At 27.6% G+C, this 60948-nt stretch overlaps 1 pseudogene across 1 annotated transcript; it reads right to left on the minus strand.

The window, feature by feature from the left end:
* Positions 1–2693: 2693 nt before the first annotated feature.
* Positions 2694–59639, minus strand: LOC147812564 (neurabin-1-like; annotated as a pseudogene). Its single transcript, XR_015433419.1, has 22 exons — positions 59499–59639; positions 58405–58519; positions 55162–55376; positions 54233–54296; positions 46902–46949; positions 40210–40321; positions 39039–39177; positions 30217–30305; positions 29525–29870; positions 27582–27714; positions 26078–26212; positions 24711–24829; positions 21526–21651; positions 19397–19450; positions 18460–18661; positions 17822–17918; positions 17365–17497; positions 15193–15451; positions 13778–13820; positions 9803–10083; positions 6154–6225; positions 2694–4239 (listed from the first exon to the last, which is right to left on the minus strand). The product of XR_015433419.1 is annotated as a neurabin-1-like (transcript).
* Between the last annotated feature and the right edge of the window lie 1309 nt (positions 59640–60948).

The following is a 60948-nucleotide window of genomic DNA, read 5'->3' on the forward strand; positions in this document are numbered from 1 at the left end:
AACCTGGAGATATCTTTAAAATACAGGTTTATGTGAACTAAATAACTTAAAATATTTAACATATGTTTTATTTTAGATTTTCTAGAGAATAGATCATAATCATATTTCAGATATTAAATTTTTTTAAAAAAAGTTTTTTTTCAAATTAGGAGTAAAATTGCTTAAAAATTCTAAAAAGATGTTACAGACATTTTTCTGAGCTTTAACTTATAAGTCAGATAAATTTAAAAATAATAGTCAAATTTATTATATTCTTTAAAAGCTATTTTTATTTAATGAGCATTCATTTAATCAAGATCTAATGCCCAAAATAATTTTTTAAATCAACAATTAGGTTAAATATTATTCCAGATAAACATGCATCAACAATGAATTAAATACTTTGATTCATTTAAATAAGTGTTAGTACAAAGGCATATGTTATTCAAATTAACTCATGTGCTCTTCATTGTAATTTAGTATCTTTCACTTAAACAATAAAAAAGAATTTACTTACCTTTTTTGGTACTAATAAAAATATTGTTCTACATTACATTTTGTAAAAGCAAGATTTATTTGAATCAGTCTGTGGATGATCTATAAAGCGATGATTAGTTTGTAGAAAATTTAAATTTTGCTATCCGGCGGGTAAAATATACTTCTAAGAATAAATATTAAAATTAAGAAAATTGTTTATTAAAATACAAATAGCAGAATGAGCATGTATATTGTATGTATTTAAAACAGAAACTAAAAAACCACAAGTTTTAAGCTTCTATTGCCTGAACCCAATTTTAAGACTATTGTTTATTAAATGACCAAATCTTTCTTTCGTTCTTCACATATAATATTTTCAAAACAATTACTTATCTTTTTTTATCAGTATAATCTTACCTGTTAATGAATTTAATATTACATATCTATAATTATAATAAGAGGAATTATTTGCATTTTAAGTCATCATGCTAATGAAAGCTAGTTAAATAAAAAATTTCTGATTAAAAAAGAAATAAATACAAAAGCCATCTAAAAATAAAAAAAATAGTCATGCATTACTTACTGTAAGCAATAGATCCTTCAATCAACAAAGTAAATCGAAGGTTATTCATGTATTTTTGATAAACTGACTTATTATTATTACTACTTATTACTTCATTAAACAACTTTCTTCGAAGTTCGAAAAAAGAAGAAAATGCAATTCTTTTCTCTTTAAATCTTATACTTTGGTGCGCCCCACAGGGGTGTTATTTTTATTTATGCCACCTAGTGTCTGAACGGAAGCATATGTATGAGTTATCGATAAGAACTGTTTATTTGACGCCTTAGCAACCAACTTATTGTCATATATAATCATTCTAAAACTTATTGTCATTTCAGTGGGGGGGGGGTCCATTGTGTTTGGTATAGAATTCTGGTAATAAAAAGTTTCAATATTAAAGAAAGAAAAAAATGACAGAACAATCTTGAAGTATACCATACGCTTTAAATTATTATGCACGCAAATGATATACCAATTCATACGATTTTTTATCCATACATAGCCTGTGCCAAGCATTTATCATCTAACCAAATATAATCGAACCGTAAATTTGGCAAAAAAAATTTTTGGGGGGGAAAGTATTGGCAAAAGCTGTTTTCAAACAAAAAGCGAGATGCAGATTATTTTAGCAGAAAATATTTTTTTTAATGACAATAATATATGCACTAACTTAATAACACAGAACATAGTGTCGATTCAGGTTTATCCTTATATTACTGCACTAATCTAATACGTTGCCAAAAATAAACCTCAACCCATGTCTATTTTCTCCTCCCTAACACGATAAAACAACTGCATTTTTCAATCTCTCCCTCATTCATTCCTCCCCAACAGCAAAATGACTCTAAATTTGTATTATGCTTAAAAGTTTCCTACGGAAAAAATCAATCATAAAAAATTTCTGAGATTTTCCTTTGGGTTATCCTGCTACCGTTTTCTGGTCCATAGTTTTTAAGACCAAAAGGTCTTTTTTTAAGCCATCTATCCTTCTCAAATTCGGCCTGCCTCTTTTTCGTGTAACAACTGGTCTGGCATTGAAACGTCTTTTTGTAGGGTTGCCACAGCAAAAAAGGAACAAAAATAGTTGCTTTTAGTAGCCTCAAGAAGAAAAATAGTTGCCTAAAACTACGAAAATAGTTGCCTGAACAGGGTCAAAAATTTAACAAAAATAGTAGCTATTTGACTAAAATTATAGCTTATTTGTCATATACTATGATTAGGACTGGGTGATGTCAGAAATTTTAAATCGTGATACATCGCGATATAACAATGTATCGCAATTTAGCATATGTTCAAAAATTACCTATGGCAAATCTTTAAATCAATCAAAAAGAAATAAATCTATTACAAAAGAAAATACTAACTCTAAACATATTCCACTATGACATCAATATCATTGCTTAATATTTTCAATTAAAATAATAAAGAAGTCAAAGTAAAAGCAAACCCCAGTTTTACTTCATTATTCTTAAATTAAAAATGATTTAAGATTTACTGGTTTAAAAATAATAATACTGTAACAAAATATTTTACATAAATAAATTGAAAATTAAAAGAAAAAAACGAAAGTAGAAAACAAACCAAAAAAATGTTCATTTTAGAAAGAAAAAAATTTTTTTTTAATTATTTGTTGAAAAAAAATTATGTTTTTGAAACATCATTAGACCCTCTTCTTTCTTAATTATTTAAAATAATAAAAAGTAGTATTGACTAATAATCAAATTCTGTACTTAATAAATGTAAAAATATTTTTTCTTTATTATTTTCTTTTTTGAAAATAAAATCGACTAAAGATTTATTTGTTTAAAAATGATACTGATAATCTAAAAAATTATAAAACAAACAAGCATTGAAAGAATTTTAATAAAACATTTTTAAAAAAAAATACTTTAAGTACTAATGTTAAATTATTAAAAAGCGTCAAAACATTACTAAACTCTTTATTTACTTTTTAAAAAAATTATTCGTTTTTACTGCACTGCGCACGTGGTAGGCGGCAATAAGTATGTGTTAGTGGGGGACGGAAAGTAACGTTCATTTTTGCGAAAAAACTTCGCTAAGAGTAAAAAAGTCGCCATAGTCGTCTAAGGTCGAAAATATAGCAAATAGTCGCATTTTAGTAGTCTGTGGCAACCCTGTATACGTCTTTAATACTTGTTCTAGGGTAATTTAAAATGTTTTTATTGTACAGTACATTAGTTTTAAAACACGTTATATTTTTTGCCATTATACTACTTTTTCTCACCTAAACTTACATAAAAACTACTTCGCCATAATTTTATGTAGTTTTAAGGATAATTATAATTTTTTTTTACAATAAACGGAACTTTTAGTAGAATGCTTCAATTTTTAATTAAATTTTTACAAATAGAAATCAGACCAAATTTAACAATTCAGATAAATATAGTTTATTATTAAAACAAGTATATCATACGAATAATGACATAATGCCCTCTATATTTTCTTATTTAACAATTTGAAAAACTCATCAATAGCAAGGCTGAAAAGAGAATGTTTTTTAATAAAAACATAAATGTTACTGTTCATTTTAAGAAACTTATTGTAATTACTTCCTACTTACCAGAAAGACAAAACAGTGAAAGGAAATTAAGTAGGAACGGATTTTAATCATAATTTTACAGGTAAAAAGAATCATTGTTGAATTTCATAAAAGATTTGATGCAGATATTTAGTTAGAATTATTATAACACTCTCCTTTTTGTTTTCATATTTCAACTTTTATATAAATTATTTTTTATTTGCAGCAATTAGGGTTTATTTTGCTTAATAAAAAAAATAATAAATAAAATAATAAATAAGATAATCTAATTTCATATATTTTCATTTATAAAATACTCTGAAAAAGGCACTAAATTGGTGTTTTTTGAGGCAATTCTGACTAAATATTTACTCCTAGCCAGGCATAAAAGAATTAAAAAATGCATGCCCATTCAGAACATTTAGAGTGTGTGTCCAGCAATATAATTGTTAAATCTTCTCTAAAGGTTATTTTTAGAACAAATTAATGCATCAATAAGATATTTAAAACTTATTTTTAATCGTGAACTATCAATCTGCAGCAAAATTTGGCCTGTTATGTCAGAGGCTAAAAATTGGGGAGCATGATGATCAAAACCAAGTGCTTGCAGTCAAAGAGCTACTTGCTCAGCACTCCACTCATTAACTGGTTCAGATAAAAGGGCAGTTGGTGTTTTCTCATCCTGAAATGAAGAAATAAGTTTCAAATATCCACTAATTGCAAATTCAAGAAAAATTTAACTGAAAAGAAACCAAAGAACAATATGAAATATTACACATCTTGTTTGCTAAAATAAATGAACGGTGTAAATATTCTAATAACCCGCCATAGCAGCAGAGAATTCAGCCAAAGTAACCCTTTGACAGTTGACCCCCCTTTGACAAGCATGTTTCAACTCTTGTGAAAAATTAAACAAAAGCTAGCTTGTACTGGGCTGTAAAAAGGAGGATGGCCCTGACATGGGGGAGGGAGTTGTGCCAAAATAAGTACAAAACATGATCAATCTAAAATTATACAGGGTTCCCACTCAATCTCAGAAAAAAATATTCAATGACATTTTCAGGTATATCAGGTAAATTTCAGCAAAATCCAGACCATACTTTATTTAAACCATGCAATTTTTCATCAGAAAACTTGGTTTCTTTTTTTGTAATGCCAAAAATTAAATTTTGTAAGTAAAAAAAATATCATTGAATGAGAATGAAAACGCATCAATTAGACTAAAATGTGAAATTTTTACAACAAATAATTATAATAGATGTTAGAATTATTTAACTCAAATCTTAATTACTGTTACTATTAATTCAAATACTAGTTATTTTCCTGGAATGATATAAGAATTTTCCAGGTTTTTGTAGAAAATTGCAACTCTTCCTGACAATTACGTGCTTTTCAGAGTTTAAATAAAATTCCCGGATAATTCCAGATTATCCCAGACCCAAGGAAGCCCTTATTATATTATTAAAAAAAAACAATTTTAATTATCATTGAAATTCTCAAAAAAACTAAAAGTTTTTATAGGCAAGATTTTTGTCCTTTCGTAATTTTTCTTAGACGGTACTTTTCAGTTCATTCATCATTTTTTTTTCAATTGGAATATAGTATGCTTGCTGGTTTAAATGTAGAGCATTTTGTTGTATGTAAACATAAGAAGAAAAAAATTCAGTTTTAAAAGATTTACTAAAATTTAGCATCTAAGTACTTTAAATACTCAATTTTCAAGAACTTAGGATGCTAAAACACCAAAGCATGACAAATATGCAATCAATTCAGAGCTACCAAAATAAATTTTGAAAATTGAATGAATTTTTTATATAATTTATATTAATAAAAATATTTGGTTTTGTTACTGAATCTGCACTCCATATGAATATTATATATTTGCCTTTTTCTTTTATTTATAACGTATCAATTACACAAGATAAGTTGCTCTGAAGACAATAAAACTAAAAAATTAAAAACACAAAATTTCATTATGAAGCAAAATCTATGAAAAGAAATTGCACAGAAAGAAGAAAAGCTACAATAGTAATTAAGAACATAAAAAACAATATGTAAACTTATTTGACCGAAATTGGTGTTTAAAAAAAATCAAGTCATACATCATGCCAACTTGGACATGATCTGTCACAATATTAGAGATACCAACTTCTGCAAAAAGTGTTTATTATTTGATAGTTCACTGCTAAAATTATCATTCAATACAATTGGAGCAACTGTTCTATACAACTGAAGAAGCTTGGAAAAATAGTTTTAATCAGCCTTGATACTTTTCAATGCATAATAAATCATTTATCCCCGACATAACACAACTAAACTATATTATGCATTGAAGTCATGTTATTTCGTTTCCTTTAATGAATGTAAAGCTATTTTAAAGAAAATTCTTGTCTACAAACACATATGGCAAAATTTAAGAAACATATGAAGCAAAGTAACAGACTGATAGGATAAACTGGTGCAATTTTAAATCAAATTATTTGCTTTGAAAAGCAATCATATCAACACAATAAATTAGTTTATTAATAAATTCATGTAAATATAAAGTTAGGAATCTACATGCTGGAATAAATAAACAACAGCAATTAATACTTACCAAACAAAGTGAAGTTGCACTTTCAGTTTGAGAGTTATGATAGGAAGGCTCTGAAATATTACTATCATTTGACTAAAGAGATACGCAACTTTCTGAAAATCAATGAATAAATATTATTTAATCATTTAACAAAATTTAAACATAAATAAATCATGAAAAGTACAGATTCATGATTTATTTATTTTTATCTTTAAGATTGTATTTGTATTGTATTCCTATGTGTATACACCTCCCAGCAGGACAGTGGGAGCAGCAAACTAACACATCATATGCATATTATTTACCACTGCAGGTCAAGTTAAACCTTTCTTTTTAATTTCGTTATATCTGTTTTCATCAACTGTCTTTCCGAAACTGATGTATGATTGTAAAAAAATTCAAATTAAATTTATACAAAAAGTTTTTGTAAGAGTTTAATTACATTTAATATTTTCAAATTCTGCTAATTATATGTTAGATAAAGCTTAGTTTCCCCAACAGTCACTGCTTGATTGCAGTGAAGTCACAGGAAAATTTGAACTTTTGAAAACAGTTGTAAAGGAATTTGAAAACTTTTTATTTACCACTTTGTACTAAAATTGAAGTACAACGTGGTAAATAAAAGCAGTCAGCCAAAGTAGAAAAAAAGGAAAGGAAGGTTAGCAGATTATGAAAGCATGACTGCACATGGGAAAAGTGCAAAGTTTCAGAACAAAACGAGATTAGAAATTTTGCAAATGGATATTTAATGTACAAATAATGACAGGTAATGAAACGGAAGATTTTTGTGTGATATAACATGCAGTATCTGCAAAACTAGGGGTGCACAGCTTACGGCCCGTGGGAGATCCTAAACAAAATGAAATTTTCACAAAATTATTCAAAAAAAAAAAAGAGAGAGAGAATGTGTAAAATTTTAAATCGCACTTTTGACTCATCTCTTTTTGACGCCCTTAATTTTCACAGATTTAATAGTAAATCTATGTCATTCCTAAAATCGCATTTTCAGCAGTTATTGTATGGAATTTCACAAGGTTTAAAGAAACCCAATGTTTTAATACGATAATGATATGCTAATTTAAAATTTTGGTGATCAGTTTTTGAGACCAGCTTTATTTTTACCAATTTCATCATAAATCAAAGAGACCTTTCGATCTTACAAGTACCGATAGGTGTAGTTTTTCTTTAAAATGTTGATAGTATGAATACGAAAATATTATGAATTTCGAAGTTGAATCACAAATTTAAATAATCACATTTAAACGCACTTTCTTTAAGCCAATTTTATCGGAAATCCAAAAATTTAAACAGTAATTTCTATGCTTTTCCACATGATTTGAAAATCCTGTATTTTTACGCAGACATTATTACGCCAGTTGAGTTTCAAATTGCACATTTAAGTAATAAATTTTTGATGCACTATATTTGTGCTAATTTCCTCTAAAATCCCTAGTTATTTTTCAGCAGTGAAAACATCGTATTTTCATAAAGTTATGAAAATCTTGATATTTTTAATGTGATATGAATCTTGAAGTTGAATCCCAACATTAAATAATGACCTTTTTACACGTTTTGTGCCGATGTTAATGAAAACCTAAATGATTTTTTAAGCAATTATTTTCGCTTTTCGAGTTGAGATATCACATATTTCAAGTTCTAATATCACGTATTTTTATTACAATATTATTACCAAATCTCCTATTTAAATAATCATTTTTTGACCCACATTTTTAATGCCGACTTCATTGTAAATCTAAGTAATTCTTTATCTTTTATTGAACTTATTTCATTCTATTTTTTGAGGCAATTGTGCTATGCATTCACACGTAGTTTTAAAAATGTTTAATACAGCATTCAAATTTTTTATCTTCCTTTTGACACGCTTAATTTGTGCTTATTTCATTCTAAATTTAAGTTTTTTTTTTCCTCTTTTTTGACATAATTATTTCTATCTTTTTCCACATGATTTTGATCCTATTATTTTTACTACTATGTTATTACGACATATGAATTTCTAAGCGTGCATTTATATAAAAGCAGCATAGCAACATTTAAACCGCAATTTCAATGCTAAAAATAATATTTCCGGAAAAACCTATTCATGAAACAAAGTTAAAAATAAAGACTATCAGAAACTCTATTAAGAATGCTGTGCTGTTATAAAAACACCAATAAAACTAAATATAATATATGAAAGCGAAATAGAGAAAATAAAAATCTATCTTAATTCTCAAAAGGGAATTTTAAAGTAGAAAATCTCAGTTTTCCGATTTTCGAGAAAAAATGTTAATGAAAATCAAATGCCGAAAAACTTAACTTTTTCACATTGCCACATTTTTAGAAAAAAAAAATTGCTGCAAAATAAAGTTTATTGGAAACGCTCTTTAAAAAATGCTGTGTCATAATAAAAATGCAGATAAATGAAAAACTATTAGAAAGAACAAAAGAAAAAATTAAGAAAAAAATTATTCTTAGTTCCCAAAACAAACATTAAAAATCGCAGTTTTCTATGTTACCGTTTTATATACATTACAGTACAGGAAAAAACTGACAATAAACAAATAGTCTAACTGAAACGTTCCGTTAAAATGCCACACTATAATAAAACATGCAAAATGAAACAAAAAAAACATCTCAATTATTTGAACTAAAAGTGTCTAAAAAATGACGAAATTGACTATAGTTAGATAATGGGGAAGAAGTACGAAAAAGTATGGTTTAACATAAAGTAATCTAGTTTTAATCCTTCAAATTTCATTTTTCTATTAATCTTCCAGAAGATAAATTTGCAAGCACATTAATTTTAAAACTTCACAAATATGTGAAAAAACTACTATGTCTAATAGAGTTAAAAATACGATTTCAGATTTTTTATTATGTCTACACAAATTCCAAAAAAAAGAACTTAATAGAAAAATACTTTTCCAAAAAATACTCTGCTGAATATTCGGCCAATCATTCTTGCAATTACATTTTTGACAAAAGAGCATAATATTTGTTACAACCCTAGTTATATTACAATATTATTACTAAGTTGAAGGATACAATATTATAATACAATATTATCGCAAAGTGAAGAAAACGTGAATTTTAACTGCTCACTGCTTGTAATTTTGATCTCAATTTATTGTTGCTTAAATGATTTTATAAGGGAAAAAAATAAAATATTTACTGCATAAAAAATCTAATCATTCAATAAAAAGAAATAATAACTAAAGTTTATTACCAAATGATTATTGAATCTTATTTTGAACAATAACGTTTTGTTTTTATTTTAGACTTTAGCTTAAACCTTATGAAATTTCTTCAATTAAAATTACGCAATATGTATTTAATTTTTTTATACTTTCCATTTGTGAGCATTTTTTGTTATTAGAATTAATTTTAAATTGAGCTTTTGTATTGTGTGATAGAATAATATAAAAAAAAATTTAAACAAACATTTTTCCTCAATGCTTATTTATTTTTTATTTTATTTATTTATTTACTTTTGATAAATCTATTTTTGATATAAAAATTATTTTTTTAAAAAAAAGGTATTAATTTTTTTTATTTTTGAACAAATTTTAATAATTAAAAGCATTTAATTTTCTGCAAATATATTGCTAAATTTACTGTGGGATGGAGAGTGGTCGCACCCCGAGAGGTTCCACTGTACATAAAAGAATACATTGTTATTACCAGCATCGTTTGCAGTAACAGAGTGATCTGAAACTGAGACATCTGATGAGTTGCCTTGAGATTTGACAGATGGATTTTGTTGACTAGATGTAGAATACAATGATGACTGTGAATGAGAAACTTCACGACTAAAGGTTGTTTCTACTTTTGTATAACTTTCAAATGAAGATTGAGATATTACTTCGCAAGACTGTGATGTCATTACTTGGGCGTGGTTGAAATCAAGTTGATCAAACATGCATATGTCATCTGAAGAAACACTTTGATTTACTAAAACATACAAAAGAAATGCATATAAAAAGCATTTGTTTAAAAGGAAAATTTTAATATTAGCTAGTAAAAAATGTAACATTTTAGCAAATAATGCATTTTAAATTTGTTTTTATCAGGATTGGACGGGTTAAACTGTATAAAATTTGTCAACAAAAAAAAATCTCGGCAGATTTTATAGAATTTTCTGATTTTTGTATTATAAGATTTATAACATAATTTTTCAGTTAGGCCTTATTCTTAAACATAAAATATTTTACTAAACACTTATATGTGCCATTTAAGATTGAAAATAAAAAATGTTTTTTACAAATCCAATTTTTTTGGAAAAAAATATCAAGCTTTAAGACACCTCAAACATATATTTGTTCATTTTCCAAGAAATTTTGGGCATTTCAGTTGAATATACTGACATTTATCCTAATTTTACACAATGATTAAATTCCTTGACTTATTTCTTTTTGGTGGTAACCCGGGAAAATATTACCATAATTTTACCCCACAAGTTAAATATTTTTTGAAATAATAATAAGAAGAATGCTGATAAGAAACTATAGAAATGTTTTTTAAAACAAATTCACTAGTTTGGAAATATTATTCAGTCCTACATCATTTTCTACTTACTGATATCAGTAGGCAGTTTTTTGATATTTTTATGTGTCTAAGATGCTGAGCTAAATTGCCCTAAAATGATGACAAAAATCTTTCAAAACTTTATAAAATCCTAAATTGCCAGAAAGACTGCGAATGCAGAACACTAATTAATTTGATTGATCATTATTATTTAAGAAACTTCTTTAACTATAAGTTGAATGGAATTATTATTAAAATTTTAAAACTAAGTAAAAATGGTGTAAAATTTTTTTAAAAAAAAACCTAGCTTTTAAAAAATACTTTTTTTGTAAATTATGTATGTTATATTTTAAATTGCAGTTTGTATAAATTTTAATTTAAAAAATTGAATTTCAGAATCTTGAAAATACAATGCAAGTGCGAAAATATCCATTTCATAAAAATGAACTTGAACTTAAAAGCATATTTAAAAATCATATTTAGACAACGGTTTGGCTACTGATCATATTGTTTAAGGAAATAATATAGTGAATTTTCTCAGAAAAAGATTCTAAAACTTTTACAATTTTCATTTTACTATTTAAGATAATAAGGTCTGACTTTTACATGAACAAAATATTACTGGAAATAGTTTTTAGTTAAATAAAGATAAGGAACATAACAGTGGCCTCATGAACACTTTTCACCACTAATGCTTGAACTTTTTTTCTTTCATAAAAATATTTCATGAAAAATATTTTGACACTATCCAAGGGAAGGTTATATATTGAGAAAAGAGAATGTCACATTAACAGACATACAATAATTAATAACTATATTAAAACCATAATAAAAAACCTACAGTTTTAAAATACAGGCTGAAAGGTGTGGTTGATGACACTATACCCCTGCCACACCTGCTTCTTTTCAGCCTACTTTTGTTTGGTTATCTTGTGCAAACTTGCTTTCTCTACCCTGCTAATCCACTCCTTTGTTTCTTGTTATAACATGTTTGAGATTTTCTGCTGCATCTCAGTGTTTCTTTCATTCTGTGTCTAACACCGAGTAAGTACAGTATGCCTGTTAGTGGCATATTATTTGTGATATTTTCAAGTAGTTAAAACTTCATCCATTTAACAATATATTTTAGTTTCAAATTACTTGTGAGAAAGTATAAATATAACATTTAAAAAAAATGTTTTATTCTAACACAATTTAAAAACTCAATTTTCAACTAATTATAATTAAAAAAAACAATAAAAAAGAATTTAGGAAAATTTAAATAAAGAGTAAGTACAAAAAAATATTCTTAAATATTTCAAAATAAGAAAGTAATAGTTTTACAACAAAAACTTTGAATAACATTTAATGTGTTAAAAAACTTTTTCTAAAGTCATAGATTTAAATTTATAAATTTCAAATAATAAATAAAAATACAAAGATATGTGTGAAAACAACTAGCATTTCCTAATATAATTCAATCCATTGAAAATTTTTCAATTTTTCAATTGAAAATATTTCACTGGGAATGATCTTTAACTTAATCATTAAATAATATGGGCAAACTTTCATAAATCCGCAGTAATTTATGTAATGAATAAATCCTTAAAAAATCAATATCTTTTTTTATTAAGTGTAGAGGTAGTTTAGTGGTTAAGTATATTATGTGGGGGGAGGGGGAATTCAAATTTTGAAAATACTCAAATCCTAAGAATAGGTTAGAATTTACTTTTAACAGTTTTCAGTAAAAAAAAAGATGATTTGTAACCAGGTTTTAGAAATTTCCATACAATATTAAAATGTTTTTTATAAATCATATAAAATGTCACAAAATATTTTTTACAAGGCTTGTTCCTCAAAAGCAACAGGTAGCATTACAACTAATGATTAAGTTGACTTCGATATAAAGAAAAAAAACTTTCTAATTTGTCACATAAAAGTGTCGAGTTAATTTAATTACATAAATACGATATATTCTCAATAATAAACTGGCAAAATTATATTCGTAAACATAAACTGTCGGCCATACAAACTTAAATTATTAAAAAATAGATCAAAGTAGCTTAAAAATTAAAGGTAAAATATAAGTTACAGTAGATTTTTTAATATTCTCCTAAATAAAATAAGTAATGAATGTGGTAAATCATAAATTAATATAACCAAATCGTGTGTTTATAAGTTGTTATATTATCATACATTAATTCCGTTTCACGCAATCCAATTATATTAAATAATAATCCCAAGAAACTGAAGCGGTAAGATATTGCTTGATTAAAAACATCATTCGCTTCAGAAATAAAAGATATGAATAACTGACAAGTCCTGAAAATTGACACCTTTTTTTGAGCACTTAAAAATGTCGAATATTATCCCCAATTTGTATACTTTTGAAGTGAAGTTTTTAATCAAGTAAAATCCAATTATGCGTTTGATATTGTTATTTTGTTCAAAATTTGTGACAATTATAAGAAATTACTAGCTTGTTAATTATTTTTATCAAAGAATATGGAATAAAACTAATGATTTTAATATTCTAGGAATAAATTAAAAATAGTGGATTTAATGCAAAAATAGTAATTTAAACTTTTTAAAAAAATTTTTAAGGAATCTCAAAATCAAAATTAATGAGAAATGCCTTATCTGAAAATATTGAAATAAATAAATGCAAAAAGATGTGAAAATGCAAAATAATTACTCAAACATTAAATTTATAAAAGTTAATTTTTTTTAAAATATTCATACAAAAAAAAATTTATGGTACTTTTCTGATACACGTCTGGCTTGAAATAATTTTTCATGTTGCTTGAAATAATTATTAAATGTTAATTATAATAATTATTATAGAAATATAATGTTATTAAAATCATAAATATTATTAACTAAATTTGAATTCAGAAGACTACAGGAATTATTATTTGTTTAAATATGTTATAGTTTACTTGTTTTATGATATACAAAAAAATCTAAGTACTACTACTATTAGAATAAGTTTATTATTGTACACAACAAGAAGGTTGTACTAGTTTTCATTCCTTTAATTAATTTTTATTTTTTTCAGCATGTGCTGCCTTTAAGTGTGCTTTTTGTGTGAATCTAAAGTTTAATATATGAAGCAAAATTTTTACTTACTGGAAACTTTCTTAAGGATTGATGAAGATATCATAGACAGAATTTCTATCAGGCGACTGGAAAAAATAAATCATAAAATGTAAAAATAATCATTTTAAAAAATATTAAAGAATAATTTAAAGCAAATATAAAGTAATGTGAACTCTAAGATGGATCATGTTACAGAAGTTTAACAAGATATACTTAATGTGCAGTGCACAAAAACAAAAGAAAACAGACCACCGTGAATAGCTTCAACTAAATGACTTCACATTCTGGGACTTAATCTTATTGGTTCTAGGGGGTGACTTGAAATATGATAATTATTTAGTGCAGACGATATTTTTATGTTGCAAAATCAGACACAAAAACTTACTTTCTCTGAATAAATATACTTTTTTTTAAAACAAATTTGGATTTCTAACCCCAAAAATACAGGGGTAGCCGCATTCTGGAAAATATGGTCCTAATAGTTTAGTCAGAACAGCGGTCCAAATTTTTGACCCCTTAATGTTAATTTAACTTTTTGCATATTCCGCCATATCACGAGAATTTTTAAAGGTATTGAAACATTTTTGGATACAATTATAAAATCTGTTCATCTAAAGATAATCCCATGCAATATTTTTCACTATTTTACTTAATAATAGTAAAAAAAAAATTGAATTGTAATGTATAAAATTTTTTACACCATTATAAAGTATCTAATTTTAGTTGGCAAAATACAAAATTGAGTGAAATCTCAGGAATTATTGAAACGATTGTGCTCAAATTTTGTAGTTTGCCATGTAAAATCAGATATTTTAAAATGATGTAAAAAATTTTAAACCTTACACTTCACATTTTTTTTTTACTACTTTTAAATAAAATATTAAAAAATAATAAATATTTACTAAATTTATTTTTTGCATGGATTATCTTTAGTTAAATTAATTTTATAATTGTGTGCAAAAATCTTTCAATTTAATTTCTCGAGATATGGCGAAATACGCAATAAATAAAATGAACACTAGGGGATCCAGACTTTGAATCACTCTCCTGACCAAACTATTAGGACCTCATTTCCCAGAATGCGGCTACCCCTTTTATTTGGGAGGGTGGCAGAATACTAAATCTGCGAGAAAAAAAAGATAGGTTTATTCAGAGGAAATACATTTTTGTGTTTGATTTCGTAACTGAAAATATCATCTTCACTAAATAATAGTATATTTGAAATCATCCCTTGAACCACTAAGATAGAGTCACAGAACGCGAAGATCTGATCATTAGATCAAAAGTTATTCAGTGCAGCCGGGTTTTTTTCTTTTTTTGGCACACTATACAAAAAATGAGCAAAGTATCCTCCAAAAAATAGAAATTTGATAAATTAAGTATGAAAAATTATGAATAATGAAGTATATTTCAAAAACAAAATAATTATTTAAAATACTGATTACAGACATAACTTACTGAATCAGACAATGATTTATTCTTAATAGACGGGGACTGTCTGTTAGCTAAACTGCCTTTGTTTGCCAATTCAGCCTTTGCTTTAGCTGCACTTGTTTCAAGTAGCTTAGTGTGAGGAACCGCTGTATCAAATAAAATTTCACAATCTGGTCGTCTTTCTAATGTGGCACGTTTATCACAATACTCATCATCCGGACTAAATGGGGACTGCAATTCACTATCTGAGTTTCACTATCAGACAGATCAAAGCACTGAACTTCTAAAAAAATAATCAATCCTTTTGAAATCAGATGTAAATTTCATTTTAGTAATTATTAAAATCATTCACAAGAAACATATACATTTAAAGTATTGTTTCTTTAAACTGGATATTTTTTTCAATAACGTTTAAATAGTTTGCTAAATACGGCGGTATTATTTAGCCTACCTCAGACTGCATCTCTTCTTGTTAGTATTAAAAGGCAGTTGCAACATTTATTTCACACTAATTACACAAAAGTTAATATATAATATATTGTACCTCTATTCTGATTAAGTATAATTTCAATTACCATAGAATAATTCTTGTATGATTCTCAATTATGCCTTATTTTCAATATGATTCATAATAGTTCGTTATTCTAAACTAGTATACTGAAATAAGTTATTTAATGTTTTTTTTCTTAAATAATAAGTTTTAGAATTCAAAATTTAACCTCCTACATCAAAAGAAACACATTGTTATATAACTGCAACTATATTACAGAGTGAATCATAACAGAGCTGAACTTTTGGCTATAACATTCTAACAGAACTATAACATTCTAAAAAACATTATAAAACATTAGCTAAGTACATTAATTTCAAAAATTTTATTACAAAAAATTATTTTAACAGATGCAAAAAAATTTCTCACTATTTCCAGTAATAAAAATAGAATATAATTGGTTGCAAAAATAAAAAATTAATAAAAAATGGACAATATTTTATTTTTTGAAGAACATGTCATGCTATAGTTATCATTGAATTATTTCAAAATCAAAGGGAAAAAATTAGTCTTTTCTAACTAAAAATGTCTAACTGTGATGAGCAAATAACCTCAAAATAATACATATAATAAGTGCTTTAGAATAATCATTAAATATACTAGAGACTACAATTCTAATTCATTTGAACATTTTACTAAATTTTCCACAGGATAATTGGGTTGCCTTGCATAGTTTTTTCCCTATTTTGATGTAAAATATAATCTATTAAAATTAAATAAAAGTTTCATATAACAAGAAAAACACATTAAACGAAGTCTACTATTAAGACAAATTTTCAAGTCATTGTCAAAATTATAATATTAAAAATACAAAATTGGAAAGTTTTTAAGAAATTAAAAATTACTAGCCCTCCTATGACAAATTTTTTTAGGGAAATCTATTTTTATGTTTAAACGAGAAATATAATACCAAAAAGTTTAAATAGAAGAAAACTTAATTATTTCCAGTATTGATAGAGAAAAGTGAAAAACTTCTTTTTTACAATCTTAACCCCTTATTTTCATAAGGCAACCATGCACTAGAAAAGAAAGTTACTTCTTTTATCACATATCTATAATGCCCCTTTTTTTCTCTTCTTGCCAGCTTACTATTAAAATCAACATTTACTTATATCACTAACATTAAAACTGTTAGTGTATTTCATTTTATTTTCACTTTTCAAAAACTTGAGGCAGTTTTCAAAAGGTACAATTATGTTACTAAAATTTAGATTCTGTTGTTCAAACAATCCTGTGGTATACATTCCTGCCCTTTCCAAAATGCAAAGCAATGTCATTCAGAATACAATCTATATGCAAAAACAGTCTACTCTAGATACATATTTTAAATCTACATTGTTCAAAACACAAAAAAAGAGGTTAATATGTCTAATTCACTTTAATTGCTATTTTAACATTAAATATATGTATTTGGTTATAACAAGGATTTCAGCTACTTTTCTGAATTGTTGATAGAACAGACTTTTACTATACATTAAAAATATCTTTTGATGTCAAAATTCCTATCATAGCTTTATGATTACGCAATACTACAAGATCATAATTACTTGCACTACAGTGAAAATACTATGGTGGGGAGAAAAATACAGCAGCACGAGGAATGAAAGATTAATTATAAAGTGAAAAGAGAAAACTAAAAAATTTACTTAAAAATTTAGGTGGGCTGACAAGATTTCTACATTGTGGAGTGATCGGCTTTAAAGGTGTATTATAAGGAAGACCAGTTGGAAAACCTGCTTGCTTTTGAGTCACCACAAGAGTCTGTTCAAGCATTATTACCTGAAAAATATTTTAAATTTCTTTTAAAATTTAACTACAAATTTATTATATAAAAAAAGATTTTTTAATATCTAAATACAGAAACAAAGCAGTAAGATCTTATTCCATAAAAAATTATAATAAAGCAAAATTCTATCACGACAGAAGTAAATAACTAAAGTAAGCTTTATAACAATAAAATACAACTAATTTATCACTTTAAATATTTTAAAAGTAAAATAAGCTATCTACGTGATAAATAAGTAAATAATTTTAAATTGAATTAAGTGTCATTATAAAAATGTATATATTATTGATTATAGTTGTAAGCAATGTAAATCATACCCTGTCCTTTAGAGCTTTTACCAAAGCATTATATTCTTGATCTTTCTCTTGCAGTTGTTGAACATGATACTCTTGCCACTGAATGAGCTCTTTTTCTCTGTAAAAATAATTAATAAACACTGAGCACGTCGTGTATAAAAATTATTAATAATGCCTTTAAAATAGACTTTTATTTTCTGAGGAGAATAGACCTTAACAACTAGGACAATTCAAAATAAAGAGGAAAACTATTTTTATTCTAAGACTAAAGCACTAAATGCAAGGAAAAAAATAATGTTTTTTTACCAATTCTTTCTGAAAAAGTTATCAGAACTAAATAATTCACTCTACATAAAATAGTAAAATAATTAATACATTAAAAAAACTATAGTCAAAATTAGAATTTAATTAAAAAAAAGCTAAGCCATTACTTATTTTTAAAAAAAACCATAAAAAAACACAGCTAAAATGGATATTTAACAAGATGGTCACAAATTTCTTTAAAAAAGAAAAGAAAAACCTTTATTGAATTTAGCATAAAAAGTATATTTTTATAAATGTTAATAATGAATGCTATATGTTTAATCATAAAAAAAATTAACAAATATAAATTAGAAATTTAAAAAAAAAATAATTTTAAAAAATTCTGTAAACTTTACCTTTTTTGAAACTCTTTTATATATTTCTTGGCTCTGCTGTATTTCTTTTCAAGTGTTGAATATTTGCATTGTAATGCATCTAAGTCACTTTTGCTTTGCAACAGCTCTTGTTCAAATTCTGTAAACTAAGACTTAGTTCTTCAACTTAACATTGAGCCATGTCTAACCATTTTCTGTAGTCACACTCCATGTGCTCCAATTGCTTGTAGCTTTAACAAAAAAGTATTTAAGAATATTAAATTTCAGAAACTTTAATGGCAAGGAATACCCTAGAAGTTTCTCAGATAATAGCGAAATTCATTGCAAGAAAACAAATGAAAAAATTACTTAAAAGTGATGAACAGCAATTTAATTCAAAACAATGAAAACTTTCAGATAATACAATATCATTTTTATTTATTTATGTGTTAGTTCATTTCTAAAACATAGTTCTCCAAAAGACTAAAAAATACTCTTGAAATTTTTATTACTCAAAATTCTCAGATTTTCTTTAAAACCCCAAATCACTACAAACCTATAAGTCACGTATCATATAATCACCTTTCAATGTGAGTGTTCGTTAACAAAGATTTAAGCAACTAACAAATTTGCTTGAGTTACCCAGCACTTAAAAACCTAGCCATGTGACCAACATTGTTACTATAGCAAGAAAAATATATTGCAAAAGCATAAAACTGACATACCTGAAAATTGTATTATACAGTAGCTAATTAGCAAAGAAATAATTACTAGATGCAAAATATAATTTTAACTTAAAAATGTAACGGTAGCATTTTTTTTAAATAGTTTTTTTTTTTTGTCTGGTTAAATTTTTACCAATCTTGAATAGAACTTTGATAATCAGAAACAAAAATGTAGATTTGTAACTCAAATGTGTTGAAAAATATATCCAATAGATTTGCCTTTTTGTAATGCAGTTTATGTAGTTCAATCTTACCTTTTCATTTGCTTTTTTCAGTTCATTTTATGTAATCACACTAGCAAAATAGGCCTAAAAAGTACTGAATCAGTTTGATAAAATAATATAACTGATATTAAATTATAAAGACAGAAACTATTTTTTAACAAAGTCAGTTTTGAAATGAACGTAAAAATTTTATTTCGCACATAAAAAAAAATCAATGCATTTAAGGAGCGACATTTTGTTTTTCCTAACTGCACAATAAAGAGAGTACTAAATGAATAACTAAAATTACATTCTAAAGCACTGAACTTACGGAACTTACCAAGTTTCAATACTAAACTTATAAAGTCTAACTTATAAGAATTAAACTTATACAGTCTGAAAAATAAGTACGATGAGGGGTTCCTCATTAGTTCTATAAGTAGCAAATAGGTAGTTGTATAACTATTACTATTTTTTAACAAAGTAGCTAATAAGCACTAGTGAGTAGATAATACTATTTTTTAACAAAATCCATTTTAAACAAAACATGAAAAATTTATTTTGCATACAAATTTTTTTTTATAAAATCAATATATTTAATGGGCCATTTTGTTTTTCTTAATAATACAATAAAGAGAGTACTAAATGAATTACTAAATTTAGAATATAAAGCACTGAACTCACTAAATTTACCAAGTTTTAGTCTAAACTTCTTATAAGTACTAAACTTATATAGTCTAAAAAATAAATGTGATGATGGGTTTGTCATAAGTAGCTAATAGTTATATAAAGGTTAAATAAGACCAAATTGTAAATAGTTAGATAAAATATGAATATAAACTGAAAATAAGTATTCTGTATAAAATAATAAAATTAATTTGTAACGAGCGTAACTTTAACCGAAACTGTTTGAGCCACCCCATGAACTCGGAATGATACAGTCAGAATGGGATGTTTAGTTTTTCTCAAATCTTTTAATTTCTCTCTAAAATTTGTTTTTCTTTTTATAAATATTCCAACTAACTTAATTTTTTCTGCTTAAGTTTTAATTAAATATATTTTGTCCATTGAATAAATTTGTTGATTAACTGCAGTAGAATTGTTTCTGCTTCTTTCTTCTTCTTTTTTTTTTTGTGCCTCTTTATACTTAAGTCACCAAAGCAGGCACAAATTCACATAGAATATCCTTTTTTTCCATTTCATCGTTAAGACAAGAGTTAAATCATATATGTCTATGAAAAATATCAGAGAATTAAATTGTTTCATTCAATGAATACTAAAAAGTATCTTTAAAATGATTTTTAGTGAGATTCCCAATCACCTTGAAAATTAAGTAAAATAATGTTATTTAGTACTACTTCTTTCATCTAATTCGAGCTTGTGAATTAAATAGGAAGTATTTTAAACTTGAAATAAAATCATTAGCCGAAAATGGGAAACCTAGATAACAACAGACAAGGAGATAAAAAAAAATTGCTTAAAGAAAAGAAATGCAGTCTACCTGATATCAAATGAAATATGAGGAAATATCATTGATAAACTGAAAACAAAATTTATACAATATTATTCTAATATGTCATTCAGAGAACATACATTATAAAATTCATGTAAAATGAGATATGAAAGAGTGAGTATAAAATTAAAATAAGAATTTTTTAAAAATTAAATGTACAAGATCAATATATAAATTTGTATACAATAAAAAAAGTATATTAATTGAACATGATAAAAAATATATCAATTTCATAAATAGAAAAGATATGTTTCTTTCTATCAAAATAAGGCAAGAACAAACTTTTTTTCCTTCTTTTAATTAAGATTTAGAATAATGAAGAATTTTCAGTAAAATATGATAAAACTAACATAAAGGGGGAAATGAAAGTTGAGCGTTAAAATAATTGCTACATGTGCATCTTACCTTGCATACTACATTTTATCTTGTTGATAATTTTTCTTTATATTTAACTAAATATAAATATAAACACAAAACTCTTTTTTTCATTGAATAAAGCACTGTTTTTTAGAAGAAAAAAATTTTAAAAATCGATTCAGTAACATTAAATTAAAGACTTGCGATTATTAAAAATTGAAGAAACAAAAATAACTCCTCACTAAAATCAGTAAATGTATATTAAATTCTGAATAATAAATTGCGCAGTGAAACTAAAAACTATACTCACTCTATTATCAAAAGCAAAGTCACTACTGGGCCGTTCAGTTTCTCTTTCACGGTCAGCTACCAGAGATTGAGAAATTAACTGTGTAATTTCACTTTGAACTCCATCTTTTTCACGTCAATAACAAATCTGCAAAAGATAAAGGGAAATTTAAACTAAATAAAATTAAAAAGAGACATCAATTGCAATAATTTTTAATAAAAAGAGGCAAAAAGGATAAAAGGTTAAACTATAAATTTTAAAAGTAATTATCTCTTTTTTTTTCTCGGAATATAACAATAGAATTTTAATATTGCAATTGCTCTTATTTAAACCTTTCACTAAATAATTATAGATAAGTTTATACACAAATATTTTTCATTCATTAACAAAGAGCCTGAGGAAATTGATAAAACATCCAAAAGCAGTATTTACTAATATTTAATAAACGTTTTGACTATAAGTGAACTAAAAAAAAAAAAAACTCACAAGCAATAACTTCAGAAAGAAATAAAATAGCTTGCAAGAATGCCTTTTTTTCCAGAATAAATCAATGATATGTGAAAAAATGTCAAAATAAATTAAATACACAAGAAAAGTGTTTAGGTAAATAAAAGATCATTTATTGGGGTTGCATAAGGAAACTACATAACTCAGCTATCTTTTTAAATGCTGTTGGATGCTATAGTTTGTTAAATAATTCCCACCATACGTCCTGGAAGTGTCTATAGAAAGTTTCCATTTTTGGATAATTTTTAGGAATCAAAATAAATGTTTTTCTGGTCACTCCCCACACCAAAAAATTCCAATTTTTTTTTATTTACCATCTGTAAATATTTAATATGTAAGAGTAAGAAAAAAAACAATTTTCGTGCTGTGTTTAGGACAGCTAAACATTTATGCAGCTGTAATAGGCACACTTAAAGGTTATTGAAAACTAAAGAGTAGAAGGAAAAAGCAAAACGTCAGTGAGGGATATAAACTATGAATATTAATGAAGGTAAACATTAATACTATTTTAAAAATAGTATTAATGCTTTCCTTCAATAAAGGCAATAGGCTTTGTTTTTTCTTTGTTTTTTTTTAATTCTTAAAAATGAAAACCATTTTTTTTTAAAAAAAAAAAACCTTATTTAATTCTATTGCTTATTCAATGTGTTTTTCATTAAATAGGATAACTTAATTTAATTGTTTTCTAATATTTTTATCAGAATATCTTTGCTTCGAATTCTTCATATGAAATGTTTTTATTCCAGAAAAAGGAAGCTTCAACTTAAAATTCTGCTTGCGTTTCACCTCTTTATTTTAATCAATGGCTTTTATTTATTCTTTAGATGATGAAATCTAATTTTAACCAATAACTAAACAAAATATTAAAACTGAATTTCGCTGTTTTTTATTTTACTGGCACATTTTATTAAATGATGCATGATTTGAGTTTTTTATATCTTTTATAAGGAAAAATCCATTGCCAGGACTTGCCATAGATCAGATGACTAATGATACAGGACACTCCACGGCGCGATTAAATTTGAACTCCAGTTTGCTTTCTATTATATTTTGCCTTAAAATATAGAATTTATCAATTTACCCAAAATAGCCCCGCTTTCCTCAAGGAAAGTCAACAGTCGACCCAAAATTTTTAAAAGCAAGTAATTAGGCATGAGCCTATTCACAGTCCATGATAATTAAATTCTAGATTAGTAAGAAGAGTATAATCCTTCTTTGAAGTAGGAACGTAAAGAATATTTGACCACTATTCGGTATTCGACTTATTCGGCCCGTTTGCTGAATATTCGGCTGACCGAATGTTTGGCCAAATATTCAGTAAATTATTTCTAAGAAAAGAATTTTTTGACAGTTCTTTGAGAAATAGGAAAGATTAAAAAATTATATAAAATAGTCTTTTTACTTTACATAATCAGAAATAGGTTTTACACAAATTTATTGAGTTTTAAAATTTATGAGCTTGCAAATTTATATTCTAGAAGACAAATGGAAAAGGAAAATTTCAAAAAATGAAACTAGATTACTTTATACTGAACCACATGTAAAAATATTATTCAAGCAGGTCAATTTTATTGTTTTTTCAAGACCTTTAGTTTTATGACTTTTTTTGCTGTTTTTCTGTTTTTATTATAGCGCAGCATTTAATCAGAACATTTCTGATAGATTTTATTCATTTCTTGTTACTCTTTCCTGTTTTGAAAGACAGATAGCAGGTAACAAAAAAGCCGTAATTTTCAACGTCAAAGTTATATTTTAAAAAATAAGAACCATTTTTATTTGTTTCTCTTTTTCTTTCTATTAACTTTTTTTAGCAGCGTTTTTATTATGACAGCAGTTTCTAAAGAGCGTTTCTAAAGAGCGTTTCTAATGTATGTTATTCTTTTATTGTCACTTCTTTAAAAAATATGGCAATATGAAAAAGTTAACTTGAGAGTTTTAATATGAAAATTGTCTGTTCAAAAACTAAGAATGAATTTTGTTTTGGTTCTTATCTTGCTTTTTCTTTTTTCAAAAATCAACGCTTTTATTAAGACGCAGTAATTAAAAAGGGTTTCTATTAGACTTAATTCTTTTCTTTCTTTTTTTTTCACTTTTTCTTGAGAATACAATAATTAGAAAACAGATGTCCAACTTTAAAATTTTCATTAGATTTAAGATCGGATTTTTATTTTTTTCTTTCACTGTTTATATAATCTTTTTTCCTTGGGCATTTTTATTATAGCGTAGCATTTCTAAAAACGTTTCTAATATACTATATTTCTTTTAACGTTCCATGGATACTTTGTTTTCCGGGAAAAAAATATTTTTAACATTCAAATTTTGTCTTAATTAAAAGGATTTTTGTTTCTATTTCTCTTTTTCTTTTTTCAACTTCATTTTTTTCATAGCTGTTAGTCATTTTTTTATTTATCCTAAATATTTTTAATGAATAACTATTATAGCTTTTTTTTTACCCCAAACCAGTAATATAGCTAAGTTTGATTAATTTTAAAGTAAAAAAATATTTATTAATTAAATTTTTTAAAAACAAAATGTTGCTATTTGGCCGCTTAATATTCAGTAGGCCGATTTTTTTGGTCAAATATTTGGTATTCTGCCAAATTACTATTCCTTATATCCTTACTTTGGAGAAAACATTTTAAGGTCAAAAAATAACAATAGAAATAGAAATAAATAAAAAATATCAACCACTAAATAACACAAAACAAAATGTACCTCACTGGTCCTGAAGTATTTCTTAATATAGTGGCTGCATAAGCTTGAGTTACACCAACAAGGGATTTTCCATCAACTTCTGTAATCTGATCATTGACTGATTCTTCACAAAATATAAAAGAAAAAACAAAAACTTAACTGAACACATGAATTGGAATTTTTAAACTTCAAAAGTAATTTTATTGTAACACTCTCTATCTGCATTTTTTTTAAACGCAAAACACATTTTATTAGAAAGTTATAGTAAGATATTGGCAAAAACTCTTTTGATTATCTCAGGCGATTTTCCAGAAACCACATTTTTTTTAAATTTGACTGACACATGTAATTAACGCATAAATCAATTCATATGAAATTTCATTATGTTGTTATCAAACATTCTTATGTGAATTGGTATCCAGTTGATAGCTTCATTAAATGAAGCACATTTCTAATTAAAACTGACAATACATGCTTAATAAAATAGAAAAAAAAGTGCCAAAACAATCTATATAAAATAACAAGTAAATCATATTTTACATCAGCTTAACTTGACTGTGCTCAGGGCCGGATTAAGAGCATGCGGGGACATTCAAATTTTTGGGGACCTTAGATTACATTTTTTTTCTCGTATATTTTTTTTATTCAAATATAAATGTATTTATATATCTCTTCATTTAAGAAAGCATATTTAAAATTAAAATAAATAATAAATAAGATTTTACTTTATTTCGCTACATTAGAAGTAAAAGAATTATCGTATTTTACTAATGTATAATTGAAATTGATTTTCTTAAAGAAAATTTTTTTAAGGGGGCCCCAGGCCATAGCCTAGTCTAGCCTAATGGGTAATCCGGCCCTGACTGTGTTAAAAGCCTTACACGTGTTAATCAGGAATGTCTATTTAAATATGTGTTGTAATTTGTTAAAATTAAAAGGACTATCAATAAAGAATAAAAAAAAACCTATTTGAATTATCTAACACGAAAATTAACAATTTTTTATCTCACTTTCAACATAATGATAAATATCTGGCATTATTTAGCATCATTTAAGAAGAAATTTGACACACAATTATCAAAATTTTTATGGTTAAACTCCCTTTACAAATATGAGCCTTCCATTAAAATATTCTTTTGAAAAATAGAATTCATATTTTTAAAACTAAATCTCTTTTTAACAGACATTGCAGCAAGACTGAAAATTTTTAATACACTTTACAAAACCTATTTCAAGGACATAACCTTTCACATCTTGGAGATTTTATTCTGAAATTAGAGCTGCAAGGTGAACTTAGGGTAACTGAACAAAATGAAGTGCTTTATTTCTATGTTCAAACCAAAGTATTTTTAATAGAAACTATTGTAAGAACATTTCTATGGAAAGAAGTACCTTCCATCTCTATCAGCATTTGGAGTAACTGTTTTCACAAATATACCAAGTTTTTCCACTCCGGCATCAGCTCCAACACCCATTCCAATAATTCTTAACCCTAAGCCTTCTGGACCTAATATGAAAATTAAAAATCAAAATTTTAGTTTCAAATGAAATAGTTTCATTTCAAAACAAAGAGCTACATTCAAAACAATTTAGTAAATAAATGATATAAACACTCTGCACAAGTTGAACCAGTATTTATATTATTTTAAAGTTATGTGACGGGCGTAACTTTCAAATAATAAACTGATTAGCAACTGGTTGGTTTGAATAATAAACTGATTAGTATTAACAATAAACGAAGAGCAATAGAATCTTTTATAATAGGACAAGAATCTGATTAAAATAATAATTAGAAGAAATGCAAGAATCTGATTTTAGGAAAAATGACAACATACCTAAACTTTAAAATAAATACCATTTTACTATATATGAATAAAAATATTTAAACTAATTAGAATTTTAAGTAATACTACTTTTCTGCTATAAGCATAGATAACCATATCTTGAATTAACAGAGTGGTTTTTATATAGGGTATTTCATAGTGACAACCCTAAACAGATATAACAAAACTTCTATAAGAAATCATCTTTATACATCTTCTTCATTATGACACTTATTTTTGAAACTATAAATTTAATGTTTAAATGTCTTCTAGAAGAATTAAGAGTTTAGTCTTCTAGAAATTGTATTGTCTTTCGAATCAGTAAAGTAAACAAAGTTAAAATTCCAACTCACTTAGAGGAGCTTTTATTCACATTTTCAGCAACTGACCGTTAACTACAGCTAGTGTAAAGTGTTTACTTACCTTCTTCATACCTAGTGGCACATAAAGCAATCATAACTGGTGCAAGTAGAAGACAATATTGTCACTGGGGCAATAAATAACAATTACGGTACAAGAGCCTGATAAAAATAATATAAACACTAATTTTAGTGCTTATTATTATTGCAAAGTTTAACTACTAATTTGAATATATTATTTGGCTAAACTTTTATCAAGAGGTGAAAATTCTAGAAATGATCTGTTATCTTAATGACCAATTTTGCACACAACAGTGAAAGGTAACTAGATGTTTCCCTGTCTTTTTAGAATCATTGTCAAAAAAAATTTACGTAGACTTTGGAGACTGCAAAATGGTATTAAAATGGGAAAAAAGCAAAAAACCAATCAAAATCTGCCTAATAACTAATAAGAAAAGTAGAGTAAAAAACATAAAAATAAATTTGATTGCTAAATAAAACTTAGAGATGTTTCTAAAAGACACCATTTATTTCCATTTCTCTCTGACAATCAAACAGTAAGACAAATACAAGATTACAATTTAAGTTTAAACTAAAAAACTTTGCATTAACAAAATAAATAAAAAATTTATAAAATAAAAAATTATCATTTAAAACTATTTGTTTCACAAAAAGACAATAATTAAAAAATTACTTTTAATAAAATCAACAGGAAAAACATCCATTTTTTCAATTCTTTTCTCTAACTCATATTCAGCAGATGCAGATATCGGATCAACGTCTTTATTCCGTCTATCATAGTCTTTCGTAGAATGAGTGCTATAAACCTAGAAACAACAATACCTTTAAAATTAAAACTGATATGGGAATATACAATGTTAAGGGCAATAGTTTATGACATCAAGAAAAGTCTATTAAGAGTTTAAAATGTATAATATGTAATTTTTCTGTGGACAATTACTACATTCATTACACATAATCTAAAACCTAACTGAATATTTTACAACATTTATATCATTTAATAATCAACACTTGGAGATGGATACTATTCAAAAAAGGAAAGTCAGCTAATTGGCCAAGTCCATAAGTTAACTGGTCAAGCCATAATTAATTAACCCTTTTTGTACTGACAGGACTTTTAAGTCCCACTAATAATGTTCTCTTACAGCAATGCAACAGAACAAAATATTGCATTAAAACTCGTCTGTGCCAGTAATATGACTTTTCATTTAACATTATTAGTTGCAAACACATGATTATTAGAAGTTGAACATCAACATGGTACTATTTAGTTTTTGATATCGTGTTTGAGGATGCCATTTTATAACTTCTCAGTTCTCTATCTTGATCAATTCCATAAATCTTTCATACTTTTTCACTGATTTATTAAAATTTAAAACTAGTTATAAAACAAAGTGTTAAATGTTTCACTTTAATTAAAATTTTATATTCATTATATTTATTATTATGCATGTTAATCTTATATTTTTTTTAAAAATATTCGTCAAAAGTGCAAAATAATAATTAATTTTCAGCTAGACAAACCAAATTCTATATTGCTTTCCAAACTGAATCCCTAATCTAACAAATGAGCAATTTAATTCAGACAATAATGTGAAAATGAGCATGTTCTGACAGAATTAAAACTTAATCCTAACCAATTTTATTTTAGAAAGTTAAAAATGATGTATATATTGGATAGAAAACATCAGAAACCTTAAGTTAGTTTGAAAGAAGGTTGAAAAAATCCATTCTATATTAAATTATAGGCGTGATATGCAATTATACTGAAGTATTTCAACTAATAACAGATACCATTACCAGCTTAAAGTTAGTTATATAATATACAGAACAATACAGTGAACTTTTGGAGCCTTGCCTAATATTTCAAATTTTAAAAGGAAGTTCTAGTTATCCTTTGTTATATGGTTTATTACAACATTTCTTCCATTTCGCATGTTTCATTTAAACAGTAATTAGCAAACTTTACATCTAAGCTATTTAAATGAACTCAGAATACTTAAAAAGCATTAGAAAAATGATTAGACAATTTTTACACCGAAATTTTTAAATAAAACTCATAAGTTAGAAATTAATCGTAAGTTATCTTTTGCCATATAATTTTTTTCCATAAAAAATTTATAGTTTCTTTTTAAAATTTATTTTATCAATATTATTCTTGCTATATTAAAATTGTTTAATCTGTGACTCAAACAAAGATGAATTTTTAAATAAGAAAATTTTATAAATATATATATTCACTACACATAGCAATAACTATAGTAAAAATGGGTAGGTATCAGGGCTTGAAAATTACATAGCATGGCATATCTCAGGCATTCTGATTGGGCATATATCCTTTTTTTACAAGCCGGGCATGTAAATATTGTATCAATAATTTGCTAAGACAGTGATTATGGGTCCCTAAAAGTTTGATTATAAATAAAAATTTATGTGAGAGCAAAAATAGGAATGATATCATTATAAGAACTCTCAACTTAACATCTACTTTAAATCTTTAAGCAATTTTGCATTGCGCCCTCTTTTTTAATATGAACAAAAGTTTCCAAAGAAGTTCGAAAATTCCCCACATAACAGATAAAAGTAACCAATTAACAGAAGAAAAAAGGAAATTACTTTAATTGGATTCGTGCTGAATGATATTTTTGTAGTTCGACGAATTGGGTGTTCAGAATCAGGTACGTCATTCACAGGTTCTAGTTGGCAATTATCTTCGATCTCTGGAGGAGATAAACCAGGACATTCGAAATAGTAGTGGCCATCTTCAAGAAAATGATATTCTGTACCATCATGTATGAGCGTAGAATCAAATTCGCCTGGAGTGAATGTGGCATTCAATACCTCCTTCTTGCAATTATCATTTAATGTTTCTTAAGCCACATCTTAATGACTTTCATCAGATCTAGATAAAAGTAATACTACTTCTCTTGCCTCCTCATCACTTAACAATGCTGGATGTTCCCTAGATAAAAAAAAAAGAAGACAGTTAAAGATATCTTAAAGAAAACAAAAATGAAAATTTATCAAGATGGGATAAAAAGTGCAAAGACTAGATTAACATATACACTATTAAAAGTAAGTTAAAATTAGATAAACAAAAAAGCTGTTAATTGACTTTTTTACGTAAAAACAGTGTTTTACTTGCTACTTAATAACTCAGCAGCTCCATCTTTAGTCAATAACAACAAAAATTAAATTTACATACTTAACTACAAAAACTAGATTAATATATACAGCTTATAAAATTAAGCTAAAATTAGATATAATAAACAGTTAATTGACTTTTTTAGAAAAAAACAAGGCTTTACCTGCTACTTAATAACTTAGCAGCTTCATTTTCAGTCATTAGCTCTATATATCCAAGATTGCTATTTTTTGTTGAGCTGGTATCCAAAGGCTATAAAAAATTTATTGAATTTCATTATTAGAGAAGAAATACAATTTGTAAGTAATGGCTGTTTATACTCTTAAGTTTTTAAAACTTCAAGTATTTAACCCGGAAAAAAAAATTCCAATAAATATAAGGTTTTAAATATTACAATAAAGTACCACCTTTTAAAAATGGTATTCTTTACAAACAATCAAAAACTCTTAATAAGTTTAGATATTATAAAATAAAAATATTATTTCAACTTCAAAAAAGATATTTAAACTTTCTGAAAGGGATAAAAAGGAAAGTTTAAGCTTTAAAATGAATTGATTTTATAAAAAAGTAATATAAAAAAAAATTAAGTAAATAACTTCATCTCTTGCAAAGCTAACAAACAATTAAAAGAAAATTGTAAGAAATTACAAACCTGGTTTATTTAATTTTGATTAAAAAAAGTTGAATTTAAAATAACAACTAATAAAGAGAAAACTTACTTGTCAAATTCATTTTCCCACCAGTCAAGCTCTCTAAGTTTTTGTTCATGCTACGGATAAAAAACCACATCTAAATCCCTGCCAAGAAAAAAAAAAGAGAATAAAAAAATTCATTTCATTTACCATTACTTTGAAGAAATAATTTAGCTCAAAAGACAAATATTTCCAAATGCTGTGAAAAGACTAGAATATCTTATAATACAAAATTAAAAAAATGTTTTTTTAAAAATTAAATTCAATAACTTTTTAAGAACTACAAGTTGCACTACTCTGGTACAAAGTTTTCCTTTTATAGAATTGATGGTAATGTAAAAAATTATCAAAGATTATAAATTTTTAAAAAAGAAATATTAAGTTCATAACATCTATCATGCCTTCTGCAATATGAAAGTTGATGCATTTGTATACAGTATGTAAAACAATAACTAACTGTCATTAGAAGCATTTTTTGTCCTGAAAGCACAAAATGATTGCCACTTGTTAAGGCAGTGAGGCTAACTTGGCCCCTGGCCTGCAGGCTGGTAGAGCCTCATAGACATGTAACTAAATACTCTTAATTTTTCTTCTTCTAAAGAACTTAGACTAATATTAGTAGCTTTATACAAAAAGCTAAAGTTTAGTGTGCAAAATAAAAGAATGAGCACCTCAATATCCTTTGGCCTAATTATTTTATCTTCATGTGCTAAGATGCTAAATTAATAGAATTATTAAGATAACATCTTAGTGTAGGGGTGCACAACCTGCGGCCCTTCGACTACTGAAGTGCGGCCCGTGAGAGCTTCTAAACACAATAAAAAAAATTAAAAAATGGCAATTTTTAGTCGCACTTTTAAGTCATCACGTTTCGACACAATCAATTTTAACAGATTCTTCAGTAAATGTACGTTTAACGCGCTTACTTTAAGCCGATTTTATTTAAAATATAAATGATTTTCTTAAAACAGTTATTTCCGCTTTTCTACGTGATTTCAAAAATCCCGAATTTTTATTACGACGCAAGTTTCAGATCACCCATTTAATTAATCACTTTTTGGTGCACTTTATTTGTGACGATTTCATCTTAAATCTAAGTGATTTTTAATCTTTTTTTTTCGCAATTCTTTCTGTTTTTCAACAATTTTTATCGGCAGTTATTGCTATGAGTTCCCACGTATTGTAAAAAATTCCAATTATTCTATTACGACATGCAAATTTTAAATCGTGCATTTGACACGCTTTATTCATGTTGAGATCAGCATAAATGTAAGTAATTTTTTGCTCTCAATTATTTCTATTTATTATGATGTTATTACGACACGTGATTGTTAATCGCGTAAATAAATAATCACTTTTTGATACGGTATTTCGATACAGTTTTATCGTAAATCCTAGTTCTTTTTTCTTCGTTTTTTTCCGCAACGAATATGATTTGGTCGAATGTGGTAATGAATTGTGATTTGGTCAAAAACCAAATATTCGGCAACAAAAAAGAAAAAAAATCAACTGAACACCGTACACTTGGGGCCAAATAGCAAAATCTTTTAGCAGCATAGCAACACTAAAACTAAAGTTTCAATGCTCAGAATAATATTTCCTGGAAAAAAATAATCATAAATTAACTCTAAAAAATAAGGCCAATCAAGAACGATTTTGAAAATGTCGAAAAGCGAAACAGAGAACATAAAAATCAATCTTAATTTTTGAAAGAAAATTTTGAAGCTGAACATCTCAGTTTTCCAATTACCAGAAAAAGCCAAGAAAAATGAATTAAGTCAACAGAAATGCTATTAGAAATTACTGAGTAATAATAAAAACGTCTAAATAAAGTTTTTTTTATTTAAAAAAAATAAAAAGTTAGAAAAAACGTTCTTAATTTTTTAAATAAAAATCTTATGCTGAAAATCTCAATTTCAATTTGTCTCATTGCCATAATTTTAGAAGAAAAAAAATTGCTATAAAATAAATTTTATTAGTAACTTTATTTTTTAAAAAAATGCTGAGTCATAATAAAAATAACTATAAAAAGAAAAAAACAAATTTTTCTTAGTTCCTGAAACAAAACTTTAATACTGAAAATCACACTTTTCTATGTTACTGGTTATTTATATTACAGTACCGGGAAAGAGTGATAATAAATCAATAGTATGAGACGTTCTGTTAAAATGCTGGGTTATAATAAAAACAGCAAAAAAATGGGAAAAAATCCTTCTCAATTCTCAAAGTATCGAAAAAATGACAAAATAGACTTGTCTGATTATAATTTAAAAAACAAAGTAATATCTATAAAAATTCAAAAATAAAAAAAACTTAAAAATGCATTTCTAAAAAATATTCTGCCGAATATTTGACTGATCATTCAACCAACTGAATTTTTTACAGAAGGGCCAAATACTCGTTGCATCCTTAATTTAAATGCAATGTTATTGCAACTTGAGAAATCATAAAATGGCGGAAAACGAGAATTTTTATACTGCTCACTGTTTGTAGTTTAGATTTAAATTTTTTGCTGTTTAAGTGATCTTTTTCAATAAAAAAGAAGGAAAATGCTTACGATATAAAAAAAAGTCTAATGATTTATAAAATGAAATAATAAAATACATTACAAAATAAGCATTGAATTTTATTTTGAACTATCACAGTTTTGTGTTTATTTTAGGCTTTTGTTTAAAACCTATAAATTTTCCTCAATTAAAATATTTAATTTGAATTTATATTACTTAATTATGACTAAATTTTTTCCTACTTTCATTCTGTGGGCATTGCAATTTTTTTATTAGAATTTAATTCTAAAATGAGTTTTCGTATTGCATGATATGTTAAAAAAAACATTTATTTTCTTCAATGTTTATTTATTTTGATAAATCTATTGTTCATATGATAAAAACAGCAATTTTTTTTGTAAAAAAAGGTATAAGTTTTTATTATTTTTGAATTAATTCTAATAATGGAACACCTTTAATCTCTTACAAATATATTACTAAGTTCATTGATAAAAAAATATAAAGCTAATGTTTAAATAAACATCACTACATTTGTCATTAACATGTCTAAATACATGTGCGGCCTTTCCTTAGCCAACCTGCTGTGCAAGTGGCTCTTCACTCAAAAAGGTTGTGCACTCCTATCTTAGTGCATGAAAGATTATAAAGGTGCTCGCTTTCTTATTTTGCATATTGTGTATAACACACTATTGAAAAACAAATTAATAAATATTTAATCTATAAATTTATGAAGGATCCACAATAGGAACTCACTTGTAATTTTTACTTTTTTTTAAAGAACTTAGACTAATGTTTGCAGCCTCATTCCTAAAAAAAAACAATATTAAGAAAGCAAACACTTCAATATTTTTTGACTTAATGATTGGATCTTCATTTACTAAGATGCTATCTTAATTCGATAGCCTCTTAGAGATTATTTTAATTACTTGATTATGATTGCTACTTAGAGCATGAAAATCCACCTGTTAGATCAAATGTTATAAAGGTACTTGCTTCTTTGTATTGCACAAATTACACAGCACACTGTATTAACAAACAATTAATCTATAAATTTATGAGGGATTCACAATAAGTACTTACTTGTAAAGAGGTAACAGAGACTGGTAATCGGAAGGTGAAGTGGTCTCAGGAAAATAACTGCGTATTCCCAGGCGGTGGGACAATGTTTCTGCTCCCATATAAGTGAAAAGCGTTGCTACCGCTTCCCAATTAGAGTGAAAAGCAAACTGAATGGTCGCTTCTAGGCCACATTGAGATCGGAATTGTTTGAAAAACTAGGGATCAAAACGCTGTTGTGCTGTCACAGCACCACCTAGAATTATCTAGAGGGAAAAAAGTTACTTAAACAAAGTTAAAAGCTTGACGATGCTCACATACATTAATTAAAATAATAAACCACAGCAGCATCTTGCAAATTTTAGCTAAAAATTTGAAGCACCCTTAATTGATATTTTATTGTATTCTGATTGAATCCTAGGTGGTATTCCTCACTCAGATAAATCCTAGGTTTATGGTATTCTTATTGAACTATCTAGTCTAATATATTTACATACCTAGACATATATTTTCTACTTAAATGAAAAAAAAATTCAAAATTGAAATTTTATTAAAAAATTAATTTTTTTTTTGAAATCTAGAATATTCAGGGCAATATAATTTTTAATTCTTGAGGCCCATGCTCATAAGATATTCAGGAGTTGTTGGATGGTATAGGGCAAAATTAGGAATTTTTGGCAATAGCCAGTTGTAGCATTTTTTTTTTTTAGCAGTAGAAACTTTTTCTGAAATAGAAAATTTTAAATGGTAAAAAATTGTCAAAAAATAATAATATGAGGCATTTCTTTTGAAGCATCTCTCAAAATAGGGTAAATGCTGCAATTGTAAAATGAAGAAAAATTTTAAAAAACAAGTGTGAAATAAAATAATTTCCTAAGTGTTATGACATATTCATATTAATTCCATATTTATTTAACAAGAAAACCAATAATAAAGTGCACATGTTTCATATTTTTAATAAAAGGTGGCGACTGGCAAACAAGTTTTTAATCACTATTTGTAATAGTTAGCCACCCTGTGGCGATCCTTAATTTTGACGCAAGTCCTAACTCATAATCAAAGATAAAATATTATTGGCTTAATAGTTGTTAAATTTTGATTAATGAAAAGATTTGAATGAGACATCGATTGAGAACATAGTGAATATTTTATCTTGCATTATAACAGCGTTGAACAGCGGACCCAATTTTGGGTTTACAATTACCAATGTTCCGTAGCCCTGTAATTTTGATCACAATCCAGAAGACAAGGGAACTAGTATTGGGAGAAATTTGCCCGGAGAACTTTTTTTGATAGAATTAACCTGAATTTGCATTACAAGAGGAGAAAAACCACAAAATCTCCCACGGTTAGCCTGACAGCAAAGGGACTATAACCCATGATCCATCTATCACTGAGGATATTTTACATAAGCACTGTGGTCGGCGTGAGCAGGGTGCGGAATTTGCATTGACCAGCCATTACTGGGATTCAAACCCGGTTCACCTCATTGGGAAGTGAGCTCTCTATCCCCTGAGCCACTGTGGCTATCTTGAGGGGCAATATTCTAAACAATAAGTGCTGAAAATATTTTAAATTGCAATATCAAACACTAAAAGGTTACAAACCAAGATTAAACATTTCTCTATGACATACAATGATGCCATCTTTGTATCATCATTATATCATAAGATATTCAAGGTGAGTAGTTTTTGTGCTCCGTACTTGAGCTTTATTTTATTTCAGAGAACTAATTTTGCCCTTTCTTAAACTTTAAGTTGCCTAGATTCTCTCAAGAAATAAATTGTCTGTACATTATTTATCAAAGTAAAGCAGGAAACAATATGTATGGCTTTGATTGGAATATTGAAGCTTAGAGGCTCAAAATGAAAATGACCAGTAAAACAAAGAATAATAGAGGAATATTTAATACAAAATTTGCTTAAACATTTTTAGTCACTTACATTTTCGCCGTAATTAAAAAAAATTTAACTTGATTCCTCTATTCTCGAAAGGAATAAATATACATAACTCAGCTACTGTAAATATAGCTAAATCCTATAAGGGATTGTACAAATTCTTTTTATTTACTTCTTACGCTATTTTCATAGCAGTCGTATAACTAACAATAACACTTAATTAACAATTGCATCCAAAAGCAGGGCTAAAGAGAATAGAAGGGCTGGTTCACTCCTTTGAAGTATCTCTTGCCGCGCCGATCCTCCGACGTCACTCTAGTGACGTCACTTTGGCGCAAAGCTCGCACTTTTACTTCAAGAACGGAGCGTTTGTCCTTACTAGCTCTAACTAATATTGGATCATTTCTTTTTGCGAGATATTCTAAGACATTTGTTATTTTCTATAATGACTTTCCTCAGTTTTAGCAGTGAATTTACAAGAATTTAAAACTATTATCGAAATGCCAGTTTGCGCGATTGCAACTTGCAAAAATTCTGATATAAACACAAAAGGAAAAAGTATAATTTTTCGCGTGTTCCCTAAAGTAAATGAACAACTATGTAAAGAATGGATTCCGAAATGACACAGTTAATTTAAAACCGCAATACGTTTATTCTGTAGTAAAGAACTTTTATAAAAATTTATTATCTAAATAAAAACCACCTCGCTACTTCATAAAGAAAGGCAGGTGAAAAGAATTAAAAAATAGACAAAGTCAAAGAAAATTAAAATGTAAGTAAAAAGTATAAATAAAATATTATATAGTTGAAATTCTCCTAATTTCATAACATATTTTAATGTAGTTATTCTAAATATTTATGATTTTTTTAAAAATTATATTTTCTTCAATTTAAATATCTATATATTATATCATCGTAAATTTAAATGTCTATAAACAATTGTAAAATTTCTGATGTCATTATAAACCTAAATTATTATTTTGTTTCAGTAATTAGCGTTTAAGGTTGATGTTTCCTAATGATTAAGTATGAACAAATTGCTATTAACGACATATTTTAAAATCAGGGATTCTAAATTTAACTTAACTTATCTTTATAAAAGAATATGTAGATAAAAAAAGTGTCGATATATGCCTTCATTTTTCTTAATAGTTAAAGTTAAAACTGAACTTTTTAAAATAAAGTATTTATCGTGTCATTTTCACCAACTAGCAAAACATTTTTATAAGTTCAAAATGGTATTTTTTTAATATAATAACCAAGAAAGTTTTTTTTAACTATGTTTATGAACGGAAATAATGTGTTAATTACGTAAAATTTGAAGGCTAATGACCAGAAAAAGTCTAACTTATTTTTACAAGAGAAAGATGCAAAGTTATCATATCTTTGCTTGCGATCTCCGAGATCTGTAGACACAGTGACGTCATGAGGAGAGAAATCGTAGCTTCAGCTCTAAGAGCGGAGTGAACTAGCCCTTGTATTCTATATTAAATTTTGACAAAATGTAATGTCTTTCAGTAGAAAAGGGCTAAATTTTATTGATCAGAGCAATCAAACAATTCAAATTTGAAAGTCAGACTAGAAAAGTTATATCATTCAACTTTGTAGTGCTAATTAAAAGATTTTTTCAAGAATTTTAAATCCTTAGTTTATTTATTTTAAAATATTGACATTAATTATTCTTGAATTAGGCTCTAGACATAACATGTATCAGTATAAATATTAGTTTAAAAAAGCAGAAATAATATGTTTTGAGTAATGTAAACATGTGTTTAATTGCCTTTTAACTTCAAAGAAAAAGAGAGAAAAAATGCTAAATGAAAACAATAAAATTTTACTTTAATCAACCATTAAATGAAATTTCAAAATTTATGAAACTCTTTACTTCTTTAGAAATACATAAATTAAGAGACAAAACATTATGAGAAAAAATTTAAGAATAAATGTAGAAATAAAAGAAAACTAATGCTACCTCATATGTAGTTAGCCTGTCAACATAAATTAGAAGCTTCTCCTCCAGATTAAGTCTGAAAATTAATAATATATATTTTGCTACACACTGATTATGTGTGGACCCTGTTGTAAAAAGTCATAATAGTTTAGAGATAAAGCAGATTTTCCTAAAATATATATTTATTATAACATATTTCTGCAAGGAAAACTTAATTGTTCAGAAATTGCAGAACATTACTTGAGCAAAATGGATTAATCACTTTTTAACCTATGAGGTCTTCATCTAATCAATTTATGTTATTTTATAGTAATTTTGAAAAATGTGAGCAAACAATGCTTCACTATGATTACTTCTACACCTTCTGAAAAATATAGCTTAAATAATTTTTATATTGTTTTAGTTAAAATGGTTACAAAATAGTAAGGATTTAAAAAAATTTTTTATTTATTTAAAATTGGGCATAATAAATTTTAATGGTTTGCTTTTAAGTAAAGCAGAATATTATAAAACATTAATTACAATACAATTGTTTAAAATTTTAATGAATACTATTTTTAACTAAAACATGCAAATTTCCTCATAATGAAAATTTTAGTAGAAATTAACTAATGTTACACAAAAAAGAAAACTTCAACAATCTTGTGAATTAAAAACAAATTCCTTGACTATGCCAATACAATAGTATATATTTATACAACCTATTTTTCGCACTAATTTTACTATAAACATAATTTACATTAAGCTATAATCTAAATATCAATCTTACTATCAATTCTAGCATGCATCATTTTAATCAATCCAAATATGAATTATCATATATCAATTGCTATAAGAAAGGTATGAAGAGTTAACAGCTATAATTACTTTGTAAAAATAACCTCTTTCAATAACTCAGCTCTCTTTTTCTGCTGTTTTATCCTTCTCGTCTCATAAATCTCACCAGCATCATAATTGATGTCGTAAGCAAAATTGACCATGTATTCATTATCAAACTCATCATAAAATGATAAGATAAACCTAGGAATATTTAAATGTACTTAATGTATTCAACAAAGCAAACAGCAAAGGAAATTTTTTCAACTAACTCATAACAATAAGCTATATATACAATAGATATAAACTAATGTGACATGTGTCCTTCTCAATAAGTGATTTATGAAGGGGAGTTTGCCTAACTGCTTGAATCAAGTGTTCTCTTGTCTTCTGAGTTTTCTTCAAAATTAAAAGTCTATTAGATCCGCTATAGATTTGTTATTTAATGTTAAATATGTTAATGTTAAATAAGTTAATGTTAAATATAAAATAAATGCTTTTCCTAAAAATTGTCTAAAACATTTTAATGCATGACTTGCCCAAGTTATGCAAAAGTTCCAAACATGGCAACATTTTTTTATACTTATATGCCGACCAGGAATGAAAAAATTTATTCAGGAATTGCGCAAACTTTAATACCGAATTATTACCCCTTCCAATTTGACAAAAAATTGCAAAGATGCTGAATAAACTGTACCAAAGAGAAGGAGAGAAATCTATTGCATATAATAAAACCTAAAAGTTACTTAACAAATTAATTATATAAATGAGAATTTATAAAGTTTCTCTTTTTATTCTGCTAGTCGTGCTTATTTTTATAACAACAGTCAACCACTGTGCATAAAAAAATAATAAATATACAAGTTAAAATTGAAATGTGAAAGGAAGCATACGCATCTTAAGACAAGTAAAAATTTCTTTTGGGTATGTATTTTGTACACTAACAAACTTAGAAAGGTAAGTGAATATTTTGAGATTTTACAAACCCCAGAGAAAATTGATATACCCTTTGATTTATAGAAGGGTAAGTAAATATTTTGAGGTTTTACAAACCCCATAGAAAAGTGACATACTATATAGTAATTTATGGGAAGGTAAGTAAATATTTTGAGGATTTTACAAACCCCAGATAAAAGTGACATATTATGTAATTCATAGAAAGGTGATAAATATTTTGAGATTTTGCAATCCCTAAAGAAAAGTCACATGCTATGTGATTTAAAGTACAATTAATACCTTCCTTGATCCTCGCCTCTACCAACGGCAACGAGTGGTTTTACATCTTTGCCTCCTCTCACACCATAGTCAATAAGTTCTTTGGCAGCTTCGAAATTCTCCGACACTTTTTCTAGGCATTCATGGAGAACCCAGGATCACTTTTTGATTTTACTCTAAAAAATTAATAAAACAATGATAACAATGATGAATAAACAATGATAAATAAAACAATGGTGCCAAAACTCTGTGTTTAAAGAAATCTTTTTTTATTTAAAAACTGTTGTAGGAGATGTAACTATATATTTTATTTTTATAAAATTATCTAACATTCTCAACAAAAATTTATTTTTAGAACAGTTAAAATGCAAAAGATTTTAACCTAAATTTATTAACAGTAGCAGTATTTTAAAACATTTTTCAAATTCAAAGTAAATAATTCATTTGCCAAAGCATATAATATTAAATAATATATGCTTATCAATACACTGTTTTTGTTCATTAAAAACTTAGAAAACTAACAAATTTTGAAATATGATAAAGATAAAGCATTTGTTAACCTCATTTTAACTATCTAAAATTTAATCATGCATTATAAATTGCAAGCTTCAAGAAAAGTCAAAAGAACGAAGAACAATAATACCAAATTTTTAAATTATTATAACTCAATCAAAATTTTAATGACATTACAGTTCAACTTAACATATAAAAATTTTATATCAAAGTATTATATTAATAATGTATATAAAAGAATGAGTTCTTCATGTGAGTCAGTTTGAAGAAAATGTCACTCTTGAACATTACTAATTAAGCATTATTAATTAATTATTAAGTGCATTTTAACGATTTATTGCTCAATAAGCATAATTAATTATTATTAACGTCTTATTAGCATAAATATTAAATACTGAAGCAATAAATAAGTTTTAGCACTAATGATTTAATAATAAATAAAGAATAAACTACTTTTTTGAAAATTATTTTTAACATAATCAAGCTTTAGCCATAACAATGCTTATAAATAATGCTAATATTACGCATTAGTGCTAATATTAAAAAATATATGCTGGTAATATAAATTGATTTGAAATATTTTTCAATCCTCCAGAATTATACTTTTTTATGTAAGCATTGTATTTTGAAAACATTAGAATCATAAATAAAATAATACAGTATACATACAATAAAAATTTGTTTACACTGGTAACAGAAAAGTTTTAAAAAATCTGTAAAATAAAAAACATAAAATTCAGAAAAAGGACCTCTTTCCCTTGGATTGTAGAATACAAATGAATTATTGAACAAGATTGAAACAAAATTTAACTCATTCTATAATTACATTTCCTAAATAATTTTAAAAACTATCAGAACATGCAGTTGTTCATGGTCTGTATTATTTTAAGACTTTTTAGAAGCATTATGACTTAGCTTTAAATTTACACACATACATTTATTTTATAAATATATTTTTGTAGTAGAGCAATAAAAGGAAAAATTAAGAAATCACAATTGTTCATTAAACTTATATTAGCAATAAGTTCATTATAAAATTTATTTTTTGAATACTTACTACTTTTTCATTAGATGAAATTTAAATTAAAGTATTTTCATACTAGAAAATTAAGTTACTTATATTATCACTTATTTTAAATTATTTCTATAAAAAAACTAATCTTGGTTTCGTTTAAAAAAAGTTGGGTTTAAACTGTGGTTTAAAAAACAGCTAACCCTAAAAGAGTCACTGAGCAGGGGAAACAGTATAAAAGTTGCATAGATTTTGTGCTGCAACTGTTCGACTCGTCTACAGTCAGTTAAAATGCGCAATTTTAGCATATAACATTAATGTCTTCACTAATTCTATTTTCTAGCATAACCTCAAGCTGTTATGATCTAATGAAAAACTTTCTTCTGTGCTCTTTAAAACTTTTTAATCGATCAAGTTTTCTGAAAGAGAAAAAGCTGATCTACATCCTTAGAAGAGTACCTAGTACTGAAATGTTAGATTTATACTAACTAGATTAAAAAACTTATTGTTCAACGACGATTCCTGTAAAACATAATGATAAATACTTTATAACATGTTAAATAGTGAAACAATTTGAAGGTAAATAATACCAGTGTTACCAAATAATTATTAATAGTCTCAACAGTAGCTGCCATTTTTCTCCACTGACGCTGGTACACAAGATCAGTATCTAAATTATAGGCCTGAGCAAGAGCCAATGCTTCTCCATATTCTTCGTTGTTAATCTTTGAAAAAAGATAAAAGAAGAAAATTAAGAAAATCCAGCTTGAAAGTTAGAATGCATTGGAAATACGGTATTATCACAAGAATACAAAAACATTAAATTTAAACTAAAAATAAAATAGTTTTTTTAATTACAATATCAATAAATTTAAACATTTGAAAACTTAGGAATATTCAAATATTTTTTAATGGTTCACGTTTACAAACATAAATGCTAAATATAAATAATTCTAATTAAACTAAAACACTTCAGCATAGTCAGTAAAATTCGAATAGTCAGTAAAGTTCGAAGCAAATAATAATAACAACACTAAAAACTAAAGTTCAGTATGAATAAGGGAAAAGTTTGACAAAAATTACTTTCATGTCACCATTTTCTGAAAATCAGCAAAAATTCCTTAGGAATATTTTTCTTAAGCTGTATAAAATCAATTGAAATGTCTACTTATTTTAGTTTTAGCAAAGTTACATTGTTTATTTAAGCCCAAAATTAGATTACTTCAGGAAAAGTCAAAATTAGAACAAGGTGGTGCGTTGTTACTTTATTACGTAATCATAAGAGTTATTTATTTTTGGCGAGGAGGAAAGAGAGGGTGTCCAAAGTTAAGAAAAAATACATACTTTATTTGTACGTCTCCATATAAATCGAAGCATTTTTTAAAATTTTTCTAAAGATAACTTTTTCTAAAGATAAAAACTAATTTTAGTTCATTCGTAAATGAAGAGAGTAGAATTTTAATAGATGGATGACACTAATAATGCAAAATACCTATTAAAATTTTTTAACGTTAAAAATATTAAATTTAACTTAGCAAGCTCATATTGTATTAACATTTGTTTTTAATAAAATGCTATTCTTTTTGATAATTTTTTGTTGCTTCTGTACTATGTTTATTCTAACTACTTATATCTAAACAAATGCGTCAAACATTTCAAGGAAGGAATTATTTAAAACAATTAAAAAGTTTAAAACTAATGCATTTCATCTTATTTGCTGAATTCATGACTTTAGCATATCATTTAAAAGACTATATTGCGGACTCTTAATTATTATTTTAAATAGCTAAATATTTTCTTGAATTTTGAAAAGAATTAATTTTCATTTACATTATTTAAAGTTCAAACTAAAATTTGTTCATTTTCTCAATATGGCCTAAAAGGAAAATATAAAAAACGAAAACGTCTTAGATACTTCTCAAATATTTTGGAATACGGCTTTTTTTTTTTTTTTTTGAAAACCGATTAAGATCATTTCTGAATTAGAAGACCTTTATCTTTTTTTGAAGAACAAATTCTTGTGCTCTTTTTTGTTAAAATTTTATAACCTTACAGTAACCACGAAACTAATTAGTAACGCTTATGTGGGATTATTAGTTAATAACACTTTGCAGTATGAAAACATTTATATCAAAACTAGTAAACAATTTACAAAAAAGAACTCAAATACGTTTCTTAAGAGGGAGTTTATTTTTTGCTTTGCTAAGTGACTGGAAGGGAACCAAAGATCTGAATTACTAAGATCTTATCTATTGAGCATTTTTTTTTCTCTCCTGTTGGCTTTTGCACTTTTCCAACTCTAAGCACTAGCAAAGTGCAGTTTTATACTTAATTATTACTCACAGTTCCAGTTATTCATGACGTGTGTTAATATTAAAAAAATGAAAAGGAAATTGCACAATTGGTATGCAATATGTAAAGCATAGCTTTCATGAGGTGAACCAGGTTCCTGCGATGACTGGTCGATTTCGCAACCGGCTCCCATCCACACTAGTGCTGACGTCATCAGTGGCAGACGGATCATGGGATAGAGTCCCCATCAGATTAACAGTGGGAGGTTTTACTCTCCGTGTAGTGCGAATTAGTTCTATCAAAAAAAGTCCTATATTAAGGCAAATTTTTTCGCAATACAGGAGTTCCCTTGTCTTCTAGATAGGGTTCAAAATTACAAGGCTTTGTAGTTCATTGGTAGACGTAAATCAAAAATTGGGTCAGCTGTTCAATGACGGTTATAAAATAAAATTGTTAAGGAGACATAACGATGGCTCAGCCGAAAAAGAATTCCCTTACCAATGAGGTGTCCTGGGTTCGATAACTGGTCTATATGGGTTCTACTCCCAGTTGGCATGGACCAGAAAGTTAAGCGAAAGATCATTACTGAAAATGGGTCGCAGATTAAAATCCCTTTACCGTTGGGCTAATCATGTAAGGTTTTCGTGATTTTTCTCTCGATGCCGTTTTCTGCCTAAGTGAAAAGATATATTCGACATTTATTGTCTTTTAATGGAATTGCGGGAAACATGTAGAAAATATCTTTCGAAACAGTTAAGAGGAGCAGCAAAAATATCACATTTGGTACAAAAAGTTACTTATTACTATATTGTGCAAAACCCTTTCCTTATAAAATGCTAAACATATAAATAATAGCAATTTAATAAATTATTCAAACCTCTGGTCGAAAATATAATGACATTCTATTAACAGTTCTGTAAATCTATTACTATAATAAACAAATATTTAATGTATGAAGTTTAATTTTCTCTTTTGTAATGTATACCAATGTTATGGAGTTTAAAAAATAGTTTTACTTTTACATAAAATTCTCAATTTGTTAAAATTTTTACAGATAATTTCAATCTTAAGTTTAATATTTCAATTTTTAAAATAATGGCAATTATACAATATTTTTTTCTAAGAAGAATATAAAAATTGTTGGGATAGGTTTCGGTATTCAAAGTACAAATCGAATATTTAAATAAGTCAAAGCTATAGAACCTATACCATTTAAGATTCAAAAACAACAAATTTATATTTTTCTTTCGAATGAAAGGCCGGGGGGGGGTCTAATTTCTAAAATGGTTATTATCAAAATAAACTTTATGTTTTATTGGTCAAAATTTATAGAAGGTAATATTTTACCTTTAAACAACAGCTCATTTTATTTTATTCCCGTCGTAGAACATTGATACCGTAGCCAATGTCAGCTCCAATATCCTTTCAAGCATTGGGACAAACTAGCTTTGGTGAAAGTCTTTTTGAAGGAACTAACCCACAATTGTGTTATATGGAGAAGAAAACCGCGAAAACCTCAAAGGGTCAACCCGGCAGCAGGAGTACAACATTAACACATTGTTGTAAGTCGTTAATCCGTATAAATGAAGGGAAATTTAGGATCTTTCATAAGCATTGCTTATTACCTTCCTCCCCTTTTGCCAGAAAAAATAAGCTTAGGAGATTTCGTTATATTTGCAAAAACCCGAAATTTCATGTAGCATGAAGTTGACTATGATGTATTATATAACAAAATACCGATCAGATCTATGACGTTACTTAATCTCATCATAAAAGCAATCTATTTCGTAAAATGCAAAGGAAATGATTAGATTTCAAAGGAAATTATTATTTAAAAAGGTTCTTTGGATGAAAAAAGCATTACTAAATTTGGTACCGTTACTTTGCATCATGAATATTCGTCTGCCTGTATAATTAAACCAGTATCAACCAAATTTTGGTTATCGAAAAAGTAAGCGTAAGGTAAGGTTCGAACCCTAGCGATGGCTGATCAATACGAATTTCGCATCCGGCTCGCACCGATCACAGTGCTGACGTAAAATATCCTCAGTGGTAGATGGATCATGGGTTAGACCCTTGCCGACAGTCTAACCGTGGGAGGTTTTCGTCTTTTCCTCTCCATGAAACGAAATGCGGGTTAGTTAAATCAAAAAGTACTTCACGAAGGCAAATTTCTCCCAATACTTGATCCAAGAGTTCCCTTGTCTTCTGGATTGGGTTCAAAATTACAAGACTACGGAGTTGAACATTAGTAGTCGTAAACCCCTAAAATTGGGTCGAATGTCCAACTACGGTTATAAAATGAAATTTACAAAGGGGTAGCAGTTAAATCAATTCTACAGATTCGGAAAAAGCTTTTTCAAAGAGATTTTCACAACTGATTAAATGGTAGTTAATTAAGCATATACTTTGTTCTTTGATGGACATTGGACAGGGGGACATCTAATAACCAGCGTGTAAAAATACGTACTTTTTACTTTCGTTAAAAGTAACGGAAGTAAGAAAATTGCCATGCGTGCATAAAAGCGAAAAATTTTCTTGATGGTATTTTTCCACTAACTATTTGGATAAAAAAAGCTTTTTTTAAGTTAAGGAAAATGAAAAAGATTGTGTACATCAAAATTCAAGTTTATTGGAATCAAAGTTTAAGAAAATATGCATCTTGTGTTCTGAAATCTGCTGTTTTGAGCGGAAAAAGAAAGCTTGCAAAAGGAACCAGTAGCCCCTCAGAACCAGTAGTTACTAAGAGTTTTAAATAGAAGTATAAATAGTATTACTCTAACTGGAATAAAAACTAAAATTGTTTTTGAATCTTAATTGAGAAGTTAAAATTGAATTTATTATGGAAACAGGCTCAGATCTTAAAATTTATAAAACATGATAATGAAATTCTTACCTGAATTAGGGAGTATCACATTATCAGAAAAGAAGGCTGCAACTTGTTCTGTAAAAATTGCAAATAAAATAATGTATAAATATGGTAAAAGGCATTTCAAACCATAAAATTCAATAAAAAATTCATTAAAAAATTAATGATGCTCATATTTTACAAAATTCATGTGTGCACGGTGTAAAAGATCATAAGAGCAGGGAAAAACGAGACAGTAACTTATAGTTTGTCTATTTAAAGAACTCCCCTTAGGACAAAGTCTAAAACCGTCTACTGTTATGGAAATCAGAAAACAGTAGAAATAATTAATCACAAGAGGGTACTTTTATTAACGTCAATGTTTCATTAAATTTGGTAATAAGCACTGCCGGTATTATGGTAATTGGTGTAGTTTTAATAGGTAGCAGAAATACTAATGGTACAGTGTATTTTATTAGTCTATTTGGTACCTATTAAAACTGCATCAATTCTGCGCAGTTTTATAATAGATACTGTTATTACAGATTTGTATCACTAATGTGAATTATTTTTGTACCCAATTCCTTCCAAAGGGTCAATTTTAAGAAGTAATCTAACCACACTATAGATCTGATTGGAAGGAAATTATAAGTAAATCAATCAAGCAATTTATTTCTGATTATTAGTCGTAAGTAAATTATACTTTTACAAGCTTTTAACTAATGTACTTTATTATACATACATATACCTATAAATTAATTATATGTTTTGCACTGAAATAATCATCTCATTTTCAAGAAAGTTGAATTCAAACATTCAAACTACTCATTTCTTTCCTACGGCATTCAAACATGTTTTGATTTTTGAGTTAGTGCCATCTTCAATTTTGATAGATTTTTTTCTCTTCTCTGAAATATTAGTTAATGTTGCATACTATTTCGCTTAAAGTTTAAGAAGAATTATAGTAAAAAATATATAAGGAGTAATCGTTATAGAAATTACTAATAAATTACTAATAGAATTGATATGGAGTTCACAAATTCTGATTTGTGATCATTTTAAAAAATAATTTCTTCTTGAAAAAGAAGACGAGGGGGTGGTTGAAAATCTTTTTGCGCTAAGGCTAATTTGCGCATGATGCTTTTAAGGAGTGCGTTTAGCAATCTTTTTGGAGATCTTAAGAAAGTTAGAATCTCCAATAAGTTATTAAAAAAACTGTTGCATGACTGGTGAGTAAAATTAAAAAATTGTAACTGTTAATGATAATTTGTATAAGAAATGGTACAACTTTGGAGCCCCTGGGTTTAGACAATTAAAAAAATTAAGATTATTAGTGATAATAAAACGTTGCGTGAAATTTTGAAACTAAATAACAAAAATATATTAAAAACTTAGCTAGCTATTTCTGTTTAAAATATTGAAATTCGTTAAAAAAATTCTCGAGATATAGAATAAGAATCAACAAATAAAATTAATATTACGGGGCTCAAGATTTTGAGAGCTTCCCTGAGCAAACTATATGAACCATATATCCTAGATAATGACTACCCCCTATATATAGGGGGACCGAAATACAAATCCGTCGAAAAAAAGGAACAAGTTTTTTCAGTGAAAGTATATTTTGTTGTCTGATTTCGTAGCTAAAGGTATATTTTGAACTAATTTAATACCGTATTTGAGGTCACTCTCTTGAACCATTAAGATTGAGTTTTAGAAAGTGAAGATTTGATTATTAGATTAAAAGTTATTCATGGTGGTATGCTTTTTTTTTAAATAATTTATCTTAGAATTCTGAATTTTTCACGATTGTTAAACAAAAGTACAATTCATCCTAGAATTCTAAATTTTTCACGATAGTTAAACAAAAGTACAAAAATGATTTAAGTGCAAAGATTTTCGTGATACATCGATTTTTTATAAATTAATTTTCTTTAGATTTAAATGGGTTACAGTAGTTTTGCTGTAACTTAAGATATTTTTTTTTATACTTGGGTTAAATTGCTCAGGATAAAACAGGTTATAACACGTATTTTTCTTCTCAGAAAATCGAAACTTTGGTAAGGAAAAATCCTCGCGATCCCTTAAGGGTGCATGATAGATGTGTGGTAAACAAAAGGTTCCTTCTTTTAAAGAACACGCAGAAATTTTAGGAATAACAGTAGAATTTCTTAGTTATGCAGAAGAAAACTTAAACAGTAGTCGCACACGCATTGTTTTATACGTTAAACCAGTGGTGCGCAAACTAGGGGTCGCCAAAAGTTTTTTGGGGGTCGCCAAATTTTTCTGAAATGCATTATCCCTGCATGCTGCATACCATACAGTGTACATATAAAGAGTGAAGCGCCGTCACTCACTGTTTAATTGCAATTTCATGCTGTCCACTTTTTCTTTGACAGTAATGCGTAACGTATGTAAAGTGTGAAGATGCAAGTTTTTCACTCCGTTAGATAGCGCCCTCTTCGCGGTAATTCGCCAGTTTTACTGAAAAGCGCCTATTTGACTAGACGTTAAACGCAGAGAAAGGGCAAAAATTCGCTTCCGTGATGAGCCAATCAGATGGCGAGGTACGCATTGTATCTGATAGTCAGAGTGAAGACGTGAAGTGTTCGCATGAAGTTGTAGCATGTAGCAGTTGGCCTGCAATTGTTTTAGTTTATCCTCGAGTTTTATCATGTGCCGTTGTGTATGTGGCCTCAGCCAGATTAACTGTGACTGTGTATTAACTGTTTAGTTTTAGTTTCAGTTTGCATTTATGTTTAGTTTCAGTTTGTGTATCTCGTTAGGTTGTCATTAAATGTGTTTGCGAGATGCTAGATGTTGCTCCTTTATTTAATAAGTATTGAAGTAATACTTAACCACACAATTTAAATTTGAATTTTTATATTTTTATCGGGCTTTGCTACTCTTTGTTATCAGGTAAGTACTATCATTAGAGAAAGATCTCTGATAATTTTATTGAATTTCTCCAAAAAAAAATTGTAAAATTTTATATATTATTTGTTTTAGTTTAAATAATTTAACCCCTATCTTAATAATGGATAAATGGATAATACGTACACCAGGTACATCTTCAGCTAACAAGCGAACAAATACTGATGAGGAGTCGCAAAATACTGAACTAAATGCCCGATCCAAAAAAAAAAGAAAATACAATGAGGAATTTATTAAGTATGGTTTTACATTTTGTGTTGTTGATGATGAATAACGCCCGATATGTGTCATTTGCAACGAAAAATTAGCAAATGAGAGCATGAAACCAGCTAAATTAAAAAGGCACCTGAAAACTAAACATAAAGAACTTCAAAATAAACATGCCGATTTTTTTCAAAGACGAGCTGAAAATCTGAAAATTCAAAGTGCACATTTAAAGAAATTTACAACAATACCTCAGAAAGCATTACGAGCTTCTTTAGAAGTTTCTTATCCAATAGGAAAAACAATGAAACCCCATACAATTGGAGCATCCCTTATCCTTCCTGCAGCAACTAAGATGACATCAATTATGCATGGCGATAAATATGGAAATTAACTAAAAACAATACCATTATCAAGAGATACCGTGTCTCGGCGGATTTCCGAAATGTCACGAAATATCGAGTCAGAAGTCATAAAACGCATACAAAATTCATCCGTATTTGCTTTACAACTGGACGAGACTACCGATATTGCTAAAATGTCACAACTAATTATTTACGTTAGGTTTATTTTTAATGAAGGTATAACAGAAACGTTTTTATGTTGCAAAATTTTGGAAGGAAGAACAACTGGAGAAAAAATATTCGAAGTAATAAATGAATATTTTGAACCAAAGTCCCTTACCTGGCCAAACTGTGTTGCGGTTTGTACGGATGGTGCTGCAGCATTAGCAGGTTCGAATAAAGGGCTCAGAGACTTAATTCAGAAGGTGGCGCCTCATATGGTATTTAATCACTGTATGATTCATCGGCAAGCTCTTGTTGCAAAAGATATGGATGAAGAGTTGCACAGCGTATTACAAGACGCTGTTAGTTCAATTAACTACATTACATGCAACAGCCACAACAGCCGTTTCTTTTCAATACTTTGTAATGAGATGGGCTCAACGTATGAGAGATTATTGTTACACAACGAAGTCAGATGACTTTCACGTAGGAAAATACTACGACGGATATTTGATTTGAGAAATGAAGTGTACAGGTTTTTAATCGAAAAGAAAAATAGATTGGCAAGTTATTATATCAATGTAGTTTGGCTAGGGAAGCTGAGCTATTTAGTTGATATTTTCGAAAAACTTAACGAATTAAATTTGAGCTTGCAGGGTGAGAATTCAACTATCATAACTGCAGCTAGTAAAATTCAAACTTTTAAGAATAAGCTTAGTCTCTGGCAAACTGAACTGAATAAAAACAACACCGACATGTTCCTTTGCTTTAACGATTTCATCAAGGAAAATAATATAGATATATTTACATTTAAAAACATCATTTCCAATCACATTGAAAAGTTACAGAAAAAATTTTCGAGAAGATTCGAGCATTTTTCTGAAAACGACCTTGGTTAGATTCGTGATCCATTTTCGTTTGATATATGCAGTTCAACTCTTCAAATTAGTGAGAAAGAGCAATTAATAGATCTAATTAGTGATTATACTCTTCGAAATCAATTGAAGACTCAGCCTTGCCAAAATTTTTGGCTATCCGTGGAAAAACAAAATCCCGTTTTATGCAAGAATGCCATCAGAGTGTTAATACAATTTGCATCAACGTATTTATGTGAAACTGGATTTAGCAAACTAGTTTCAATAAAAAATAAATACCGCTCGCGTTTAAACCTTGAAGATGATATGCGAATTGCAATTAGCAACATACATCCAAACATCGATGAGATAATTAGAAACTTGCAGTCACATACATCTCATTAAAGGGAAATTTACTGATTTTTGTGTTATACAAAAAGTATTTTCTTAAAATTATAAATAAAATTAAATTAATATGAGTCAAATATGATGATGTTTTATTCGATGAAACTAAAGAAATGCGCGAAATATACATCGTATTTGTGAACATTTATCTCTAGGGATCGCCAAAAATTTTATCTCTACGAAAGGGGTCGCAGTCGAAAAAAGTTTGCGCACCACTGCGTTAAACGAGTTCCTAACACGGGTTACGTTTTAAGGCGAAATTCAATTTTACATTTGTCTATTTCGCAGTTAAGCAAAAAATATATTTTACTGATTATTATTTGGAAGAAAGGTTTCACGGATTTTTTTGGTGGTTTAAGGGGATTTCTTACAGTAAACTTAAATTTGACGGCAGACAATGTTGTTGGTTGAATGGTTTATGGTGCTTCAGATTTTAAGAGGATAAGTTAGTTAAAAATTAATTTGACCATAACTCTTTTTGAGGGGTAATCTAACAATCATTTAATGACTACTGAGAAATCGAATTTTGAAAAGGTCATATTTTTAAAATTCGATTTTTCAAGAATTATTCGGCCAATTTTGCTCAAAATTTGTATTTTGCAAGTAAAATTACATCCTTTAAAGTGGTGCAAAAAATTATACACTTTACAATTCGAAACGTTTCAGACTTATGTTAAATAAATTAATATAAAATTTTAAATATTTAAAAAAGTTATTTTCTTAATGGATAGAACTGTATACGAGCTGTAACTGGGAAACCGAAACCGGTACGAGCTGTAACCGAACGAGCTGTAACCGAACGAGCTGTAACCGAACGAGCTGTAACCGAAAAGTGGCGAAATACTCAAAAAAGTAAAATTAACATTAAGGTAGGGGAGCACAACCTGCGGCCCGCGGGGCAAATGCGCCCCTCCGACTAAGGAAGTGCGGCCCGCGAGAGCTTCTAAACACAATAAAAAACAAGCAAAAATTTCAAAAATAATCAAAAAAATTTCGAACATTTTTAATCGCACTTTTGAGTCATCAAGTTTTGATGCACTCAATTTTTACAGATTCTATAGTAAATATTTAACACGTTTGCTTTAAGCCGATTTTATCGTAAATCTAGATGATTATTTAAGCAGTATTAACGCTTTCCAACGTAATTTCGAAAATCCCGAATTTTGATTACTACATTATTACGACACGCGAGTTTCAGATCGTCCATTTAAATAAACTCTTTTGGCTCACTGTATTTTTGTCAATTTCGTCGTAAAGTGATTTTTCATATTTTTTTTTTTCGGCAGCTATTGCTATGCATTTCCACATAGTATAAAAAATTCCGATGATTTTTATACGACATGCGAATTTTCAATCGCACATTTGACTTGCTTTATTCAGCATAAATTTAAGTGATTTTTTTGAAAATTATTTTATACTTTTCCACGTGACTATCCCGTGATTTAATTACGATGTTATTACGACACGCGAATTTCTAATCGGGCGATACTTTATGTCGGTACAGTTTTATCGTAAATCCTAATTATTTTTCTCTCGCTTCTTCGGCAACGAATTAGATTTGGTCGAATGTCGTAATGAATGGTGATTTGGTCGAATACCGAATATTCGGCGGGAAAAAAATCGGCCGAATACTGTATATTCTAAGCCAAATAGTGACATTTTTTAGCAGCATAGCAACATTGAAACCGAAATTCCATTTCTAAGTATAATATTTTCTGGAAAAACGTATTCAGAAAACAAAGCTAAAAATTAAAGCCTATCAAAAACACTTTTGAAAATGCCGCACTCTACTATTACTTCAAATATATTTTGATTTCAATAATTTTCTCAAAATGATAGTTCGGACAAATAATTACTGACAATTATGACAAAAGCATGTTATGTAACATTTTAATTTAAAAGTTTAGGGTTAAAAAAGTGATAAAAGGGTTTAAAAAAATTAGAAAACAAGTAGCTAAAAACATATCAGTTAGCTGCTTCAAATATATTGTGACTTTAATCATTTTTTCAAAATGATAGTTTTGATTTTAAATGATAGTTCAGACAAATGATTAATGACAATAACATGTTATGTAAAATTTTAATTGAAAAGTTTGGGGTTAAAAAAAGTGATAAAAGGGTAAAAAAAAATGTTCAAAGATGAAAGAAAACTAAAAAACATGAAGTTAAAAACAAAACAGTTAGCTGCTTCAAATATATTTTGATTTTGATCATTTTCTCAAAATGATAATTCTGACAAATGATTCAAGACATTAACATGTTATGTAAAATTTTAATTGAAAAGATTGAGGTTAAAAAAGGTGATAAAAGGGTTAAAAAAATTTAAAAGATTAAAAAAAACTGAAAAAAATATGAAGTTAAAAACACATCAGTTAGCTGCTTCAAATATATTTTTGTTCTAATCATTTTCTTAAAATGATAGTACTGATTTTAAATGAAAATTCTCACAAATGATTAATGAAAATTTTCTTCAATTTACCCTCAGGCGTAGCTTCATCTTCGGGTTCAACCATTCCAGCTTCTCCAGTAACTTTCAAGAAAACCTATTTAATGAAAAAGAGATTGTGAATTCAGAGACTGCCACTAATAAAATCAGCCATTTTTTTAAATGTATAAAACATGTAAAAATCATCCTTTAATAAAAACTCGATTTCTGTTTAATGAAATCAAAGCAGAAAAATTATTGAATACCCATCCACATTTACTAATTATCACTCACTCACTGACTGAGAAATATTGAAGCATCTGTGGTCCGGGTCACCAATTAAAAAGGTAACTCAAGATAGAATTGAGTCAACACGTCTTATATACTAGTGAACTGATGTTTAATAATTGTAGTGACAGTTACCCTACGATACTTTCCCACCAGAATTTTATCAGGGATTAAATTAGATGAATGAATACCACTAGTTACCGTATTTGCGAAAGACCGGAACTCTTATTAAGTTCACCGAATTTCGAGCGTTTGCCGTGAGAGCTGTATTAAGTTCACGATTGTGTGTATGTGGTCTCTCCTGTGCTTCTACTAGCAGTCGAGTTTGTACAGCATCTCGTTGTGTGTACATGAGATGAGAAGCCACAATGTGAGGACGACCATGACACAGTCACAAATAGCAAGTCAACAGAGTACCCCAAGATAGAATCGAGTTAATGTGTTTTATATACTAGTGAATTGATGCTTAATAACCGTAGTTACGCTACACAGCCACAGCAAGTTTCAAAAGAAATTCAAATGTAAATAAATTAAAGAACAGATTGAACATCTTGCAAATTTAATGAAGTAAAGCTCAACTGAAGGGTACCTACTTCGTAAGCTATTTTTATTAAACTAAAAAGAAGTGAGCTAGACGAATAATTTTAAACTGCATAAAAAAAGAGATTTATTTGAATGACGTAATGAAAGTCTACCTCTTCGAGTGAAGTGTCGGATATGTCGTAACTGCTGATATGTAATTCGTCCAGATTACCGTCCATTGCTTTGAAAAGTCTCTGCAACTCTCCAGATCTCTGCGCAGAGGGGGGTATGAGATAAAACACTTCAGAGCCAACATCTTCCACCAACTTTGCATCAGGTACGTGGTTATGAATGAACCGTGTCACTTGTGATATGATACAAGAACCACCTAAGAAAGTTTAAGAAAATAACACAATGCTGCATTTTACACATTTTAGGGCAATAGTTTATCACTATCTAGATTTTTTTCAGTACATATGAAATGCTTAAACTTTTGCTTGTGGCACCTGTAACACCTGTAATTCTGATTCATAATTTGTACCAGCCATAAGAAAATGGTATATAAAAATATTTTACAGATATATTTTAGAAAGATTTACATCTGGAGGTAAAAACAATATTTTTTATTAATTAGGTTTACAAATTCACAATAATCAAATTTTATAAAATCATCAAAAAACTTTGACTTTAAGGAGACATAATTATTGACTTTGCCAATCTTCATCAATCAAAAGGTACCTCAAGACATAAACAAGTTAACAAGTCTAATATAGGGTAAACTAACCAGTGAAGGAACACTTAAGCTTCGCTTGCCTCTTAAAAAATCATATTAATTTCAAAATTCGTAATTTTAGTTAAATGACAGTGTCAACATATTTGTCACTATTTGCAAATTATGTAAAAAAATTGTAGAGAACTTACATAATATTGTTTTAAAGTTTTGGAGGTTCAAATAACTAGTAGTAAGAAGACCCAGTGAAGGAACAGCTCTTACCAGTGAAGGAACACAAAATTGCCCAGTAAAGGAACACTTAATTTTCGTTATATTTTAATGCTCTTTATGAATTCATTAGCCATACAAATATACAAAAACAAGACTATTTATGAAATTATAACATACAAGTACTTGTAAAATGCTAACTTTATTCTGTAATCATGAACTAGAAATTAAAGTGATGTTAAATACAAAATAAATTTTAAAAAATCATTCTTTCTTATAATCTGACAGTCAAATCTGAATCATTGTGTCATCCGATGCTGTTAATTATCATTATTATTTTATCACCTTTTTGTTTACTCTTTTTCCTCTTATTTCTTGAAGCTTTTTTACTTTTTTAAGTATTTTTTCTTTCTTTTTCTTCTCCATATTCTCTTGTTTTAACTTTTTTTTAGATCTTTCAGCCTCTTGAAATTTTTGCCATTTCTCTGAAGTTAGTGCAAAAGGTGATTTATTCATTTTTCTTCTTACTTGACCTTTCTTTTTATCATCAATATTTGGTCAATGTAAATGGTTCCTCCAAACTTCTTCTGATTTTTCAGCAACATTTCTACAATGCATTTCTCGAAAATAGACGGGGAAAAGGTGTCTTGAAGTTTGAGGAAAATCCATCTCTTGTTGACTTGTATCTAGAGGATCTTTAGAAGTACTGATTTTACTTACAGAATCATTTCTTTTTTCAACTAAGAGAGGATCAGCATGAGGACTCATTTCAAATTCGATATCTAAGATGCATTCATTATCAATACTAGCCTCTGTTCCTAAGTTTGACTTAACCAAGTGGTCTTCTTTTAATACGTACTTCTTCCACATTGAAAAAAGTACAGGCTCTTGGACATTTTCGATAGACTCTTCGGTTAATGCTGCGTTAAAAATTTTCAACATATCTTGAGGGATTTCCCTCTCAAGCTTCTGAAGAAATTGAGTATCGTTTCTGTTTAACTCTGTTTTTTGTTGAGGAGCTTGCTTCTAAAATCTTACATAGTAAAGTAGTTTTTATAATTTATATAATCACGTTGCTATCCTATAATGATAACTTATTATCAGTTCTTGGTGAAAAAGCCAGCGAAAAAATGTTCTATTCAAATTTTTATGATTATATTTAATTAGTTTTCGATTTGTAAACGTAGTTTATTAAGTTGCCTAACATTTGATGTAACTACACACCCCATTAATAAATATAAATTATAATTTTTTAATAAATTAAGTGATTAATATAACATTTTGAATTGAAATTATTTCAGGAATTATTCATACAATTTTTAACAAAATTTCGGTTGTCCTCTATATAGCAGAAGTACTTATCCTAGAGTAATGTAAAATCATATTTCACACATTACTGTTCATTCACTGGAAGTATTCCCATTGAAGGAACATGCCTGTTTCTTCACTGGTTAGAAGTTGTTTTTTGTCTTTGAAACAGAATTTTAATGTATAATATGACTAGAAGTACAAGAAAATTCAAAAATTTATTTTATTTTCATTAATTGGGGGAAAAAAACCAGTAAAGGAACACTTGTTCCTTCACTGGTTTTTCATCGTTTGGTGATCCAGTGAATAAACACCCCCTTATCTCAGTACTTGATTATGCTATGGTGCTTTAAAAAAAATAAAACGTAACTTCAATAACTATATTTTGAATTCTCTTTTTCACAGTGAGAAAAATAAGACTATTACATGCAATTAATTCCACTTCAAACATATAAATACAAACACTCACCTTATAATTTTTTCAACGAAACAAGGTGTTGCAGAGATAATAACAAATTCAAAAATTTTTCCTGAGAAGTATATTTGACCAGGTAATCCAAAAAATTGCTAGATGACTTCCTATTGTTTGGCAGTAAGCTATTGTTACCAATCAATCTAAAGAAAAACTTTCAAATTCTTATTTTTAATCAATATATATGAAATGTTCCTTCACTGGGTAGTGTTCCTTCACTGGTTGGTTTATCCTACTAGTGAATTGGTATTTAATAATTTTAGTGGTATACATGCCACATTACTCCCCTTCCAGAATTTTATCAGTGATAGAATTCAATGAACGAATACCACTAATTGATGCTATTTACTTGTTCTTTTCACGCATAATTTTTTTTTACTTTATTTATTTATTGTCTGGGAGAGTAGTATTTACTTCAAAAGATTTTTGAGTGCTATTTTACGATCAAACCAACTACTCACGATTACGATCAAACTATTACGATCAAACCAACTGAACTAACTCTAACTACGAATGATAAAATTGAATTAATACTTGGTTGGGTTAAAATGAATGATTTAGTACTGATAAAAAGATCGAAATAAAAATAAAAGGGAGCTTTTAAGAGTGTTTAAAAACTTTTGAATTGCTTGAAAAATAATTAAATAAAAGAAACACTGAACTAAAACATGAATTGATAAGAAATTAGATGCTTACCCCAAGGAGAACTGAACGTGGAATTAAATCCATTGTCAGGTAGAACATTGTTTTCAGATAAATCTGATTTTGAATCAACTGTAGACATATCTGCTACACCCTCCTCCGTCATTTCCTAGAAAAGAGGATGCACGTCCAAGTCAAGCCACATTGGTAAGGGTTACAATGAACTGGAAACTAAGTAATCTGTTAGTGTAAATTATTTTTTAAATTATATTTCCTACAAAAGTAGATCTGTTTTATGGAAAATATTGAAGTCTGATTTAATGCAAATGCCAATACAATGAAATAAGGCTATAAGCCTCCTTACAATTGCAGAGTTCGTGGTTATTGTATGGAAACTGGCTGCATGCTGGTAACAATTTGTGATTAGCTAAAAGCAAAAAATTACAAAAAGGAACTAAACAAAAATTTTCCCATAGGATTAATATGAAATGCATTGACAAGGTCTGGAACAAACCTGAAATGTTATGTTTTCATTTCCTTGCGAAAAATGAATTCTAAATGAATTTTAACTAATTTCTAAAATGAAATTTTGCAATTGAAAGTATCTATTAAACACAATAATATATTTTGTAAAATACAGCTGGAGTATTTCTTTGTTAAATAACTAATATTGTAAAATACCCTGATTTAATTCAACTCTAATCTGAATAATTTGAAAGCTGCTTAATAATTTATGGTGTTTTGGGTAATAGAACTACTATGCCACAGCAGTGTGTGCAGCATATTTAGCTTTGCCATGGAAACAAAAAATTTTAAATAAAAATATTATAATAAAAATATCACAGACTTAGAATTTTTCCATTGTATTGCTGATCAATACAGAGGTTACTGCTATTGGTGTAATGCTTAATGTATCCTCCAAATTTTCCAAACAAGTTTGAAATTTCTGTAGAATTACAGCACTAGTATAGAATTTATATATGTAAGTAATTTCTTGACCTTATAGTTTTTTTATCAATACGAGGGACGCGGCATGATCAGAATTTTTGCTCTCTCCCAAATATGGGTGACACGTCAGTGAACGTGTTAAACGGTGTTCAATGGTTGAAAAAAATACAGTACATATTTTTCCACGGAGTTCTACTTACACTAGTAGTGCTTTTGGTGGTGGAGTTATCTTTCACTGTACTCGAAGATCCCCTGCTGTTTCTCTGAGAGAGATTGTAATCGCAAGACTTCACCGAGTTTCCCGTTGTTTATAACCACTATTCGATCACGCAGTAAATCGGCTTCATCCATGTGGTGAGTAGTTAATATGACTGTACAACCTGTATAAGAGAATCAGCAAATTTAAGGATTTGTTCAAAATAATTAACTGCGTTTATATGTATTTTAAAATATTCTAATAAGGAGAAAAAAAACAGCAGTAAACTTATTTATGAAGAAAAGCATTTGTATAGTGAGCAGAATAAAAAATGGACCACACTGAATAACTTTTGATCTAATGATTGGAAGATCACTGAATAACTTTTGATCAAAAAAAAAATAATAAATTGTAGAAACACGCAAAAAACTGAAAATTCTTTTGAAAAAATGACATATCACATAAAAATTTTATTTCTGTTTTTCAAACTAATTTCAGGGAACATGGAAAAAGTAATTTGCAGCATCCACAATGTAGAGGCATTAATTCAAAGTGTCTCGATAAAAATCTTTCAGCGTTCTGATTTTTTTATGGAAAATTTTATTTCTCCAAAAACATAAGAAAAAGTTTTAGTGATTCATTAAAAAATTAAAAATGCAGGTTATTCATATACAGTAATAACATTACAATAATTAAATTATCAACAGAGAAAGTTAATAAGGTGTAAAAATTAAATTTTTTAAAAAGAATGAAATGTAAAAAACGTTAAGTGGTTTTCCATTTAAAATTTTTATCCATACACAGTTGTGGGGTTAGAGATTTCGACTATGTCAACCTTCATCCATCAAAAGGTATCTCAAGATTGATTTGAGTTCATCATCATAGTTGGCCAGACAGCCCAATGTGAGCCAATGCCTTCCTCTGAAGATTTCTCCATGACGACTTCCGATTTATCTTTGATCTCCAATTTTTTTCACTAATTGCGAGAAAATCAGACTCCACTGAGTCAGCCCATCTCAACCGCGGCCTTCCCCGCTTTCTTTTCCCTGTGGGTCTATAAAGCAGTATCTTTTTTATTGTGTAGTCGTCACTCATTCGAATCACGTGGGCGATCTAATTCATTCTATTTATTTTAATGTATTTAATAATATCGGGTTGTGTTTATAAATCTCTTGTACAGTTCAAAGTTAAATCTCCAGTTATTGTTTTCATTTACACCACCAAGTATACACCGCAAAATCTCTCTCTCAAATATTGCGATACAATTTTGTCATTGTCCAAGCTTCAGAAGCGTGATTGAATTGAGTTGAGACGTCTTATATACTAGTGAATTTATGTTTAATAATCGTAGTGGTAGTTATGCCACACAGTAAAGCACTGACTATCCAGATAAATAAGAGCTAACAGGATTAAAGAAAGAAAACTCTGGATAAACTGTTAACAATGGTTGAGGT

Source organism: Parasteatoda tepidariorum, chromosome 4 (assembly GCF_982258835.1).
Source record: "Parasteatoda tepidariorum strain Cologne lab strain chromosome 4, Ptep-v5.0, whole genome shotgun sequence".
NCBI lineage: Eukaryota > Metazoa > Arthropoda > Arachnida > Araneae > Theridiidae > Parasteatoda > Parasteatoda tepidariorum.